At 47.9% G+C, this 71745-nt stretch overlaps 1 protein-coding gene across 1 annotated transcript; it reads left to right on the top strand.

Annotated features, from left to right (window-relative positions):
* The first annotated feature begins 11524 nt into the window (after positions 1-11524).
* LY86 (lymphocyte antigen 86) lies at positions 11525-63787 on the top strand. The gene is made up of 5 exons (XM_069493432.1): positions 11525-11690; positions 40425-40511; positions 41662-41790; positions 59898-59950; positions 63587-63787. The coding sequence occupies exons 1-5, from the start codon at positions 11525-11527 to the stop codon at positions 63668-63670; spliced, it is 519 nt and encodes a 172-aa protein (XP_069349533.1). The 3' UTR covers positions 63671-63787.
* Positions 63788-71745: the final 7958 nt, after the last annotated feature.

Raw genomic sequence — 71745 nt, 5'->3', positions numbered from 1 at the left:
AAGGCAACTGACTGTTGTTGAGAGAGGCAGTCTGCCATGGGCCACGAGCATCTGTGCAAGTTCTTGCAGCGTGTGCCAGACTGCAAGACTGATCTGTCTGCCGATAAGGAGCAGATTCCGTAGCTAATCGCAGGGTGACTCAGTAGCAAGGCAGTGACAGTGTGAGCACTGGGGGAACTGCTCCCTGACCAGTGGTGGGAAAACTGGCTTGTTGGCTGCTTTCTACAATGTTCACTCCTTGCTCAAAAAGTGCCAGGTCCTCAACCCCAGGTTCCTTGCTGCATCACAAACCCTCTGCATGTGAAGCATCCATCTGGGCCCACTGCATCGCCCGTGTGGGACCTGGAGGCAAGGGGAGTCAATGCAAACATGCTCATGCTCATGCTGCTCACTGTTCTGTGAGTGAGAAAGTCCTTTGTCTCCGACCCAGGAGTCTCATGTCTACTGTCAACATCCACGAAACAGCAGTAGGTCACCTACAAGCTTGCAAGAAGGGTGAAGTCTCTGAACCTTCACGGTTCTTAACAACTAGTTAAGAAAAAAAATAATGACAATGTATTGTGAGATTTATGATGTATGCAGAAGTTAAATATGCGCAATAGAACAAAGGATGGAAATAGTTAAATAGAAATGTATTATTACAAGTTTCTTATGGATGTATATCATAATCCCTAGAGCAGACACATAATATAAACCACAAGTTTAAAATTTTCTTGCAGCCATATTAAAAACACAAAAGAAATTAATTTTATTACAATATTTAGCCTAGTATCTTCAAAATGCTATCATTTCAACATGTAATCAACATAAAAAATTTATTAGTGAGATATTTATATTATACTCTTTTCATACTAATTTTTCAAAAGCCAGTGTGTATTTTAAACCACCAACACATGCCAATTTATTTTAGCCACATTTTATGTGCTAATGCAGCAAATGGCTAGCCTGTTGGACGGCACTACTAACCACTGTCAACATGGCCGGGCAGCCACTAACAACATAAAACAAGGAGCCATAGCTCAAAAGCCAATAGAGGAGATAAAATGGAACACTAAAGGGATACTATGTCAATCCAGAAGAAGACAGGAATGAAAAAAAAAAGCAAAAATTAGAACAAATAACATTTCTAGGCATGAAAGATTAATCTCTTTTCATCTCCAGCTGGGATAGGGTACAAGAAAGGTGGGCAAGAAGGATGGAGGAATATAAACAGAGTTTTAGTTCTAAACCAGTCATCAGTATGTTTTGTGAATTCGGACAAGAAACCTAAACTTTCTCATTCTGCATTTATTCCTTTATCATATAGCTTGTTTATCTGCTAATTCATTCACTTGGATCAACAGAGTGTTGTAGTTAGGAAAATGGATTTGGATACTATCCCTAGGTTTGAATCTTGGCTCTGCCGTTATGAAAACTTGAAAAAAATTACTTGATAGCTTTAAACTTCAGTTTCCTCATTTGCATAATGGGTATTACACAGTATCTACCTCAAATCCTCTTAAAACATAGTGTCTGGCATCTTGGAAGCTCTCAAAAAGATAAGTTAGTTGTTTATTGTTATTATTGTTCAGTCAACTAATTCTTAGGACCATGAACTATGGTCTAGACATTGTGCAAGGCACCAAGGATTCAAGGGTGAATAACAAAATCCTTTTCCTTGACAGAGAAGCCAGACACATTAATATCTGACTGCCTACTTTAATGGCTGTTATGGGGCTGAAATGAGAAAGTAGACAGAAGCACTGGGGTAAAAATATAAATGTTGCTATGTAAGTGTCTGTATTATGATGTGTAATCCTTTTCCTTGGCAAAACACAGCAACCGAGCAGCCTGGAAAAATTATGAATATAGTTATGATCCAGCCATTCTCTCCAAAAATTAGTATGTTTTATTCTACCAGTGAGTGGGAAGTAAATTATTCTCATTTGACTTTGAAGAGTCATTTTCCACTCATTCACTAAGAAGCTCAAATCTTCTGAATCATACCCAATACCATTAGAAACTAGTATTTTGTTAATATTTTCTTCACTAGCATTCTTTGTGAAAAGTATTGTGTTTATTCACATATATGCCCCAGCCCCTAATTTACTTTAGAGTGAGAGTTGATTTCTAACGAGGGCAACCAAGCATGTGTGTGTGTGCATACACATAAATGTAAAACAAGCCCTTTCCACACATGCTCAATTTTGTTTTGTTTTCAAACCTGAAACATGGGTTTAATAAACTGCGTTTTACATGTAAGAGTCTGTGACTTGCTGAGGTCACACAGTGGTCACTGATGGGACCAGAGGGCAGACTGGGGTCTGTTTGCCTGACTGCACCTTCTCATGCAACCTCTGCCTTATGAAGCCTCCTCTGCTGGTGAGGGCTTGGGAGAGAGCAATTGTTGAACACAGTATTTCCTATTTGTTCAAAACGTAAGGAACTGGTCATACATCGTCAGTTGCCTTTACTCAGCATTCAGAGGCTCTGCAAGGAGGCCGTAGTCCCCAAGCTGCAGTTGCAAGAGCAGCAGCAGCAGCAGCGGTCCAGAATCGTGTGCTCACCATCCAGAACAGCACCTGGGCAATGTACCTGAATTCACCTTTTCCCACTTGACTTCTAAGTTAATCATCTACAAATATAGAGAAATTACCCAAGCAAATGCAAATATCTTAGGTCAGGAAATTTATTCTATTTATGCATACATTATTAGCACAGTATATTTTATTAATAGTTGGCATCATCCTCAGAGTAAACTTAAGTCACAAAAAAATCTCACTGTAGGATTTTCTTTACCTGCACCAGATCGTAACAGTGTTTATCCAAGGATGAAAGGCACTGTGCAAAAACAAGGTAACGATAAATGTTTGCTGAATTAAATTTTAATAAAGGTCTAAATTCAGTAGTCTCTTACCTTCTGTTTCTTTCATTTAAATTTTATATCATAATAGAAAAAAAGGCAATAGCCATACATAAGAAGTTACCAAAGTAGAAATACGAATGTCCAGTGATAGTAATGTGGAAAAATGTTCCACTGTATTTGTGCTGGAGGAAATACAAATAAACATAAGGAGAAGCCAGTGTTTATCTACTAAATTGACAAAGATATTTTAAAATAATAATGCCTAGCTGCTGATGTGATTGTCAAAGTGTCCAGAGTATCTGGACAGCGATATGACAGCAAGTATCAACAACCTTAAAACTCTGGTAATTCTTTCACCAAGCGTTTCACTTTTAGGAATTTGCCCCACGGAAAATTAATCATGGCTGCATAAAAATATAACAATAAGGAAACTCATTGTAGCATCATCTTCTATTATTTTGCTATTAATCTCCTATTATGCTGCTATTAAGTGTCTAAGGTATAAACTGTTTAAATAAATCATGGTCAACCCATACCGTAGAATACTATAGAATCGTTAAAAGACAGGTAATGGAAGAGCTCTAAATGCCTGATGTAAGTAGTGCGGGGTGTTAGAACGTGTGCGGTTGGTACAGTACGGGTGTGTGTGGGGAGTGTGTACCAGAAGTATTTAGCAAGATGTCAACAGAGGTGATATCTGTGTCTTGAGATGATGGTGATTATTTTTTCTCTCTCTCCGGTTCCCGCCGCCCATAGGGGAGGGTTGGCCTGTATATCTCCCAAACCCTTCAATTAGAATATATTACTTTAAGAATGAGAAGCCAAAAGAGAGGAAAAAGAAACTGGCCTGCTGTGTTGACCTCCGGGGGGGGGGTCACAGCCTCTCTGGCGAGGGCACCCCTTGCGCTGCCTTCCCTGTGCTGCCACCACGCCCAGAAGTCCAGCTGTCCAGGCCAGAAAGACAAGTTTGTTGGGCCATCCCCATGCTGTCTTTCATCCATTTAACCTAAAATATTTTGCTGAGCATGTGCTAGGCCACCAGGCATTCAACAGTGAGGGAAGAAAAGAGAGGAACAAGAGGAAGAAGGAAGGTTGGGAAGGAGAGGGGAGGAAGGGAGCTCCCTGGCGTATTATGTGGGAGGCTGGCCTTCCTGGAGTGATTGGCCCGGAGCAGTGCTGGGCAGAGGCAGGGTTCACCTGGCTCCAGGAGCCAAGTTTAGGGGCGTTGCTCAGTCTGCAGAGCAGCTTCCTCCAGCAGGCAAGCACTGAGCTGCGTTCCTAAGGAAGTAGGCATCCAGCCAAGGAAGGGGATCAGAGCAGTCCAGGGCATGTGCTGCAGGTGCCAGGGCAGGGGAGGCAGGTGACGCTGGAGCACGGAGAGGGAGCAGGGAGGTGGGGAGGGGAGACACCAAAGCAGGCCAGGCCTTGCGGGCTCATTCAGGGGACACCACTGTCGGGCTTTAGCTGGGTGGGGTGGGGGGCCTTAACAGACACACTTTCCAGCAGGATAACTCTGGGTGTAGACTGGAGACTAGATTTGAGAGGGGGCCTGGTGGATCCCGGGAGACCACAAGGAGCCCCACGTAGGGTGGTGGCACCAGGGATAGACACACGCAGTGGAGTGACAGCCCCTCACTCAATCCCACAGAAAGTGGACAGACTAAATTTCAGTGACTTCATCTCTGAGCCCCTGATGGGGTGTCTCCAGTCTTGCACTTCAAAAGCCATAACAAAGGAAAGACCAACTTTGGGGGCAAGAAGTGAGAACTCAGGGCCAGGGACTTTATAACACAATTAAATTCAGGTGAGAGAGGCCACAGCCATGGAAAGCACCATTTTGCCTGAAAAGTACAAAATGCTGTTTTCCTGCTTTGTTCATCAGTAGCCTGACAGCTGGAGCTGACGTGCCCAAGCTGAGAGGAGAAGCAAGGAGCTCATTTGTGACTGTGAAGCAGCCGGCCCTGTGTTCACCCGCGTCCAGTGGGGACAGGAAAGGTGCCACTCGTCAGACTCCTTCAAGGGTGCTTTGTTTCACGGCCTCCGTCGTCAGAACTTTCAAAGTCCTGTTTTCCGCTGCCATGTTCCGTAGCTAATGAGAAGACACTCACGCATCACTTAGGCTCATCCACGTAGACCCTCGCCATGGGGGCTGCGACCGGCTTGGGCCGGGAGCCTGCGAACTGGATCACTGGGAGGCCGTGAGCCCGGACGCACCTCCAGGTCTCTGGTTTCCCCTAAAAATAAAAATATTAATAGAACAGTTGCCATTTATTGTTTTTTATCGACCTTCTTATAGGTAAATATCCTTACATTCAGGGAACATAATGTAGGTGACTTGCCAATCGCTCAGAGCAGCGGCGAGCCCCAGCCCGGGGCTATCTGAACCCGAGGTCTGTGCCCTTTGCATTTCTCTATTGCCCCTCCCCCATCTGACAGAGAGCGACACCCAGCGCGCCTGCTCCTTGAAGCCATGTGGGCCAGTCCAGTCAGTTTCCAGGTGGTGGGATCAGCTGCTCTGACACCACTAGAAGGGAAGAGGAGCAAACCGCTGGGCACAGCAGTGACGGGGCGTTTTCTCAGGGAGCAGGAACTTGGGTTCTGGAGTCTGTCTGGCCTTCATCGGCCCGACCACAGTGTGTGATTGTGGATGCATCCCCAGCTATGCCTCAGTTTCCTCCCCTGAAGAATGAGGATCATTATGCAACAGGTCCAGAATCCCCTAACTGAGATCCTTGGGATCTCTTGATTTTAGAAAGGTAATACAGTTCACATTTTATAACACCCTCTAGAGCTCCAGTGGCGCAATCTATTAGCGCGGTACTTATGTATTACCCCAGTGGGGTCTGACAGAGGACCCATTAGCCTCTAACCAATCATATTAATATGTTTGCAGTGAAACAAAGTAATCTTTATCTAGGTGGGGTAAAGCTCTAAATAGTCTCATCAGTTTAGAGGAAATTTTTCCACCACCAAAAAAACACAAAACTTTCCTCCTTCAAGGCTCTTGGATTGCAGAGTTGCAGAGCTGGGGTAGGGGTGGGGAGGCAGGGAGGGGCAAAGAGTGGAGTGTGGCGCTGTGTTTACCGCGCTCGGCTGTGAGCATTGCATTGGCGGGGGGTGGGCAGGTGATATGTAGCTAAAGCGCTGAGAAGAATGCCCAGCATATTGTAGATATTCTCATTCATTCCAAAAGCGGGAAAACACAGGCTACGTCAAAGATTATTATGTATATGTCGAAATTACTGCTGGGGAAGTTTACTACTTCAGGGACTAGAAAGACCTCATCAGACCTCTTCCGAAGAATTCTGGGTGGACCCAGCAGCTGTTTCCAGGAGAGAGACGTCAAGAATGTTCCCAGGGGTCTGATCCAAAGCATAAGTAAGCTATTTTATTCCAAATACTACCTGCCAGTCCAGAGAAAGTGCTCTCGAATGATTTGGCTTAAATGTGACAAGTGCAAATCCCATCGTGACAGCTGGAGGTTCTGAAACCAACTGGAGTTGGAGGCACTGAAGCCAGAGCCCAGGGCTCCACCTACGACAGCAAATTAGGGCCCCTTCTTCACACCACGTACAAGGACCCTTTCCATTCCGTACCCCATTTCTGGTTTCCTGCCTCATGTTTTCCTTCAGCTTATTGAAATCACTTCCCTCTTATCAAGAGCATTCTCAATTTGAGGAGCAGAGTCTTAGCCACAAGTTGCTAATTTATCCCATGCTGTAGAGAATTTCGATGCAACGAACATCAGAGCTCTCGTGCTGGAGAGCTCCCCTCGCTGAACCCCAGGGCAATTTCTTCCACCTTCCTCAGATGCTGCAATTTGTTGCCCTTTTCATCATCGGAAAATCCATCAGACGGATCTATACTGCCCACTTCTCCCCTGGCCCAGCATACGTGTTAACAAACTAAAAGCATTTCTGTTTGTAGCTTGTTGTAGAATTTGTAGGACCACTCAGAAACCGAGTACTTCCCGTATTATGTCCCCAGATCAAAGGAGCATTAATAATGATAACAAGTGGGGGAACAATAGGAAATGAGGGGAGGGTGGTACTTCAGACAGGCCTGCTACAGTTTGTCCGCTGGAGCAAACAGGCATTGAAAAACCTTGCTGAGCTACCAGTCTGGGACAAATTAAAGAAAAAAATGGTTATTGTGTACACGCAACAGCCAGATGAAAATATTACAGAAAGCCTAGTCCAATTTTCTATGTGAAACCCAAGTCGTTTTTCAAGAAGCAAAGTCTATTCTGTCTTATTAAACAATATGCCAGGTGTGGTGGCTCATGGTTGTAGTCCAAGAGACTTGGGAGGCTGAGGCAGGAGGATCACTTGAGCCCAGGAGTTAGAGGCTGCAGTGAGCTGAGATCATGGGCCTGCACTCCAGCCTGGGCGACAGAGCAAGACACCATCTCTTAAAAAAAAGTACTAAAAAATACATCGTCTCTTCCCACTAGAAGGTATCTGTATGAGAACAAGCACTTTGTTTCCCTGAGCTCCGGGTCCTGGGAACTGTAGCTGGCATGTCAGAGGTGCTAACCCTAACCCTAACCCTAACCTTAATGAATATTTGTTGACTAAAGGAGTGAATGCGTCTGAAGCAGGCAGACAGATGACTTTTCCCCAGCTGGGTAGAAAGTAGACAGCTGGTTTCTGTACGTTTCCATCTCAGACATACACATCACATGTGATGTCAAGAGCCCAGGGGGCTTTGTGAGCATCTCACGTGTTCTGTGTGGTGAGAAGTCTGAGAGATGGCGGGCGAGATTCTACTGACAAGCTTGGCAGGCTGGCACCAGTTCTATGAGATATTCATGTAGCCGCATGACAGAGGGTGTGACAGTACCTGAAGAGTGAACCTCAGCAGTCAGCCCGGGGCTGCCACATGGTGACACGCAGGAAGCAGCGCGGCCACCTGACTCCCGCAGCTCCAGGGCAGCTTTCAGTTGCTCTCAGGCTGGAAGGCAGAAGCCAGGCGAGTCAGACCTGTCTCCTCCCCCTGCGGGCCACAGAGAAAAGGAGCAAGGTGGCAGCGCTACATGAAGGAAAAATTTTGCCTAACATACTAAATCTCCGAGGGGAATGAGAAGAGAGCAGCCACAGTTGAATACAGATGATGAGGACGGCACACTTGGCGTTGTAATGCTTAGCGTTAGAGACTAGTCAGGGCTGTCTGCCACCTGCTGGCATGTGAAATGTAGATAAAATTGGTCTGAACCCATTCCATGTTCTGGGGACGTGTGATGCCCACCCCAAGGTTGAATCACTGTCCCCAGGGGGCTGCCTTCCCACGGCCCCACCTCTGCTGCACACCACACTGGTGCAAACATGAAGCTCTTCCCTTCTCACCCACACGCACACACGGCGTTTCTAGCTGTACAAGTCTCCACTGTGCTTCTGTGGGTCACAGAGTGGAGGGCTGTCACATTGCAACTGCACAGCGAGCAATACAGAATCTGTTCTGAAGGGCCCTTGGGCTTGTCCCACTGCAGGCAAGCTGCCCCCTCTACTCACACCAGCCTTTCCCCCTCTTCCCTCCTTCCCTCCTCTCCTTTCTCCCCTCTCCCCCCACTCTCTGGAGCATCGTGTTTTCTCATGTGGAGCAGCGTCTCCCTCATTTCCTTATGTGACTGGACTCCTGCCCTCAGAGACTCCCTTTGATTCTCAAAAATCTCTGCTTAAACACAGAAGTTTTCTTCTTAAGAAGAGTTTGAGGGACAGCCATCCTGATAAGACAGTTTTGCCCTACAAAAAAAGAAAGGCACCATCTCCAAGTAGAGCTCCATGAAAAGAGAGCAGCGTGAGACACGGAGGAAGGGGGGTTTCCAAAACGTAGAAGAGCCATCTGGGCAAGCCCAGAAGCACGGCTTCTTCAGCCGCTCGCTGAGGGAACAGAGCGGAAGTCAGTACCAGAGCCCGGCAGGATACTTGGTTACCATTACATAGACATAACCATGTTTTAAATAACTATCATAAACTGATTTTCAATGTTATTCTATAGCTACGGAACAAGACATTCTTAAAGAAAGCTTTGGTTGTCCTTATAAAGCTTCTAAAGAACTCCTCAAGACATCATTATGGATGAATTTCTGAACTAGATGGGCCATAACTAATAATTTCAGTAAAAGCCTGTTCTCGGACAGGACAAGTTAGCATAACTCCTGAGAGAAAGTGGCTTACTCTTTTGTCCTATATGGGTGTGCTGTGTTACACAAAGTATCGTCTGTCATATAACAAAATAACATTTCGTCCATAAAATTTTTTTAAAACTTGTACATTCTGCAACAGACCAAATTCTATGGCCTAAAGCAGAGGTTCTCAAAGTGTGCCCCAGATCAGCAGCATGTTAGAAATACAAGTTCTCGAGTCCCTCCCTCCAGACTCTGGGGTGGGGCTCAGTGCTGTGAGCTCACAAGCCCTGCTGCTGATGCTGATGTCCACTCAAGGCTGAGAACCACTGTTCTAGGGTCACAGGTCTCTGAATGGTCCAATATTGACTATTTCCAAAGGCCAATGCAATCCTGAATGAAGATTCTTTTCATTGTCTTTGATTCACAAAAATCTGTAGCCCTGTACTCAAATGACATGGTTTCTAAAATGTACTGAATGTTATGTCCCCCTCAAATTCATATGTTGAAGTCCTAACCCTCAAGGTGATGGCATTAGGAGATGAGGACTTCAGTATATGATTAGGTCATGAAGGTGGAGCCCTCATGAATGGGATTAGTGTCCTTACAAAAGAGGCTTAAGAGAGACCCTTTGCCTCTCCCACCATGTGAGCACACAGCAAGAAGGCGCCATCTATGAACCACAGAGCTCTCATTGCATCTGCTGCAGCCTTGATCTTGGACTTCCCAGTCTCCAGAACCATGGTAAATAAATGTTTGTCATTTAAGCCACCCAGACTAAGGTATTTCTGTTATGGCACCAGAGTAGCTGTAGCTGCCCACAGCTGTCTTCTAGGATGTCTGTTCCCTGGGTTTCTCTGGGGTGTTGGTCACACTATGCTCTGCAGGGAAGGAAGGTCTTACCCGCAATTGCTGTCCTTGCTCACACGTTCAGAGCTCTCTCAACAACTCCTGGAACACTGAGATGTCCCAAGGGAAAGCCTCTGTTTCTTCCTGGACCTTCCAGTGATTACACCACTTCCACCAGGGCCAGGGCTCACGCCATGAGCCTCGGACCCGCCCTCCTGAGCTCTTGCTCCCAGCACGCTGCCTCCCGCTCCCGGGGGCCAAGTGGAGCTGCCTTGTCTCCTCTTAGAGCAACTACCCGCCTCTCCTTTGGGGCTCAGCTTCGACCGTGTGTTCTGTAAAAGCCAGCGGTTCTTAAACTTGAGGCTCACCTGGAGGGCTTATTGAAACTCAGAATGCGGGGCCCCAGCCCCAGCCTTTCTCATTCTGTAGGTCTTGTGTGAGCCCAGGATTTGCATTTCGGACAAGCTCCCAGTGGAAACTGCCGCTGTCATCTCCCAGATCACACTGTGAGAACCACTGTCGAAAGCCAGCGTCACTGAACTTATTTGCAGACAGGTACCTAAAAAATCAATCCAGACATGTCCCTTCTCCAAATGAGCACTCCCTGATGTCTCTCAAGAATCTAAATTATCCACCAATTAATTCAATGTATTTGTTTATCTTCATTGGTAATTAATTTGAGGTGACTCTGATTCTTATCTAGCCACTGGCAGAAATCGTCAATTTACCTAGTGCACTCAGAGAAATGCTTTTCCTCCCGGGGGAAATAGTGTTCTTTGTGACTCCCGAAATCTGCTGGTCTAGGCCCTGACTCTGGTTCTCTTAGACTGAGGTGGAGTGGCGGCAGGGTGGGAAGTGGGGTTGAGAGATCTTGCTGTCCTGAAGCCGGACAACAAAGATACATGGAAAAAGGACAAATCTTGGTTTTGAAAAGAGAGTGAGATGTGACATTGATGACCACCACCAACAAAACCATTAGACCAGCCTTACAGGGAGGCCCGGCCTTCTCCCCCTCCCTGCTCCTTGCACCGGGCCAAACTCGGAAACAGAACAGGGCTCCCCTCCCAGGGCTGCTGCCGCCGTCTCATCTTCAGAGACCACATCTGCTGCTCCCAAAACAAGGTCCTGCTCTCAGCGGGACAATTCACTGCTGGCACCCCAGCCCTAAGAGTGGAGCCAAAACCAGAGGAGAGAAAAATGACAACTGTTCAAAAGCCTCATTCCAGATTCCAAATGTCATTCTGCCGTCCTCAAAAAGCCAAACGCTGTCTGCTGGCCCAAGCTGGTCCCTGGTCCTCAGCCCGCGTCAGAAGCTTGCAGAGACAGAGGGGCTGCTGAGAGAAAACACGTGGTGGCCTGTGGTTTATCTTTGTGAGTTTACGGCTCCACCTGGGGTTGGGGGCTCAAAGCGGGGCTGTTCTTGGGGCCCAGGCCTAAGTTCATGCACCACTTGCTGGCCCTCTCCCTGCGAAAGCAGAAAGTCAACGTGCAAACTATCTCAGACCCGACCCCGTCCATTCAGGGTCCTGGGGGAACAGTAAATGCCTCTGCTCACTGCATTTGGTTTCTGACCGTGGTTCCCCGGGAGCCTAAAATTTGAGAAGTGAAACTGAACATGCCACCCCCTTCATGAGAGGAGAGGAAGAGCCTTTAAGGTCTTTTTATTGGGCCACTTGCTTTTCTGTTGGTCCCACACAGGCCTCGCCATGAAGGGTTTCACAGCTGTCCTCCTCATCTGGACTCTGACTTCTCCCGGCAGCAGCAGTGGCAGCGGCAGTGGTGACGGCGGCAGCGGTGACGGCGGCAAGGAGGCCTGGCCCACACACCTGGCCTGCAGGGAGGGGGGCTTGGAAGTGCTCTACCAGAGTTGCGGTAAGGGATTTTGAAACATCCATATGTGTGTGGGAGAACTAAGGCCCACAGATGTGGGCTGCTTGAGCGCTTAGTTGGGGTGGGGGTGGGGAGAGGGGACCAGCAGCCCAGCACTTTCGCCACCTGCAGCGGGTCTGGGAGGGCCATGGGAGCCCCTGGGGGGAGGCCTGGGGGTAGAGGATGGGGCTGGAGGTGGGCGGGAGGGAGCCTCACGAGAGTGACAAAGGGGACAAGGAAGAGAAATTAAGTCTAAATGCAGCAATTTGCTAATACCACAGAGCCCAAAAGAACAAAATGATCAATGAATCTATCAAATCGTGAAACCTCACCAGTTGAAAATTAGGAAAAGATGCCTCCAATAAGGGCCTTCCCCCCAGATTGTACTCCTGGGCCACCTGTCCAGGGGACGTAGTTTGCAAGTGGAGGGAAAAGATCGCTTCTGCCAAAGAGAAGCTTCCTGTCCTCTTTCGGACACCTCCAGAGCTGCTGTGGCTGCAGTGTCACTCGGGGCTTCTGCAGACACTGCAGGTGGGGCTGTCGCTGTCAGGGTTTTCTCTAGCGCGGGAGACGACAAAAGTGCGTGAGACGTGGCTGTGATCCCAGTGGGCACACGGATGTGCCAACAGAAAAGCTGCAACTCAGGGGAGAGAATGCAGCGAACTGCAGAAAGCAGGTCAGAACCACCCCCGCGAGGCGGGTGTCGGTGTGCTTGGGCCACCATGACAAAGTACCGCAGCACAGGTGGCTTGAGCGGTGGAGGTTTATTTTCACACGGTTCTGGAGGCTGGAAATCCAAGATCAAGGTGTTGGCAGGGCTGGTTCTCCTGTGGCCTCTCGTCTTGGCCCACAGATAGCTGTTTTCTCCCGTGTCCTCACACGGTCGTCCCTCTGCCTGCGTCTGTGTCTCACCTGCCCTTCTCAGAGGGACACCCGTCATACCAGATTAGGGCCCATATCACGGCCTCATTTTAACTTAATCATCTCTTTAAAGACGCCGTCTCCAAATACAGTTACACGCTGCCTTCAACATGTAAATTGGTGTGCGCGGGACACGACCCAGCCCCTGACAGGCTGGGGAGAGAGGAGTCCAGGCTCGGTCACATCTCGAGTGGAGGCCAGAGGGACTGGCTGTGAAATCTGCCACTTGGAGGGAAATGGGGAGATGCTGTTTGACTTGTCCAAGGCAGGAAGGAGCTGCAGATGACACATCTGAGTGGCCGGGGCGTAGTGAAGACGTGGCACTTGAGCAAACAGCAGATCCCACAACTGCCACCCAAGGAGCCGGTCGCCAGGGCCGTTTGCCCGACTTGGCTTCACTCCTTTAAAAAGAAGGAACATTGAGGTGTACAAAAAAAAGTAAAAAATAACTAAAGAGGATGAACGGCCAGCGCTGGAAGTGCCACTCTCATTACTCACCCTCTTCCATGGGGGTGGGACGCTGCCCCCCAGGCATCCCATTCATTTTAGGTGCAGGGTGGGAATCAAGACTTGCGATGAATGCTCAGGGTTTGTGTTTCCAATTCATCCTCGCATCAAAGGTTGCCGGGGCTGGTTTGCCTCCAGACACCCTCAGCCTGCAGCCAAGCCTGGCACATCCTCTAGAGTCACGGCCCACGGCCAGCAGCAGTGCAAGGACTGGGCACATCTGGGAAAGAGCAGAGACGTTGCCCACCCGTCTGGGACGGGCTCTTTGCTCCGAGGGGAGCTGCTCCACGGCGTCAGCCGACATCCCAGACAAGCCTGCCCCGGGCACTGGGAATAAGGAAACGCGGAGATGCTGTTCTTGTCCAAGAGTAGTGGGTGGCTCAGACAGTGACACACCAGGGCAAGAGCCTCTGAGAAGGGCTGTAGCAGAGGCAGGTGTTGTGAACCGGGGGACACGGTGAGCACAAGAGGCTGAGGTTGGCATCTAAATCTGTCGGAGAAGGAGTCGCCCAGCCTAAGGTGAAGCTTAAAGACTAATAAAAATAGTAATGATAGCATCTCCTGTTTGTGGCAGGCACCACGCTAAGTGCTTTATAAACACCATTCTTACATTGTAGATGTGTAAAACTGAAGGTTAGAGAGGTTAGGTAACTTTTCCAAGGCCACACAGATAATAGTGGCAGAATTACATGCCTGGGGGCACAGAGAAGGCAAAGCATTGAGTAAGTATTGCATTTATGGAATTGAAACAAATTGATCCCCGGCCTGCCTGACTCCAGAGCTCACGCTGCAAATCTCCCCGTTCTAGAGCTTTGTAAGCAGGCAAGGACAAATACGGAGGGGCAAGGGGAAGAGAGCTTGGGTGGAGAGCGCGGCACGCAGGAAAGCAGAGAGATGTGACCAGGCATAGAGCCTGGGGACCTGCGGAAGGGCTGGAAACACAGGGGTCAGAGATGAGGGGGAAAGTATGGGCAGAGCCCCAGACAGGGCGGGCTGCCTGCCTTTGGCAAGGAGGGTGGCTGCATTTTGGAAAGATCCCTCAGGTCATGAACAGAGCCTGGGTATTGGATCAGGAGCTATTTGAGGCTGGAAACAAGGTTTGTAGCCATGAAGAGCAATAACTCAGGAAGGAAACAATGAGAGTCGGAGCTGGCATCATTTCGACAGCCTTAATATCCTCGGGAGAAAGAAGGAAGCTCATAAGCAGTACTGGGCTCTGAATACCAACCAGGAAGTGAGCATAATTTTCTGCAAAAGCAGAAGTCCTGCCCTGGCCAACTGTTCGTGCTTCAGGAAAGAAGAGAGCTGCAGTCTTTACCAAAGCAAAATAGGGAACACATGCGGTCAGGGGCTTTGCCTTCACCAAGCCACGAGACAATTCCCGGGGACCCCATGCACATGCCACAAATGCCCACCCATGTATTGACTGCGTGCTGCCTCTTGTACACACAGATGTGAGGTTGACTGCAGATGCACCCAGGACTGGAAGAGGAAATAGGCAGTAGCGCAGTAGCGGGATACGCAGGGTGAAGGGAAGGATAAGGGAAAGTGTTACGGACTGAATGTTTGTGTCCCCTCAACATTTCTGTTAAACCCTAATGCCTATGTGACAGTATTAGGAGGTGAGGCCTTTAGGAGGTGATTAGGTCATGAGGGTGGAGCCTTCAGAAATGGGATTAGCCCTTATGAGGAGAGGCCAGAGGTCTCCCTCTCCTTCCACCATGAGAGGACCCAATAAGAAGGTGGCCGTTGTAAGCTAGGAAGTGAGCCCTCCCCAAGAGCCCACCCCTGCTGGCACCCTGGCCTCAGTCTCCCAGCTTCCAGGACTGGGAGAAAAACAGTGTGGATTGTTTAGCATCCCCCGGCTCCGGTCTGTGACAATTTGATGCACTCGTCCTAGCTGACTAGGCGGAATCATAAGGCGGCAGAGGGCGGGACGCACATAACAGATGAAGCAGCGTGAAGGATGAGGACTTCAGATCTGCAGTCAGCAAACCTCATCAAACCCTGGGGCAGTTCGCTCTAGGTCTTACATCCTTGTTTGTACAGTGGGTGTGTTAGTTTCCTTTTGCTGTTGTAACAACTATTTGGTGATTTCAAATAACACACATTTATTCTCTAGGGGTTCTGGGGGTTAGGAGTCCGAAATCAGTCTCATGGGGTCAAGGTGTTGGCAGGGCCTGGCTCCCTCAGAAGCTCTAGGGGAGATTCTGTTTCCTCGTCTTTTCCAGCGTGTACAGCTGCATCCCCGGCTCAAGGCCTCTTCCTCCATCACCAAGGCCAGCAGCACGGCATCCTCGTCACCCTGCTCTCTTGCTCTGTGTCAAACCTCCCTCTGCTTCCTTGCCACCAGGACACTCGTGGTTAGCGTCATCTCCCCAGCGCAGGATCCTTACTCACATCCGCCAAGTCCCGTTTGCCACACACGGCAACATTCACAGGCTCCGGGGACTAAGATGTGGGCATCTCTGGGGGTCGCTGTTCAGCCTAATGTCGCAAGGAGAATGCTTCACCTACGTCACAGGGCTGGGAGAGGATCACACGAACAGTGCTCAGCACATACTACATGCTCAATAAATCTTCGCTGCTGCTGACTTTGTGAGGTACTTTACAATTGCTAGAAAGTGTATTTGACTGTGAGCGTCCTTGAAGCCAAATCGAACAAGGAAATGACACTGTTTCTAAAATACACCCAGTTTTTAAGATGTCCAGCTTTTCTTGATGCTGGGCTGAGCCAGGAGGGGGATTTCTCCCTGGAGTAGATGACATCCCGGACGGCATCTTTGCAGGAGACGCCGCAGAGACTCACGCCCGCAGTTTCTCACGGGGCTCCTTGGGGCGGACCAAGAGCCCAGAATCAGGGTAGGTTCTGTAGAACCTTCCATGAATGCAGCACTCACAGTTCTGGCTTACTTGAGGGAGAACATTAGACTGTGCATAAGAACGGACGAGCTGTGTGTCCTTCAGGCAATGCTCCGCACGTATTATTGTCGTCGCCATCGTTGAGGCGTTTGTTACTGGGTTTCTGATAAGGGTTGGATAGCAGAGATCTGAGTTTTATATTCCCTGGCGAGAGCCTTGAGGGTAGACCCCAGCGTTGTCATTTCACATGCTTTGCAGTCAGCGGGCAGAGGAGGACCTGCGGCACATGCCTACGTGCCTCTATGTCCCCTTTCGGTTTCTCGGCTGCTCGCAGCGTACCTGGGTGTAGGAGTGGCTCCTGGGAACAGTGCGGGGCAGGTGCCTGCAAACTATAGCCCTCGGGCAAAAAAATTGCCTGTTTGTGAATGGCCCATGAGCTAGGAACAGCTTTTACAGTTTTAAATAATTAAAAAATTCAAAAGAAGAATAATATTTATGACACATGGAAATGATATGAAATTCAAATTTCTGTGTCCATAAATAAAGGGTTTTTTTTGAACACAGATATGTCTGGAAACATAGATGAAGTTTTGTCAGAGCACAGCTGTGCTTGTTTTCTGTGTTGGTCCCGGCGGCTCTGGTGCTGCAGGGCAGAGCCGCGCAGCGTGACTGTGCCCTCGTGCCCACAGAGCCTTACCTGTTAGCCACCTGGGACCTCATGGAAAAGGTTTGCTGGTCCCTGGTCAAGGTAGGAAGGAATCTTTCAAGGTCTTCACAAGATCACAGCCTCAAGTTCCGGGTCTTCCATACGATTCTAGCCAAAAGGGGGCAGCACGGACAAGTGAACCTGATGGCAAAGCCGCCAGGGCTGCAGGGAATGCGGAGGACCCTTTCAGAGAACCGTCATCGCCAGAATAATCTCTCCCTTCCACTTGTCATTTTACAATGGAAGGATAAGGTCCTTCCATGGGTACGGCCTCATTTAACCCCTGCGAACAGCCCTGTGGGGTAGGTAGGGTGTTCATCTCCATTTTTTGGATATAGAAACTGAACCACACGGACACATTCAGTATTTGGATAAAGTTACATACCTGAGCTGTGCTATAAACCTAAGCGTCCTGACTTCTCGCCCAGTGACGTAAAGCTGTAGCACGGGGTTCTCACAAGGATCCGACCGTCTGGTCCCAGGGACACAGGGCAGGCCAGGGAGAAGACGTGGCTAAGAACATAAGTCTTTGGGTAAAAAGGGGAAACCCGAAGCAGCCTGTGGACTAGCAAAAGAAGGAGGAGGAGGAGGAGGGAAGGAGGAGGAGGAAGAGGGGAAAGAAGAGGAGAAAGGGGGAGAAGGAGGTGGAAGAAGAGGAGGGAAAATGTAGAAGGAGGGGGGAAGGGAGAGGAGGTGGTAGAAGAGGAAGAGTAGGGGAGGAGGGATGGAGGGGAGGAGGGGAGGAGGGGGCAAGAGGTGGGAAGAAGAGGAAAGGAGGAGAAGAGGAGGAAGACAAGGAGGGAAGGAGGAGGAGGGGAGAGATTCATCTTCTGGTGAAAGTTGTACCCTTTCTGTCCCCAGCCTACCCCTCCTACGCACATTCAGAGCCAGGCCAGTTTGTCTCTTCCCACGTCTCCATCGTAAATCTGCAGCAGCTGCAGAGGAGAAGAAGCCACAGCTACATTTTCTGGCCATAAGTACAAAGCTTTTTGTTGCAAGGTGGTGTCTAGAAATGACATCTCCCAAATTAAAAGAGGCAAATGAAGGGCCATTCTCTTACCATTGAGAACAGCCTATTTTATGGTCAGAGCCTTGGGCTGGGGGCTCACTTATTTCCTGGGGTAGCCCTATTTCCCACACCCAACAACAGTGCCCTCTGCGGAGCAGTTGGTGAACAGGAGGGGGTGGGGAGCCCCATCTCAGCCGTGTGCTGAGGGCTGTGGGTGGTCCCTAAGGGTCCTGGCCAGCCCCTGGGCGCTTCCTGGGTCAGGTTACCATGGCATCTGGTCATCATGCTTCCAACACGCAGTCAGCACCTGCTCTCCTCTCCTTGAAGACAGTCGGCCTCGTCCACATCTGCCTGAATGGGCTTCACATGTTTCTGAAGTTTGCTACAGGGTGGGCACTTTATCTGACCTCCAAAAATTCTCTTAATTACAAAGTCTAAATCAGGTCACGCGCATCTGAATAATCCATCAAGGTAGTCAAACAGGACAATTAATCAGACTTCGAGAATGCAAAATGATGCCAGCAACGTCTTGACCAAAATACAGGGCGAGCTGCAAATGCCCTAGCTGCGTAGCAGAGCAAACAAGCAAGGCATATTGATAAAGTGTTCATCGACAAATTTTTTAAAGCTGCCCTGGGAGAAGAGAGATGGGGAAAAAACTACTTTCCTCAGAACCTAATAATTCTAAGGTAAATGGAGCATAAAACAAATACAAAAGAAACAACAACATCAAAAAGAAAAGAAGAACGTCACAGGCCATATAGTCATTTAGCAATACTTTCACATACTGCAGACAGACAGCGATTTCTCTCTTCGCTTATTTCCCAGATTAACAGGGAGATCAAACTGTACAATTAGGGAAGCGGAAACAGCTACAGAGACAAAGACGCAATTTCAAAGGGACAGTGCTGGGTGGCGGGATTGGACAGCTCACTGCCTCGAGCAGGGTGGGGCCTCGTGGCCCAAATTGAAAGACAGGAAGTTGATAAACACAAAAATGTCAGAATTGCAGTGCAGATTTTTAACATGCTAGTTGAAAGCAAACAGAGCTGGAAGGGAAGTGACCCACGTGGATGTTTCTGAGACCACGCCACCGGGGTCCTCTGGGTTTCCCTTAGGGGGAACATTTCACAGCCCAATCTCCAAACCCCCAAACACTTTTGAAAGGCGATGCTAAGGGACTCAGTGAATAGGGACGTAGAGAGGGAAAAAAAGCCAAGAGTCTGTGGTTCCAAGAGGTGCCTTCTGCAGGCAGGAAATGCCTCCTGGGGCTGTTTGCTGCTCTCCCACCCTCATGCGTTAGCCAGACGGCAGCTCCCCTCATTCCGGGAGGAGAATCCTCAGAGAGGTAGAGACAGGGCTGCTGTCCTCCAGCCCCGCAGCTTTTATTTTGTAGAAACTACAGCATAGATGACACATTCCCAAAGCAGTGGTGACTGTGAGGTCCTGGGCACGGCTTCAGACCCGGGCCTGCAGGAGGGACAGTGTGGACCAGAGCAGCTTCCTTTTCCCCAGGAGCTGAGGAAAGTGAAGGGGAAAGAGCCATTCCCAGCTCGGGCAGTGCGGCTGGAGCACCGGGAGAGCCCGAGGGCAGCAGGCTCCCCGTGACACAGGGCCCGGCTGGCAGAGGCCATCTGTGCTGTGTGCGCAGTGTGGGAAGGCACAGAGCAGGGGCAGGGCTGGTAACGGAGTGCGGGCAGGTGGTGCTCCCTCGAAAACCCCAACAACAGGGCAGGGCTTTTCACTGGAAGAAAAGGGTGACCCGCCCAGGACATGCGTGCCATCTAGGTTGGTGTTCGGTCCCTTTCTGCGATGCCTTGTAAGATACTGTCCCAGGCCTTTGACCCCGTAGCTTTGTTCTGGAAGTGGAAGAGGTATGCTGGTGCCCACCAGGAATCAAGGGTTTGCACGTCCTTCTGTGTGAGGCTGACGGGTGATTCATGCGCGGTGGGCAGTGTGCAAGTTGGCACCTGCCAGCCTTCGTGGGGGATCCAAGAAGGCACCGTTGTGAGTCCCTTCTTGAAATTCCAAGACAGTTCCCCTCCAGTGCCCTCTGCCTTCAGGACAGAAGCAAGTGGTCACCAACCCAATGGCCAGGAGGAAAAAGCAAAGAGTTCTTGGCCCAGAAATCCCCACAGGCCTTTCCAAGCACAATTTGCAGTCTGCGACTCACACAGGCTGCCTGCTCAGCCACGGCCCTCAAAGGGCTCCTTATTTGAAACCTGGCGCCTCCCCTTCTGGCCTAATGGAAGCTGCACCAGCCCCGGTGAGAAACCCGGAGCAGGATCATCCACACATTCCCTGTGCTGGCTTCCCCACGGCTGGGTCTTTCTCAGTCAAAGGGCTTCGCTGTATGTTTTTCATGCTCAATTCAGTCTTCTTATACTGGATTTTGAAACAATTATACGCTACTTACACAACTAATAAATCAAAACTTTGTAAATGTAACAAATCAATTTTTTGCAGACATGCATACATTGGCCACAAATTTATTAATAGAATTGTCCTAAGCATTTAATCAAATACAGCACATTTTTCTTAATTGCTTTAAAAACCTTCAAAAGCAGATGGAGCACACACGGATTACCATGAGGTCATTTCCCTCATTATTCTTTTTCTTAACCTGGTTTCAAAAAGTTGATACCATGAATTTTAACTTATTTCTTTATTATCTTTGTGGTAATACATTCTGACCTATACTCTTATACTTTCCTGAGGTTATATTAAATAGTAATACTTATTTCAGTACTTTCCTAGTTGTCTAGTATATTCCAGACTAATGTTAAAAACTATCACTCACATCAGCTGGGGTTTGAGTTATCAACTAATTGATTCTGGGCTTGGTGGCCGGTCAGCAAGGTGAGCTCTCTTTACTTAAACTTCACCTGTCACATACATAGGACCATTTCAGTCTCTTCTTTTCATAAACATCCCACGACCCTGCTGCTTTTTCCTTGAATGATGTGCCCTTTAAGTTGCGCTGGGTCCTGTCTTGTAACTCATTGTCCTGCCATCATCACGTATTGACCTGGTCTGCAGGATTGTTGGAAACTTACACCCGCGGTGGTCACCTCAACACACAATAGAAGGGTCGTTTAGAGGAGGTGATGGATTCTGCCTGCATAGTTAAGGCTCGTGTTTCCATGTAGCTAATTCGTCGTCTCAGCACATGGCACTGCACTGCCTTTGCGCTTGTGTCTTCTGTGTGATCACTCGTGCTGATGTGACTTCCTTCTGGCTTTCTGCCTAATTTTTACATGGACCACCTGAGCTGATCCGTCCTTCTGTTCCATTTTTCCCAGGACTATCTGGCTCATTCACAACTCTTTGTCCTTACTCCTACTTACTGACAAAGATAGAGGAAACTGCATAGTTGTCTCTGCTCTATCCATATGGATGGAAACATTCAGTCTCCAAATAACTAAGAATCAGGCCCCGTGCTCACCTAGTTCTCAGGACGTGACCCAATTTCCTTCCCATCTTTGTTACCGCCCGACGTGCCTGTTCAGTCGTTCTCAAGGACAGATCATGAGAGATGGGGCACTGTCTTCCGAGCCCCAGCACCTGCCGGCTGCTGTTAACACCACGCACCCTGCCCAGGGAAGGAGAGAAGGCCTGAGTACCCCCCCACCCGCCCCCTCTCTGCAGAGATGAGCATAACAGGCCACACTAGGACCGACTGTTTACAATTCCGGGACCAGTGTTGTCGTAGAAGACTTGGGTTTTTTGGCCAATTCCCAGTGGCCGTGGAGAAGAGGGACGCCCGGCATGAGGGAGGTGCCTGGAGCAGCTCTCGAGTGTCAATCAACTCGATGTCCTGTGAGGCTGAGCGACTGGTTTTTGACCGTCTGCCTTGTGGCTGCTGATGAAACATCCAAGTGTGGGGCGGCTGTCGCAGGACGCCCCCACCCTCTGCAAGCCTGCGTAGGGCGCGTCAGTATTCTGTCAGTCCCCGGCTATAGGCAGACTGGGTCCCTCATGGAACTGGAACATGTCCAGGCCAGACTGAGCCTCAGGGCTCCAAGCTGAGCACCCCCTTGTTCAGAAGAGGAACCTCTGAGTCAGAAAGGCCCTGTGTCCCAGCCATGGCCACAAAACCAGTCAGCAGCAGAAGCCAACAGGACCCTCCCAGGCAAGCTCTGCTTCCTCGTCAAGCATGAAAACCATCATGTGAAGTGAACTCACCCAATTTCAGGTCAAAAATACGACAAAACCAAAGCCAGACCCTCTCCTGGACACCCACACACCCAAGGGCAAAGGATCCTCTTTCTAGGCAGTCCTCCTCCTAGGGTGCCTTGCCCACATCCCTTCTTGCCCAAGACGCTTTGCATATAAAAAAGATTCTTGGAGTCTCCTCTATAATATTGAGAGGATCAACAATTCCATAAATTTATCATTAGTGCAGACTTGACATAGAAATGATGTATTTTCATAGAGCAATGAAAGCAAGAACTTATGTGGAGTGAGCTTACACAGGGCTGCCTTCGCTGTGATAGGATCCTCATTAAGGACTCTAGTGGCCTTTAGTAAACCAGTGACCACGACAGAGGACACCTGGCAAAAATAAGACAGGTGACTTGGGCCCCATAAAGCCTGGCAACTTGATGCCAGAGGCTGCTGCTTCTGATCTTTTCTCTGTTTATAAAAAAGCTTGCTACATACAACCGACTTTGGCCATCAGATAAATGCCAAAACCCTTCCAGCCCTCTCCACTGGGATCATCTGCCTCGGGTCTGGATCACTGGATAGAGGATATTCCAGAGGGGAAGTACTAGGAGCTTCAAGTCTCCAGAGAATAAATTCTAGCCTGACCTAGGCTGAGCTGTCTGGAAGCAAAGCAGGGTGCTGAGCAGACAGGAAGATCATTTGTCCAGAGTGAGCAATAGCTTTTCTGCCTCACACTTGGCTTTGGTTGTAACTATATTAAAGGGCAATTTGTGTGTTAATAAGTGTGCACATTTTAAAAAAATACCTGATAAAATTGCCACCGGCTATTGGTTTATTTGAACCAGCAGTTGAACAGAGCACAGGCTTGCTAGCAAGTATCAAGTGTCCTAACAAAAATGCGCCTGAGGTTTTAGAGCCAGTGACCAAAATAATGAGCGGGAGGCTCCTATGCAAATACTGCCTGATCTCAGGATCTCAGCAGAGCTTCCTTCCGGAGGAAGTAGATCTTCAGAATTCTGGAAAGCAGTGGTAGGAGAACAGGCAAGAGAGAGAAGGCCACAGCTACCTTCCTGCAAAACCACCTCATCCCCTACATTTTGCCCAAGCCAGAAGGGGGAGAGCAAGGATCAGACACACAAATACCCTCATGGAAAAGGCAAATTATGATCGGAGAGCATCAGTTGCAATTTACAAGAGAAAGCGGCAAGGACTATGGCACTTGCCTCATCTCAAGAAGGAAACTGCTGTCCCATTCCCACCCTTCCGGGGACCTCGGGGAGCCCCTGTGGAACATGCTGTAGAGACGTCACACCTAAAGGGGGAAGCAACTGAGGTGCTGATCTCTCAACTCCCATCTGTTATTCTTTGAGAGCTGTTCCTGGAGGTATTAACTCTCAGCACTTCTGGCTTAACCGCGTACTGGACAAGCTTACCTCGCATCCAGAGAAAGCTCTCAAGCAGAGAGTTATAGGTGTTTGGGGGAAGAAATCTTTGATGAGAGTAAGTGCTGTAACAAAATACTTTAGACTGGGCAACTCATAAACAACAAAAATTTATTACTCACAGTTCTGGAGGCTGGGAAGTCCAAGATGAAGGTGCCACCAGATTCAGCGTCTGTGGAGGGCTCACTCTCTGCTTCACAGATGGCACCTTCTGGCTACGCCCTCGTGTGTGGAAAGGTCAAAGAACTCCCTCAGATCTCTTTTATAAGGACACTAATCTCACTCATGAGAGTGCTGCCCTCATGACCTACTCGTGTCCTAAAGTCCTCACCTTTTAATACGACTGCATTGGGGATTAGGTTTCAAAGGATGAATTTGGGGAGGACACAAACATTCAGACTATAGCACCCTGCTACAGCGTGCTTGTGAATTTGGATCTGGAACATACATGAAAGCACTCATAAACAGAACACCAAGGAAAGAGAGACCAAGACAGTCCACACAGTATTACCTGCACACCTAGGGAAATCGTGTGCAGTGGGCAGTCGTCTGGTCTGCATATCAAGAAAAACTGCCTTGCTATAAAATATCTGAAAATAATGGATAAGGTGTATATCTGGACTTGTAAGAAGTGATGGGAAGCTTCCAGGAGCCAAAGCGAAGCAAAAGCCAAAGAAACAGAGCGGAAAACCGACACTGAAGCTGTGTGTCTGCCCTCAGAACACTTGTCAGACTCCACCAACCGGAACGTGGGCTTTAATGGCTGTTCATGAGTTTGCCCTGCACCGTGCAAGATGAAAAGTCGATCCTTCCGTGAAGCTACAGCCTTCTAAGAACTGTAGCCATGGTTAAAAAAAAAAAAAAAAAAGTGGATAAGGAATAAAAATTAATTTTATGCAAAACAGAAAACAAGAAAATTTATCTCACTCTGCCTGATCCCTAGGGAAAATAAATATAAGTCTTCCATAAGGACATATTATCTAGGCATAGTATCATCTAGGTCATCTAGGTTTGGGGCCCAGATGTATGTAACTACCTTTATGGTTCAGAAAATCCCAAACCTAGAAATCAAATTAAAGTGGTTCTTGATCTGAGGCATATTAGCAGAAGAAAATGTTATTCATCTCTGGAGGGACACACACCCTCAATCCACATTTCACTGGCTCTCTAAAGATTGAACCATGAGCTCGAAATCCAAAATTTAAAATCACAAGGAAATAATCCACCATGAAGAAGAGTTAGCAGAAAACTCAAACAGTAGAATTATATCTCTAAATATAATAGATTTTGGAAGTGTAAGATATAATATAAAATGAGAAAGTGTAACTTGTTTAAAGAAATAAAATAGGGAATCCAAAACATGAGTGAGGAAAACTGTAATATCAAAAAAAGATCAGGGAGCTTCAAAACAGAATAAATTAAAGCTCTTTCAGATGAAATGTTTAATTACTAAAATAAAAACTGGTTAAGTTAAAACACCAATTTTAATATAGCTGAAGAGAGAACTCATAAACTAGACAAAATGTCTGGAGATATTACTCAAAATATATCATCACAGAGAAATAAATAAATGAAAACTATGGGCTACAGAAGAAAATAGAACAAATGGAAAGAAATGCAATTTCTGAAGAAAAATGCCAGAAATTTTCCAGAGCTTTGAAAGATACGAATCTCAGGTTCAGTAAATACAGCAATTCTCATGCAGATTCATAAAAGGAATTCCCACAACTAAACCAATGAGGATAAAACCACAAGTCACCAAAGGAAAAAAAATTGCTAAAAGTAGCAAGAGAAATTACCTAACAAGAAGTCATAGACTGACAGCAGATTTATAAATAGCAACAGTAATACTCCCAGAGAAAAGAGAAAATACCAAGCAACCTAGAAGTCTATGTACAGTACAGCTAAATGTCATTCAACAGTAACAGCGCATTAAAGCCTCTTTGGACAAACAAAATCTAGAGTGTTTGCCCCCAAAAGAACTTTAAATAATACTTCAGAAAGAAATAGAATGATCCCGTAAGTACGTTCTGAGATGCAGCATGGAACGGCAAGCAAAGAATTGGCAAATTTTAACAATCAATGAATGTGGTGATGATAATGTTTAATTTGGAACAAGCACGTATTCAATTTCTATTATTACATAACAAATTACCCTAAAACTTAGCATCATGAAACCACAGCCATCATCATCTCAGTTTTTCTTCTCTGGAGCAGGAATTTGGGTGTGGCTTAGTTGGGTGTCTGACACAGCATGATCGAGGTGGGCTCTGGCCATCCCCAGGCTCGACTTGGGGAGGATCCGCTTCCAAACTCACGTGATTATGGGACAAAGGGAAGGCAGAAAAGATCCCCTTCCACGCTCGCTCATGTGGCTGTTAGCGGGATTCAGGTCCTCGGTGGCTGTTGGCCACAGAGACCAGCTCCTTGCCATGTGGGCCTCCCCTCAGGGCCACCGCAACACGGTAATGCGCTTCCCCCAGAGTGAAGGCCCTGAAAAAGAGAAGGTAAGAGGGGGCGAGAAAGACAGACATCCCAGTATTTTTGTAGCCTAATCTCAGAAACAGCATCCCACACTTTTGCTGTGTTCTGTTGCGTAGAGGCAAGTCGCTGGACCACGGGGTGGGGGGGGCATTACACAAAGGTGCACACACAGGGGGGTCACCGGGGCCACAGCGGACGCCACCCGACGCGAGGGAGTAATGCAGCCAAAACCATGCACGTGTAGGAAGGGGCTGCAGACCAAACATAAGGCATTCCGATGTCCTTGTCCCTGTGTTTTTCAGGGATGAGTGTACAGATAATGGTTAATGATGCACAATGAAAAAGTTCTAGAAATCTGTGGCACAACAAAGTGAATATACTTAATGCTGCCAAACCGTACATTTCAAAATGATTAAGATGTAAATTCAATGTCACGTGTTTTTCACCACAATAAAAATAAATATATACATACATACCAAGGCAAAAAAGGTAAAAAAAAAAACTACTACAAAACTAAAAATATAATATATAATTGCCAAAATACTAAAAGAAAAAAATCTAAAAGAAAAAGAGGATAAAGAAAGAAAACCCAAAATCATATGAGAAACAATTATAAAGCTATCAGAGGTTCTAATAAATAAAATTGACTAAGCCTCATAAAGAAAACAGAGTGCCAGACTGCATAAAAGTCAGCTATCTGCTCTTTAAAGAAATACATCTAAAATAAAGATCTACTGCGAACATTATATTTAATGGAAAACACTGGAAGCAGTCCTTTCAAAATCAAGACACAAAAATGCCATCATCACCGTTTGTGTTCCCCATTGCATTGAAGGCCCTCACCAGCATAGCAAGATAAGAAAAAGAAAATGTTTTAAGAATTTGAAAGGAGGAAACAGTAAATGTTATTATGTGCATACAGTGTGACTGTCTACACGGAAAAACCGAATCTGCACATTACTAGAATTATAGGAGTTGAATTAACAATTTATTTCAGGGCCAATTTACTGTTACACATTATCCCAGGAGAGAGCTAGCCTGTCGCTTTAGTGAACACATTTCCACAGAGGTAAAGTACATCATTATATGTTCAACTACAACTGCGTCCCTTCTCCTGGTGATAAATGTTTAGGTTGCCTCCCATTTTTTTGCAATTACAAACTGTTGTGAACATCTGTTATGTATGTCTTCTGTGTCAGAAAATGTGTCCCAGCCCAGGACTTTGCTTTTCCCACCTCTCTGAAGCTTAAGCACAGGCAAAGGTATTTAGGAGAATTGCTCCAGTTTCATCAGTTTTGTCTAGTAATCTTCTCATACACAATAACAGTTTTTGAGTGTTACGTTCTGAACAGACTGAACATATGGCAAGCAGAGGCTGAACGACATCCAAGTGGTTGCAGCAATGGTGTGAAAGAGAAGGGCACGTATTGAGCCAGACCTTCTGGAAGCTTTTGCCGTGATGCAGATAAACTCACACATTGTGTTTGTTTTGAGCGTGGGGTCGTGGAGGGCAGGAGGGCCGTGGTTATTCGACAGGTGCAATCTTCTCACTTAGTCCAGTTTCCCGTCTTATTTTTTGTGGTAGCTTTCTGACTTTCAATATAATTTTTTTTATATTTTTAACAAAAGTGGTTTTTTAATGCTCTAATTAGGAGGGAATACTAGGGCATGTTGATACGGGAGGCAGAGAAATGATTCCTTCCTTTAGGAGTTTATTTTGCTGGTAGAGGGGCCAAGGCCATGGCACCTGCCACTTTTCCCGTCTGGCATCGACCTGTCGGAGCTTGCAGTCTTGTATTATTCAAGCGCACGGGATCCTATTCCCAGAAGGTCTATGTTGCACGAGTGACAAGTGGGGAGTTTCCCATAGAAACCTCTCCCTCCTCCCTGCCAGGGAGAGCTCTGCTTCAGAGCTGGGGGGTCCGGCAGGCCCATTCTTACCCCATCCCACTGCCGTGAGAAACAGGGAGAAATGGCGAGTTGGCTTTGGGAATGAGGAATCCAACATCCCTGATTTCAGCAAGACATCCCGGTCGGCAGTCCTGTACACTGTGCCGTCTCTGAGAAGCCCCCTGGTATCTTTAGGAAGCCTAGGACCCCACACCCTGGAGACGGCACACGTAGGACCCCATGCCCTTCTCATTCTCTTGGAAGACCAAGCCTGCGCTCTTCCTTGCACGCCTCCACTTCCTCTGAGTGCCTCTCAGTGGGGACACGCCTCTACTTTCACCTGGGGGTGGCCACACGCAGAAGCAGTGTCACTCTGTCCTCTCAGCAACATGCCAACATGGAAAAGGAGGGTCTTTATGAGCCAGCTCTGTCAACAGGATTGCTTCCTAGGAAAAATGCAAATTGATTTTTTTCCTCTTGCGGGTCTGCAGGGGGATTGGAGACAGCGGTGGACAATTCATTATCATGTCTGCAGAGAGCAAGAAAAAAAGCAATTTACATTGATCTCATACTAGAAAGCATTTAGGAAACAAACCCATAAATATGTACAATGATTATGTGTCAATTAAAGGTTAAAATTAAAAAAAAAGAAGAATTAAAACTTGTTCTGCAGGCCTCTGAGTATGGCCAAGATTCAGGGCCAAGATGCCCTGAACGCGGCATTGGCAAAGAAGGGCACTGGCCAACCAAGACACCGGCTGCCGTGGGCATCCATGCTGCCCTCCCCTAGACAGGTGTTAACAGTCAGCCGTGGCACCTGCGATGTCAGTCATTCCTGGGGACATCCTTCTTATTTCACGGAGGAGTCCTGCCAGATCCCCGCAGGCTGAGTGGGTACGGAAGTTGCTGGCCTCATATTGGATGACCTGTCGCCTCCTAATTTCTCCCCAGGGAACAAGCTTCTCTAGCAGGTCTCTCTTTTGAAGGGACCCGGCCCACTGGACCTTTCCTACGTTGCTGGTAGGAATTGCAAAACACACAGCTACCCTGGAAAGCCACGGGGCAGTTTCTTATAAAGTTAAACATGCACTCACCAAAGGACCCAGCAATCCCACTCCTGGGCATTTATTCCAGATAACCGAAAACTGTGTCCTTACAAAAACCTGCACGTGAATGGTCACGACAGCTTCCTTTGTAATAGCCAAAAACTGGCCAAATGTCCTTCAGCTTCACGTTTGCCAGCAAAAGCCCTTTGGGAAATCAAGACAGTTGTGCTTTTGTGGTGTTCACCTCAAATCATATAAAGGACAGCACAGAGGAGATCGTTTATAGTGACAAAACGTATCTGTATCTTGATTGTGATGGTGTCTACATGCAATACAATTGCATGTGAAAACTGGTAAAATCTGAGTAGGGTCCATAGATTGCACCAGTGTCAATGTCTTGGTTCTCATGTTCAGTTTGTAAGATGTTACTATGAGAGGAAATGGAAGAAGGATACATAGGACATCTCTGTCCTCTTTGTGCAACTTCCTGTGTTTATCATTATTTCAAATTAAAAAGTTAAGGAAGAAAGGCCCAGCCTCCGGCTCTTGAGCTTAAGGCTCTGCATCCCACCTGCCTGTTCTGTGCCCATGCAGGCTCCAGACCCCAGAGTCTAGACTGCGTTGCCCTCGTCCCTAGGGCATCTGAGAAGCCTGGCACAAAAAGAAAGCAGGAAGCCTAAAATAATGCCCAGTTCTCCTTTTACAGGTGAGGAAATGGAAGCTCACTGAGGAAAGGTGACTGTTAGCTGACACCTGACTTAATTGCTGGGTCAAGTGGAAGTTCCTCCACTAGGAACACACCAAGACAGAGTGCCCTGAAATGGTTAGCCTCGAAGGCCAAAGTGAGACAGGGCTGGGGTCCTGTTTTTGTGTATATGTGTGTGGGGTGTATGTGCCTGTGTCTGTGTGTGTATTAAAGGATTGTAAAGAATAAACTGGTTTTGATGTCAAACTCTGGGCATCGATGGTATAGAAATTCAATTCCATGTGATGGGCAGATGTTTAGCAAAGTCAATAAAAGGGTGACAATGTTTGAACTTACCGGCAAGGTGAGAGCCAGTGATGATGGAAACTTTTCCTAACCCCTACAGCCATAGAAACTGGTGTTTTACCAAGGTTGGTACCCTCTTTGTAAATATACAAGAAAAAGGCAGATATCTACCTTTCTGGTACCATTTTAAGTGATAGAGGAAAGGAAATTTTCTGGCTTTTCCAAGATCCTTCCAGAGGTGATACTGGGTCCTCTAAGGTCTGTGCATGTCCAAGCAAACACCACCCACCTCTGACCTCTAGTCTTTCAAAGGAAGAACCTGAACCAATTGCATTTATACGATTTAAGATGAACACCACAAAAGCGCAACTGGCTTGATTTCGCAAAGAGCCTTTGTTGGCAAATATGAAGTTCCCAGAAAGTACACAGTCTTTGGGACTTTAGAGTTTTTGTACATGTTGTTCTCTCTGCCCTAAGGTTGTTGGGGAAGAGCCTGCATGGGCACACTCTGGAGACAGACGGTCCGGGCTCGTACTCCAGCCCCTCACTAGATTTGTGACGTGCACAATCTCCTTAAACCCTCTTTGCCTCAGTTTCCCCCATTCTAATAATCACATCCAGTTCTGAAGGCTTTTGTGAGGATTTGAGCTGATATATGTATATAGTGCTTAGAACAGCACCTGCTTGTGACCAGAGCTATAAATGCGACCACTACTGTCACACCCACCTGGGTCCCCATGGCTTCCCAGGTGAAGCGTGGGCATCCTCCCCACGGTGAGGCTCTGTCCTGTTCGTCTCTGGACCCCCATCTCAAACCTCCTCATGCCCAGGACGGTGTTTGGCAGAGAGCTGATGGTCAGGAAACGAAGTAGAAAAACTCACTCTTAGCTGCTGCAGGAATCCTGCCTAGGCAGAGCCTGGCCTTTCTAGAAGGAATTCTTGATGGCATTCGGGCAGCCGCTGAGGCCCCACGGGGCAGGGGGCAGGGGGCGGGGGGTTCCAGCTCCTCAGCACAGAGATGAGGGGAGCGTTTTGTTGCCTCCGTGGAGACAGGAGTTAGAGAGATAAAAAGAGAGGGCGGAAGGGGCTAGGAATGTGACTGCTGGCCTTCAAATGCTTGGGGGAAGAGGGCTGTCTCCCTGAAACCCCTAAGTCTTCCTCAGTTCTGTAAAACCTGTGAAATGGTTTGTAAGGAGATTTCTTAGGAAATGGCTGAAGGGGTTAAACTTTGGGCCTGCAGTGATGCCAGATCGGCCCGGGAGCCCACCTGTAGGATCATACACCAGAGAACTAGCAAGAACCTTGCTGTGGCTGTCGGCAGTGGACCCCAAACAAGGCAGGGGGTCGACTCACCTGGGGAGCGTTGGGAACTGTCCGTGCCCAAGTGGCACCACACGCCTTCCGTCAGGCCATCGGGGCGGGACTCAGGCACTGGCACTTTCCCAGCACTCTCCCAGTGACCCCAACGTGCAGCCTCATTTGGGGACGGGTGGCAAAGAGCGTCCCAGTCACGGGTTATGCTCAGCCCTGTTTACACCACACGGGCTGGGAGGCCCTGGCTGACATCGAGGTTCTGTCTCAGAAATGTCTATGGAGCTTAACTGACATATTTTAAATCTAGGGTCCTCTCACATAATTTCTTGTAAGAAAATTTTAAAAGGAAATTGGTTTCATTTTCTACAGCTACAATGAGAATAGCCAATATTGCCCTTTTAACAGAGTCCACCATTTTTTTGCCCAATTATTGAGTGTCTAATATGTGCCTAGCACTGGCCAAGATACTTTATAGACATTATTTTTCTTCATTCCCGCACAGAACTCCTAGTGCTTTTTCCTCTGTACCATCCCAGCGTCGTCTAGGTTGGGAAAAGCTGCGGCTCCGCAGAGCCGGCGACCGGTGCAATCCCGGCTCAGGATCTGGGCAAGCCGGGACCTCAGCTGGTCTTGTCCCTTCCTGTACACAGGCCCAAGAGAAGCAGGGCCTGGCACACCTGCTTGGACTCGTGCTTCCTCCACCTAAATCTCTGCTTCTTTCTTTGCGTCAGTCTGATGTGAGGTGACAGCCACGACAACCAGAGAGCACACAGCTCAGAGCCCTGGAGGATGAGTGTGGAAATGTGAAGCAGTCACTTCGCTGCCTTAGATCTGAGCCTCTTTCTTACACGCAAGACGTCAGCACCTTAGGCCCTGGCCACCTGAAGGACTGCTGGGAGAATCCGCCATTCAAACACATCGAGGACCTCCTGGTACATGTGGTTCAAACCCAGCTCTATCCATGAGCAAAGACTGGCTGTCAGATGTTGCCTCCCAGCCAGTTTGACAATCCCTACCCACTCCTCCGTCATATTCCCCAACAGCGAATGCCAGGGACCCCTTTTCTTTTAACCATTCTCAGCTCATAACTTCAGAAGCAAATGAGAATTCCTTGTCAGCATTTTTGGCATGGAAAGAAAAGTCCCAGAGATCATCATACACACTTGTCAAGTAAACCACCCTGTACACCATGGTCCTGTTCTCGTCTTCTGCCAAGACAGACAGGTTCGTAGGAAATGCAGAAATGAAATGTGACAGGTGTATCCTACTTGTGTCGTGGTGTCACCAAACAGTGCCACAGCTCCTGCTGCTCCTAAGCCAAGCACCCTCCCCTGGAAGAGGTCTCCTGACATGAATGCAATCAGCAGTGGAGGAACACGCTCTGGGGGCCGACCTCCCATTGTAAGAACAGAACGGCTTTCATCCAGTTTCATATCCCACAGGGACTGGTAACAGAAAGCTAAACAATTACCAACACCAAGCCCAGGAGGCAAGTTCCCCTGATGCTTCTAGACTTAGGGGCGCCCTGGCAATTTGATGGCTACTTAACCCATGCAGGGCTCTGGGTGAACTGCCTGGTCAAAATCCTGCTCTCCAGTTCGGCCCTACAGCACCCAGCCCAGCGTCTGTGGCATCTTAGACAGTTGATAAGTATTGTCGTAAGGAGACATACTGTCATCGTCATGGTCACTAAGCTTGTGTTGAAAATGAAGAGGGCCTAGGCTGGGTAGGTGAGTCCCTAGGAGACGTGCTTTGCACACAGGAGATTGTTGACTTGCATTGACTACACATGAGAGGTTTAGAGTACACATGTGTCCTTGTTGAGCTCTTGCATAGTTAGATGATGGGCGTATTGCAACCCAGATCAGGGCAGAAGCATTCTCTGATTTGTCTTTGTATCCCCAAGGCCTCATCCTCCCAACCACAGGTTGTGTGCAGTCAAATGAATGAGAAGCTAAGCTGCTCTTCCCACTCCCAAGCCCCTGGGATGCGCTCTCTCCCGTAACACAGGTTCTGGTTTCCTCCCACTCTCGTGGGAGGTCCTGTGCCAGCTGACACCATGGCACCCTCTCGGTAACACTTAATAAAACTGCGTGCTCAGTCCTCATTGTCCATCTACTCGTAAAATGCAAAAGATCAAGCATAACAGCCTCAGATGGGTCATTATTTCCTTGAGACATTTGGCAAGGTATTTTGAGCAGACACTCATCTTCATTGCCATTTATCTCTTATTGTCTCTAAATTGTTCATGTCACGATACAAAGGCCTTCTGCTCCTGTGCTGATGGAAGCCAAACCCAGGCCACCCTGGGAGAGTGGAATCCAGGGGCCAAAGGGCCGTGCCGGGGTCCTACCCCTTTTCCTTCGATAAAAAGGCTGTTATTAATGAATTCTATTTCTTTTGCAGCTAGAAGCAGACAGGTGGGGGATACAGAATTTCCAGGTGGGCAGCCCAAGCTCACCTTCTCACTCACAAGTGCGTTCTCCAAGGTTACCAGGCCGTCGGCAGGGTGTCGGAGTTCTTACTCTCTCATTTTACAAACAGTACACATTCCATTGTGACCATGTTCATTCCATTTTTGTTGCGTTTGATATCAAGAACCATGTTTAAGCCTTTTGAATACACCATCTACACAGCTGAGATGAAGAAACCAGAAGGCAGAGCACACATAGGTCGTGAAGGTGGGAGTCAATTCCCCATGAAAGGCTGTCGGAGAGACTTGAACGGGAGTGGAACTACCATTGTTTGAAATAAGTACCCATCAGGGAGCCTTGCTGTGCTCTCTGCAGCAATAAGATTGGACAGGTGGAAATAAGAAAAGATCAGGAAATAATAGAAAAACATAGCTAGAATGCATCTGCTGCATTGTAAGTTATTCCTGTGTTTACAAAGGCAGGGAGGGGACATATTAACAAAAGTTAGTTTTGTGCTGAGGTGGTCAGGAATTTCCAGCAGTGGCATTTTACTAAAGCCTTATGCATCATCCTCTTTTAGGGATCTACTGTGACCCTGGAATGTTATTCTAGCAATTCATCCAAGCAAATTAAAACACTCCAGTCAAAATACAGCCATGCAAGACGGTAAACTTTTAGATCCATGCCCAAGTAGACCTGTACGATAAACAGAGTACAAGCTTGCAGAATTGTGAATCAGCCAACCTAAAGGAAGAAGTCAAAAGCAAGGTCTGTTTGTCGTTTTGTTTTATTTGGAAAAGAATTCTGAAAGATGCTACGCCCTGGACTACATCAACCACACTCAGACACTCCATCCCAAGTGCCAAGTGATTCTGTTCCTCTAGAGAACCCTAATGTACCTCCCCTTTATTAAATAACCACCCAGGACTATTCTAGGAAACAAGCAGAAGCAGACCAGTTTGACTCACATTCTGTTTGCCCAAGTTTTTCTTCCCTCCATAAACTGTCTGTTAGAGTCTGTCTTGCCGGTGCCTCTAAGCCGCACGCTGATGGGAAGGGCTCCACGGGCCCTCTGTTGCCCGTCGGAAGAGAGCTTTGTAATAGCTAATATTCTTCTGGCATCAGCCTGTTTCTGCCAACGGCACATGCAGGAAGCAATACCAGCTCTTAAAGTAATGTGGGTTACAAGGAATGAGCCAGGAAGGTCAAGGTATGTTAGAAGAAAGCTCGGTGCCCTGGGTCTCAGGATGCAGCCAGATCTAAGTACTGCAGAGAGGGGTAGGGGGAAAAAGAGAAAGAGGGAGAGAGAAGGAGGGAAGGAGGGAGAGAAGGAAAGGGAGAGGAGGGGAGGGGAAGGGAGAAGAAGAGAAAGGGAAGGAGAGAGAGACCACCTTCACATAGCAGGAAGGACTGACAAGCTTGGGGCTGCACGTGGGCATGAGCATGGCAAGGCTGGTTGGAGGGGGGTGCGCTCCCCGCCACAGTGACTCTGCTGTAAGAATTGTACCCTCCTGTGGGAGAAGGAAGGCCAATTTCTAACAGAACAGACACACGCACGTGCACACACACATACACACCTGCGCGTCTGTGAAACTGGTGAAATGTAGACAAGCTCTGTGGATTGTACCGATGGCAACGTCTCGGCTTTGATACTGTCCTATATGTAAGACCTCGCCGTGGGGGAGGGCGGGGAAGGGCACCCGAAACCTCTGCAACTTTCTGGGAAAATGTAATTATTTCAAAATATAAAGTTTGGAAGGGCACGTGAAATCTCTCTGTATCTTTTTGCAACTTCCTCTGAAAATATTATTTCAAAATATAAAGTTTAAAAAAAAAAAACCTTAAGCAAAGCTACAGACTGTGGAAAATGGGACCAGTTATGTGAGAGTTGCCCCCAATGCACCTCAAACCGCCCCCACTCCCAGCAACACAGAGGCCGCAGGACGTGGAGCTACCTCGCAGACGCCAGGACTCAGGGACACACATCCAAGCATTTGGGCTGCCTGAGGCCAAACCAAGCAGGGACCCTGGAGGCGGAGCACACCCTGGAGCCCCCACCAGCCTCTGCGGAGGAGCTGCATTCCAGAGGCTGTGCCATCGGGTTTTGTTTTCTTCCCACTGGTTCTGGTCGAACGCCGGCCGCAAGTGAGAGGCCACCAAGGTAAGGCTGTCCTCCCCTGGACAGCTGCTTGGGTCTAACCCTGCCTGAGACAACACAGGCCACTAACAGAGCAGGGGCACAGAAATGGCTTTGGAGCTGAGATTTGTTAAGACTCCGTGCACTGTGAGCCCGGCTTGTCCATCCGATTCTATTCTACCCCGCGAATGTGCAACATTTCTAGGAGGAATTTGGTTGCTGCCGCCCTTAGTATGCAAAGCAGATGCTGCTGGCTGCTTTCTGGGGGCCACTCCCGCCTCCCCCAGGAATGACACTCAGCTGGCGTGGAGACACAGTGTGCCAGGGCCCACACGCCGGGGGGCAGCAGCGTGGGCACGCCGGGCTCACACGCTGCAGTATGGTCCTCCCGGGGCTGAAGCCATAGATGTCCACAGGATGGAAAGCAGTGTGACACAGATGCCAAGGAAGAAATACTTAAAATGAACAGATCTGCTATTTCATGATGAAGCTTTTCCTTCTTTCCTCAGCTCATGCACCAACATTCAATGAAGTGTCTGGAGGAAATGTTTATCTCTGTCCTAGAAGCCCCAGAACAGCAACTCTCATTAACTTCCTGATTTTACTGTTTCAGACGATCCAAAGTCCGATGGTCTGATTTATGTGCCTTGAAAGTTACCTGAGGCGGGGGTGGAGGGGAAATCTCCCTGCTCCCACCCCACCTGTCACCTCTCCTTCTCTATAAGGAGAACGACTGAAAAAATGAAGCACACCGTCTTTTTATTTTGGGTGGTGATTTGGAGGCATTTGCAGTGTAGGTAAAGCCTGGTAATTAAGAAGGTAATTCTTTAAAGCGGTGGGTCTCCACCAAGGGCGAGCTCATCCCCCAAGGGAGCTCTGGCCATGTCTGGCGACATTTTTGGTAGGGAGTGGGGGTGCCACTGGCACCTACAGGGTAGAGGCCAGGGATGCTAGGAAACATCTTACGATGCACAGGACGGCCTCCACAGCAAAGGATTATCTGAAACAAAATATCCATAGTGATGAGGTCGAGAAACCCTGCTTTTAGGTTCTCAGCAAATTTACTACAAATAACTTCAATTATTCATTCAGCAAACAATTACTGGGAACCTAGAGTAATCTTAAGACAGTATACACAGCCCTGGCACCGGGAAGCCTGCCTTTGTAGCATCTCATAGAGGAATAACAGAGGCACACAAACAAATGCATGCAATATACAGCGTGCTAGAGCCTGAGTGGAAACACAAGTAAATACAGAGAAGGGTATGAATTTGTGAGGATGGGATTGGGGGAGGAGGAGAAACTGATGTCACTTTTCCCAAGAGGACCGCAAACTGCATGTTTACGCTCAAAGCCATTGCTCTCACATACAAATTTGAAATAGCTGCTAGGAAAGCTCACCAGACCAGACCCTTAAGCACTTTTTAAGCAATCTGTCTTTCTGCTTCTTTATATGTACGCCCTCAGAGAAAATCAACCTACTGCTTTCTTTGCAACTTTGTTCCTTATTAAGATTATTTTCCTAACAATGACATTTTTCCAGTACCAAGGAAATGCTTTATTTCCTTCTCCTGCCCTTGGTTGATTCTTTCTATTCATGTCTTTAAAATATTTATAAACATACAGTATAATTCTGTAGCTGCTAATTAACTAAGCAATACATACTTAGCTTATTTTATTTTGCCTCAGATAGCAACTTAAATTTATCCACAATTTTGGAAATGCACCTGCTTAAACATATGTTCATTGGCCTCTGTCTTTTTCAACACTAAGTGCCAAGTGTATAGTCCCTTCCCACTGAAAGTCTTGGCTCACCAACCCCTTATGGCCCCCTCTTCTCTTCTTGAACATACCCTAGGCATAGCCGAATTAGCTGAAGTTTCACAGCTTCTTCCCAGGTTAGGAACTATTGTCTCCATATTCCTTGCTCCTATTTTCCAAGCTGAAAGGAGCCCTGACATAGCACAAAGATGCTTAGGGAAGAGCCAATGAGCATAATAATAAAAGGGCTTTTCCTCTTGGGAAAACTTAGCAACCAGACCAAAGGGTTTTTGATCAAAGAAAATTGCACCCCTGTTAGATTTGCAAGGCTGAAATTGCCTAGTGGTCATATCCATGGCATGTACCATAGACAATTATGAGTCTCCCAGGTCAGCTGTGTGGATGATAAAGCTGTCTGGATCACTATCATTGGCAAATGTAAGCTGAGAGCTAAGCTGAAATGGAAATCAGCAATGAAACAGGACTACCAGGTGCCATATGCCTGCACACAAGATATTCTGGGCACTCTTACAAATCAAATAATTAACATATGTATTTAAGGTTCTACTCTGTGAGTATCACTGCACAATACCAGGGAGCAAATTATTTGTTTGTTTTTAACTCTGGCTTTGAATCCTGACTCCGATGCTTTCTACTGTGGGGACCTGGATAAGTTAATACTAACCTCTCTGAATCTATATTTTTACATAAGTGAAATAAGGAAAATCATGCTTATCTCCCCCAATTGTTGTTTATTCTAGCACCCTGAGTCTTGTCATGAAAACAGAGACCATATCAGTTATTTTAACAGGGAGAATTTAATGCAGGGAATTTGTTGGAGAACCAAAAGCGCAAAGAAAGAGCAGCGAAGGAGCAGCTGCCACCTGGAGGGCTGGGAGAGCGAAGTGCAGATGTTGGGGTGATTAGAATCTGGATGCTTGAAAGAAGGACCCTGTGGAGCTGAGGAATGGGTAACAGCAGTTACCCAGGTACTGTTATTGCAGAAGCTTAGGCATCCACAGAGCTGAGCCTCAGCTGATTCTGGGAAAGTGCAGAAAGGAGTTGGATGCTAGAACTAACTGCCACTGCCAGGGTGATGGGCCATCACCAGTGACATTCTCATCAAGTATGCAAGAAGGAGCAAAGCTCCTCCTCCGGCTCCAGCCTCTATCTCCCTCTGGTACCTTGACCGACAGGCGGCAAGGGAGAAACGTGACTGCAGACTGCCCCAGCTTTCCAAGGCAGAGAACAGAAGACTGGATTTGGAGCTGAGAAACAGCTTAACACATGGCACGTTCGCTCATTCATTGTGTACATGTATGAAGTGCTTACTGTGTGTCAGATTGTGAGCCTCTGTGCCAGGCGCTGGAGAGTCCGGAGAATTCAGTGGAAACTCTTATAAAGTACTGGTCTCAGTGACTAGTACAAGGTAGACCCCCCCCCCCATTAAATACATCTCTTTCGTCTCAGGCCCAGTGGGAAGCATAAAGGGAAAGGAAATGGAAAACAAAACAAAACAAGAAGCCAGCCCTGGCCTTAAGGAATCTCACATTTAGATTAAGTATGGGATAAACCACAGAGAAAAGTACACTTTAAAAGGAATCTCAGGGACACTGGATTTTGGTTTGTTCTTGTTGTGGAGATAGAATCTCGCTCTCTCACCCTGCCTAATATGCAGTGGCATCATCATAGCTCACAGCAACCTCAAACTCCTTGGGCTTCAGCGATCCTCCTGCCTCAGCCTCCCAAGTAGCTGGGAGTACAGGGACGCACCATCTCACTCAGCTAATTTTTTCTATTTTTAGTAGAGATGGGGTCTCACTCTTGTTTAGGCTGGTCTCAAACTTCTCACCTCAAGTGATCCTCCCATCAGGCATACACTTTTAAGAATTCAAAGAAGCAGGCCGGGCGTGGTGGCTCACACCTGTAATCCTAGCACTCTGGGAGGCCGAGGCGGGAGGATTGTTTGAGCTCAGGAGTTCGAGACCAGCCTGAGCAAGAGCAAGACCCCGTCTCTACTAAAAATAGAAAGGAATCATATGGACAGCTAAAAATATATATAGAAAGTTGAGCCGGGCATGGTGGCGCATGCCTGTAGTCCAGTTACTCGGGAGGCTGAGGCAGGAGGATCGCTTGAGCCCAGGAGTTTGAGGTTGCTGTGAGCTAGACTGACACCACGGCACTCTAGCTCGGGCAACAGAGCGAGATTCTGTCTCAAATAAAATTAAAAAAAAAAAAAAAGAATTCAAAGAAGCAAAAGAATATTTGGGAGGCTATCAGGGAAGCCTTCACAAATCAGAGGGGGAGGAGCAAGACCTGAGTGTTTAGACAATGGCCAAAGGAGTAAGACCGTTTCAAATGGGAGAAAGCTCATGAGCAAATCAAACATGGTGGGAACTTGCTGGGTGTGCGTGGAGGATGGATTTGCGACGTGAACTGTGGAAGGTGGGGCCACTAGAACATGTCTGGGCTTCATTCTGAGGCATAGATGAGCCCCTGGAGCCTTTTGAGTGAGCAGAAATTATGTGCAAAAAATATTATCTTTGTAGCCTCTATCATATCTAACACAATGCCTTGCATATAGTGGAATATTTGGGAAAAAATATCACATTGAATAGGATGAGATGGGATAGGATGAAGTGGAATTACAAAGGCAGGCCTTAACTTTGAAAATCTATGTATATCTCCATCTATTGTCATAATAATAAATGTTTTATGAAATATGTTGGGTAATCTATGATCAATTTAAGGCCAAAAGTTCAAAAACTAAAAGAATTCAAGCAATGATAAAAATTTTAAATGATAAAAACGTTAACAAGTAAGGATATAACCCAACCAGCAAGGCACAGTGCTCGTTTCATGGGCGGGGTCTCTGGTGTCAGAGGGAACCTGACATTGACCTTGAAGAGACTGGGAGGAACTGCTGAAAACGTCACGAACTTATTAAAAAAAAAAAATCATTGGGCAATGTTTTTGAATGAAGTCAGTGACTCGTGTAAAAGCAATTAGTATGGCACAAATTTTGAATGTGAGTTTGTAGAATATACAATGTACTCACAATTAATCTCTTGTTTTCTTCTTGGCAGATCCATTACAGGATTTTGGCTTTTCTATGGAGCAGTGTTCCAAACAATTAAAATCAAATCTCAACATTAGATTTGGAATTATTCTGAGTAAGTAAAAACGATTAGCATGAAATAAAACATTGCATAGCCTCTTCCGACTTCACGAATCCAGTGACTCATGTTAACTATAATCGCCGGCTAAACCACTGCTCCTCCACACTCTGGAATTAACTCTATTTCCATTTTAATTTTCAAATCTCTCTCTGGGTAATATTCAGGTAAGGTAGAACTCGCATTTAATGCTGTACTTTTGTACTGAAAAGACTCTAGGCACTCATCTAGACAACATAAGCACCTGGAATTAGTATACCCAGTAAGAAAAAAAAGGAAATATTTTGAGAGTAAATATTGATGTCTACTCAGGAGAGAGCTTTTGCTTAGTTATCTCAGCAACAAACAAATCTACCACCAGCAGCATGGTTTGTCATTTGTGTTCTTTCATATCCCAAATAGCTAATGTAAGTTCCTAAACCTTGACACAGGCAAAGAAGAGATAAAAATACTGTCTCCCCGACCCCAGTGAATGAGCTAGAGCACTTTCTGTTTAATTTTTATATGATCATGCCATTGCAGTGAGCCAACATATTTGCTATAGCTACCAGAGTATCTCCTTTTCTAAAACAGTTATACTGAAACCAGAGCTGAGAGATTTAATAAACTTTACATGTAGGATCATTTCAGTGAAGTGGAGAAAACATTCCCAGAGATCAAGAACTCCCATGCCTCTTTGTATTTCTAGAATCTTGCACAATATCTGGACTTTAGCAGCAGCTCAAGAAATGCTTTGGGGAGAGAAAAGAGGAATAGAAGGAGGAGTGGGTGGAACATAAAAGGGAGGAATGGAGAAAAAAGCAGAGAGAATTGAAAGTCACCCCCAGAGACCCCCCTGAAGCTTCCTATGTAACCATGGTGCAATATCTGCCTGGCAACAGCAGCAGGAGTCTGTAGGCTTGATCACACACCAACCCTGTCATGTGGGATAAATAATACCATGTAGCTGAGAAGCTCTAGAAGCCAGACCTGCAGAAATCATATTAAGCGGCCAAAGCACTGGGGTAGGGGAGCACAGCAGAGTAACTACCTTGCCCCCGACAGGTAGAGTTTGAGAAAGGAACACCTTCTGTACCCAAGGTCATCATTATGATCCCCTGTAGCCAAATACACCATAATAGCAAAGGTGCTCTTCTCTTTCCTTCAGGGGAGGACATCAAAGAGCTGTTTCTCGACATAGCTCTCACCACTAAAGGATCGTCTATTTTGAATTTCTCCTATCCCATCTGTGAGGAGGACCAGCCCAAGTTTTCTTTCTGTGGAAGAAGGAAAGGAGGTAAGCTGTCTGGCTCACTGCCTGCAGAGGCCCACAGGGCGGGCCGAGAGCCGGCGTCTAGCCTGGGCCTCTGGACAAGCTTGCCCTCACCTACCAGCATGTGTCCTATAGAAATAACAGTCAGGCCCGTCCTGTAAGGGCCTGCCTTACAGGGCTGTCATGGAAATCAAAATGAAATGGTGTGTATGAGATGTTTTACAAAGAGAAAATGGATACTGGGAGTAGTGGCGCCTCATCAGAAGCAGCCGACAGCAGAGAATACCAAGAGCTTCTGAAAATCCATTGGGATTCAAGGTGTTTTCAGGTTTGCCCTCAACAGCTTCTTTAGTGGCAGGGTCTCCTCAATATAGCGATGCACTTTGAAAAAGAAACTAAAAGGAAGCCCACTGAATGTCGCGGCCTTTCCCATTTGGGTCACTGACGGATACGGGCATCAGGTGTCAGGTAGCCGGGCTCAAAGCAGAGAAGCAGAAACCCATTGCATTAGCTCCCTTTTCACTACCCCCTCCCGCTGCCACACATCCCCCAGGAGGGCAGGAAGCCCTCCCCACCGCACCTGCCCCACCTGCCCTCTCCTCCTTGTCCTCACCCACCGGCTCACCCAAGGCCCTGGGATGCCCCTGTGGGGTAGTTAAAGCCTGTTAATTGAAGCCTGTTCTGTGACTGTCCCAGCCCAGGAGTTCCCTCCTGGCTGCTCCCTCCTTCCTGTGTCCATTGGCCAGTGGGGAGTGTACCCCCAACCTCACACCCCCAAACCCCCGGCCCAGGGACACCCCTGTATCTATTTCCCCACTCAAGGAAGCTAGAATTTTAAACAGTGAAGTTCTTTGTGAAATGACGCAATTATCCTTTTTAAATGAAAGATCTAGAAGAAATTGGTATCCCCTTCCCACACCAAGGGAGGCAGGCAAAAGAAAACAGGGAATTCAAAGGAGGGTAAACCAGATGGGAACCAGTAACCTTTGCTGTGATCTGTAGGTGACAGCTGAACTCAGCCCTCCCTCCCCTCCCCAGCGGGCGGCACACCCCTGTGCTAGGGCACCTGCCCCGGCGGACTCACGGCTCGTTCCCAGCCGTCATCCTCGCTAGGCTGTGAGCTTCTTGAGAGTGGCGTTTGCACCACCTTTGCCTTTTTATTTCCAGTATTTTGCATGTGTCTGAAACACGGAGAGCACCAAATACACAAACACACACACACACACACACACACACACACAGCAAAACAGCTAATGATATTGAGCGTTTGTACCAGGCACTGTTCTAAGAGCTTTAGACCCAATAAGTCATTCCATTCCCACCCCACCCCTTTGAATGAGTACTGTTAATACTCCAACTTTATAAATGCAGAAACTGAGGCACGGAGAGTTATAGAAACTTGCACAAAGTCACAGAGTTGGTGTACGACCCATGGCTTGTGAGGGATCCGGGTAGGCTGGCCCTAATTTTAGCTTCTAATGAATGAATAAACAAAAAAAACTAGAAATGTATGAATGTGTCTTTTGGCTGGGAGTTCATTTTAAATTATCATTTAAGAACTCACTGTTTCAAATGGGGACATTTTTTTTCCTCCTAGCTAACCTGCCATAGAAAGATTAGACAGCATTCCTCTCTCAACTTACTGGGAAGATTTCTGGTTAATTGGGTGCATTCATGCATGTCCTCAGCATGGTGAGCTTGTCATTAGTCAGTCCCCACCCAATCTCCTACCTGTCCTCAGCTGGGCCAACCCCAAACCCCTCATCCAGTCAGCCCTTACTCCCTTCCTTCCTTCCTTCCTTCCTTCCTCCCTCCCACGGTGACTAAGTCCCACTCTGTGCCAATGCTTTGGGGAGTCTGAAGATGAACCAATAATGGTTTGTGCCATCAGGGACATCATGGTTGACCGGCAGAAATGAGAGACCCACAGCACAACAATTCCAAGTTGCTGTGTGTGGCACGTGCATTAAAGAGTCACAAACAAACACCAAGTCATCTCCAACCAGTTTAACCTATTGGAACAAGGACCACCTGGGAAATTGAATAAAGAATTACTTTCCTGTTTGCCTTAAAGTTATCTGAAGCCTGTTACGGTGTTTTCAGCATTCTTTTCATATATATGGGTGTGTATGATTTAGACATAGCATGATAACACTGGTGGTCTGTAAGCATTCCTGATTTTACAGATGTTTTGGAGGAACTCCAAGCATCATGAGCTCAAAATTAAATAATAACCATCCAGGAAAGGCTAACAATTTCACAGGCTGTCACCTGTAGCCGGCATCTACAGCTCTATCTCAAGCCTTTTTCTTATCTTTCTAATTTTTCCCCAAAATAAGTGTTCTTGAACTCAAATGTGGAAATAGGTACCCTTGGAGGTACTGCCAGCTTGGCAAGAAAGAACACATACTGGGCTGTCCTTCTGTTCCCTGGATCGAGTCTTCCGCAGAAATAGCTTCCTAACTGGTTCCCTGTCTCCAACCTCGCTGCTGCCAGCGTGAATACAGATCTCATAATGCCACGCCCCCTCCCAAAAGACTTCAAGAGCTCCCTCTTCTATAGAATAAGCCTAAGGTCTTTAGTGACCAAAGATTATCATAAATTTGACTCCAGCCTGCTTCTGCAGCGACATCTTGCTCCGTTTCCCCATACACACCTTTGGCAACAGCCTCAACAAATGGTTTGCCGCTTTCTCGCCGCAGCCTGCATTTGAACACCTGCGAAGTTGTTCAGACTATCCCCTTAGCCTCTCCTGCCCACTCCGCATTTGCCTTTCCTTCACACCTAACCCAAGCATCACCTTGGCTCAGAAGCCTTCCTCCAACCACAGCATCAGGTATCAGGTAGCCGGGCTCAAAGCAGAGAAGCAGGAAACCCATTGCATTAGCTCCCTTTTCACTAACCCCCTTCCGCTGCCACACATCCCCCCCACCCCACCCCCGCTTCCTGCGGGTGCTCTGGGGGCGTTGTGTTCCTACTTCTGGTTAGCCCTTGTCTCAGCGGGAGTTGAATTCCATAGCTAGAGTGTGTGTGTCTCTCCCATTAAACTTTCAACTCCTCAAAGGCAAAAATATTTCTTGCTCTTATCTGTCTCTGCAGGCATGGCAAAGAGAGCTGGCACAGGGTAAAGACCCTATAAATACTTGTTTTATTGAATTTGCATGTGGCTATATAATGGATTGAATGCAAGTACACCAGTCCGCCGCAAAAGTGACTAATGATGCTTATGCATGGCACAAAGACACGAGGCACATTGACTCACAGCAGACAGTAAATTTTCTTGGTCCTCCAAGTTTAAGAAAACCTTACTATTTTTTCCTCTGAGTAGGGTTTTAATAGAATTAGTAAGACAGAAGAGATATTGTCCCCTCAAACAGTGTGAGGTGCCCAATTCAGTTTAGCAGCTCAGAAGGCTGATGTTTACCTTATTGGAATTCTGGGCAGCTCTGCAGCCATGTATTTGCTTTATTGCGATCGGGAAGATGACTGCATAGGCAGGCTGAGAAACTAGCATTTGGAGAATTGCCAGGAAACTTCATACACTATAAAAGGATCAGAAAAGTGATATACAAATGCTGCATGAACAAATAATTATGCAAATTACATAAGCCAGAGAAACTCAAATCTTAAATTCAGAGGCTTCTTGGGTTATTAATTTTTTTTAACCCACCCACAAACCTACTGCAGGAATGACTCTATTCCAAAGACGTGATTAATACTAAGACCAGAAGGGGGAAAATGGCAACAGGGAGAACTGAAGTCATTCCAAACCCAAGCACAAGCTGCTGTTGACACAGTTAGCATGAAATGGAGTCTCTCTGGGGTTTGCAGGTCCTCCTTAGCAGAGCAGTGAGAAAACTTGGTGTCCACTGTGGGTGGCACATTATGGTGTCAGTTGCAGCTGAGTCGTTTGGGATCATTTTTGCAGCATTACTACGCATTCCTGTGCAAACTGCATCTCACTGGCTGTCGTCCAGGCCAGATTAAACTGCAAAATGGGTCAGGCTTGGTGAGACGGTAGGTACAAAGCGTTGTCTCCTTTTCTTCCGCATCCTCCTCAGCTAGCGCTAAGACAAGAGGCACATTGGATTCAGAGGCCAAGAGTCGCTCTTTTAGTACCATCATTTATGGTGTGATTAGCAATTTGGGAGAAACAGCCTAAATGGCTAATTATAAGGTGTTGGTTAAGGAGGTCATTATTCGGCCAAAGGTACAATATGCTGTGATTTTAAAATGATGTTGTAGATTATTAAATTACATGACAATATAAAAACATTAAATGGCAAAGATGCACGCTATGGGCCAGGCACAGTGGCTCATGCCTATAATCCCAGCACTTTCGGAGGCTGAGGTGGGAGGATCACTTGAGGCCAGAAGTTCAAGACCAGCCTGGGCAACATAGAAAGATCCTGTCCCTACAAAAAAATAAGAAAAATGAGCCAGGTGTGGTTGTGCATACCTGTAGTCCCAGCTACTCGAGAGGCTGAGACAGGAGAGCTGTTTGAGGCCAGGCATTCGAGGCTGCCAGGAGCTGTGACGGCACCACTGCCCTGCAGCCTGGGCAACAGAGCGAGACCTCATCGCTGAAAATGGAAGCAACAGCAGCAGGCTATAAAAGAGTACTGTCCACTGGATCTTGTTTTTATTAAAACGTGTGTAAGAGTGCACATCCAAAAGCTCTGGAAGAACACACACTTAGGTGCTTATCTCTAAATGCTGGGACTGCAGATCTTTATTCTTGTCTTTTTTGAAAATCTCTTTTGTTTTTAGGATAAATTTGCAAATTTACTCTTAAATGTTAGTTTTTCATTGTAGAAAAGAATAGAGAGGGTGAATTACCATCCCCTACAGAGTAAATCTAAGAGTTTTCAAAGAGAATCACAGCCTATATAATACTCAATGATGTTTGGAGTTGAATAGAACATTCGGAATCAGAGCCTTGCATGGAGTATCAACCGTCCATCTAACAGCCACTCCGTATTCTTTCCCTAGCATGCCCAGAGCCCCCTTTGCCGGAGCTGTGGGCTCACTGACAGGGAGACAGAACTGGCCACTGTTTTACCTTCCACCCTGTTAATACCCCTCAGTCCCTCTCTCTCCTCTGGTAGCGCCGAGCCGTATAGATTCATCTGCTTTAGTTGATCTCAATGCTTTAAATTTGGCACCATAAGCTGGAAACCAATTTTTTTAAACCAATTTTTAAGACTAAATTGGGATTCGCTGAATGTCTTTAAGGACCACACCTAATTACTAACCCTAGAGGGGGAGGCTGCAGCCAGCTCCCTGGATGCTCAAGAACAGTAATGCTGACAGAGCCCCCGCGTAGTTGGGTAGCTCTGGCCTGGCGCACAGCCACCAGGCACGCCCTCCCCCGTGGCTCTCAATCTGGGCTGCACCTCAGTCATACCCCTGCTGTCCTATGCAGTGACCACAAGCCAGATGTGCTTTAAGTGTACAATATAGGCTAAATTTCAAAGATTTAGTATAAAAAAAGAATGTAAAATATCTCCATCCTTGTTATATTGGTTGTATGTTGAAATTATAATATTTGGAATACATTGAGTTAAATAGAATTTACTATTAATATATTATTTATTATTTATCAATAATAAGACATTACTAACATATCATTAAAATTAATTTCACCTTTTAGAATGCGGCTTCTAGGAAACATAAAATTGTACATGCAGCTCTCTTTATATTTCTTATTGGCCAGTGCTGCACTGTAATCTCCCTTGGAAATGTTGAAGATCCCAATACCCAGGCATACCCTAGACCAAGTAAATCAGAACCTCTGGGAGTCAGAACCAAGCCACGTGGTCCAACATTCAGCCGAGGTCAAGAAGCGCCACCTTAGCCCCAGGCAGGCTACACAACACCAACTGGCATTGTCGTACCCTCCACATGCACCAGGCACCTTCCCAAGAGTGTTATGTGTATTAACTAATTTACTGCTTGCATCAGCCTTGTGAAGTATAGAAACTACTGTTGTTAGCCTCTATAATATTGTGATTTATAGTAGGAAACATATATTTGGTCTCTGTCCCTGGGTTCCTGGCAGCTCCTAAAACCCCTGTAATTTCCTGAGCAATAGGGGTGCTGGGAGTATCTTGTGTTCTAATATTTGGTCTTTGACTCAGTTTTTGGCATAAAGTGACTGAACTCCTTGGCATTTCCTGGGTGGCCGGAGTGCCTTTTTTCCTAATGAGGTGATTCTTGGTGGGTTCCTAGGTGGGGGCTGATCACCACAAAGACCAAACCACGATTAGAAGTTCGGATTTTTCAGCTCCACCCCTTGCCTTCTGGGAAGGACAGAGGTGCTGGAGATAAGAGTTAACAGTCGATCATGTCTAGGTGATGAAGCCTCCACAGACATCCCTAAAGCGTGGAGTTCAGGGAGCTTCTAGGTTGCTAAACACGTGGTGGTGCCTGGAGGGTGGGGCACCCAGGGAGGGCGTGGAAGTGCTGCACCCGGCCACATGCCTTGCTCTGTGCACCTGGCTGCTCACCTGTATGTTTTGTAAGGTCTTTTATGATAAACAGGTAAATGCAAGCACAGTCATGCATCACTTAACAGCAGGGTCTGTCCTGAAAAATGCGTCATTGGGCAATTTTTCCTTGTGCAAACATCACAGAGTGTACTTACGCACACCTAGGTGGCATGGCCTGGCACACGCCGGGGCTGTGTGGTGCAGCCTCTTGCTCCCGGGCTACAAACCCGCACAGCATGTTACCGTATGAACACTGTAGGCAGTTGGAACACAGTGGTAAGTACCTGTGTATCTAAACAACCTAAACATAAAAAGGGACAGTAAAATACTGTATTATAATCCTAGGAGACCACTGTCATATATGTGATACATCACTGACAGCAACTTCATTATGCGGCACGAGGCTGTGTTTCTCTGAGTTCTATGAGTCATTCTAGCAAATTATCAATCCCAAGCAGGGGTTCATGGCAACTGCTGGTTTATAGCCAAGTTGGACAGAAGTTGTGGGTCACCTGGGAACCTACTACTTGCAACTGATGTTTGAAATAAGGGGGAAGAGAGGTCTTGGGGGCTGAGCCCCTAACCCACGGGGTCTGTGCTAACTCCAGTATCAGAATTGAACTGAATTGTAGCACACCCAGCTGGTATTGGAGAATTGGTGGAAATGAGGATAAAATCCCACACATTTCAGTGACCAGAAATGCTCTGTGTGGAGAATAGACCAGGAGAAAATACTTTGTTTTTTCCTATATATAGCCTCATTTTAACAGGTGGGGAAATGTTAAGTAACTCACACAAGGTCACAACGCCAGCAGGTGGTGACACTGGGTTTCTATCCAGCTCCGAACCTCTCTGCTATGCGTCTTCTGTAAACAAAGAAAAGGTCTGGAAGAGGAGAAGTGAACTCATTTCAGCCCTGCGCTGGGACCAGGAAAAGGATTTAAAGGACATACAAATTATGGGGATCAGACGATCATCTTTGGGCGTCACCAGCCGCTGTTCTAAGGCCGTGGTTCTCCAAGTGTGGTCTCTGACCTGCAACATCAGCACTATCTGGCAAACTTTTAGAAATGGCAAATTCCTGGTCCCCACTCAGACTTTCTGAATCAGAAACTGGGCTCGGGGCTCAGCACATCTGTATTTTAAAAGCCCTTTGGGGGCCGGGCATGGTGGCTCACGCCTATAATCCCAGCACTCTAGGAGGCCGAGGCTGGCAGATTGTTTGAGCTCAGGAGTTCAAGACCAGCCTGAGTAAGAGTGAGACCCCGTCTCTACTAAAAAAATAGAAAGCGATTAGCCGGACAACTAAAAATATATAGAAAAAATCAGCCGGGCATGGTGGCGCATGCCAGTAGTCCCAGCTACTCGGGAGGCTGAGGCAGGAGGATCGCTTGAGCCCAGGAGTTTGAGGTTGCTGTGAGCTAGGCCGATGCCACAGCACTCTAGCCCGGGCAACAGAGCGAAACTCTGTCTCAAAAAATAAAAATAAAAATAAAAGCCCTTTGGGCCACAGGTTGGCTAACTTTTTCTGGAAAGGACGAGGCAGCAAATATTTCGGGCTTTACAGGCCACATGGTCTCTTTGGCGATTGCTCAACTCCGCCCTTGCAGTGCGAAAGTCACCGTAGACAATATGAAAAGGAATGGGCGTGGCTGTGTCCCAATAAGACTGGATTTATGGACACTGAAATTTAAATTTCATATAATTTTTACATGTGATGAAATATTCTTCTTTTGATTTTTTTTTCCTGCCATTTAAAAACATAAAAATAAAAATCATTCTCAGCTGGAGGCTGCTCAAAACCAGGCCTTGGGCAGGATTCGGCCACAGGCCAGAGCTGGCCGAGCCCTGCTCTAGGCGCTTCCGTCGCGCGGTAGCACAGGTGGGACGTCAGGGCTGTCGGGCAGAGCCGCGGAGCACAGCCGCACCGGCTCTCGCTGTGGTGACACTGACCTGAGGGGCAGCACCAGCTCAGGTCCCCAACGCTGAGGCAAACACGACACCTTTGCTGCAACTCGGCTTTGCAAGGCTGTGCCAACAAATGAGATGTGAGGCAAAGGGGACCGCACAGGAAAACTGGTAAGAGCGGCGGGGGCAGGAAGCCCCTCGTGAGAAAGCCAGGGAGCGGGACCCATGGCCTGTGTCCACCCCCACAGCTGCCATCGACGGGCTGGGGACAGGAGCCCCTCTTTTCTGGGCGGTCATTTAATTTCTCTGGTTCTCAGCTACTTCATCTATTAAATGGGAGTAGCCATAATTCTTCACTGGGTGACCGTGGGGACTCAGCAGGAAAAGATGTGCAATGTTGCTGGTGCGCCAGAAATCGTGGCAGTGAACCTCTCTGGCTTCCTCTCCCACCTGGGGGGCCTTGCGGCAGGGGCTGGGACAGCCTGAGCACCCACAGGGTGCTCTGCAAACCCGGGCGGATCTCTCACAGACACAGGTCGGCGGTGAGGATTCCGACTCAAACTGGCCCGCCTGGGAGCCAGGGGGCGGCCACCCCACCCCTCTCCGCCAGTCTGCTCCGGACCCAGGATTTCCTGAGCAGCAGCTGAATGAGTCTTTTGTGGCTGTGTTGTTCTGTGATGTTTTCTTGTTTTACCTGGATCAGGTCAGCCTCTAAAATTCTTATTTTCTGGCCCTGCCTTGACTTTTTCCCGGAATATGTGACCATGGGAATATCCACTTGCTTCAAGGGAACCTGACATCTACCCACCAAGGTGTGGTCTGTCCTCAGGGTCCCAGAAAGATGCCCCACAACCACCTGACACCGGGACTTCTCCCAAAGTCTGTTTCGTCAGCACTACCCAGCACCACAGATGAGACTCCCGCAGCCCTGTCTGGCTTGGAGTCGAGTCAAGCACCCCCATCCCATTCAGTCTCTGATGTATCAGAGTTCAACACATCTTCATGTCCGTTCTCAGTGAGGTCCGTCTGTTCGATGAGTTTCCTAGAACAGCCCATGCCAGGAGGATGAGAGGGAAACAAGGAGTTGAATAGAGCGGAGATTTGATCGTAGGACTTACGGTGGAACATGACACTTGAGTGTCAACCTGGAAAGTAAGAGCATGACATGCTCCCCCCAAATAAAAAACAGGGAGAAATCTTTAAAGGGACAGGGTGGCTCACGTTTTGGCTTCTAGAATATTCTGTGTAGGGCCATGGGGAAGAGAGATTCTCAACTGGAAATGAACCGAGAGATTTGAGTAAAGACTCAGATTAAGGCCATAAATAGAATGAACATGCGATTTTCACTCTTGGTGGCAAGAGGCGCATCAGCTGTCAAACCTGGTTCTGGCCGAGCCTCTGTGAGTTCTGGCCAGGGTTGGCCACCCCAGGCAGAGTGGTGCTGGTTTTATAGCACTAAGTGAGTAACTGACTTTCAAAAATAATTTGTTTATTGTTTTATGGATTGACTTGTGGCTATCAGTTGGACCCAACCTATTGCCAAAATCAACTGAGATTGAAGTAATGGCTTAGGGAAGTTAAACAATTGAATTGTGTATGTGTGCGTGTGTATACACACTGGGTGTTTATTATCATGAACTAGGGCTCTGTAGGTCAGGGCTCTTCTTTGAAACCTTGGCAGCTGTGATTGACACGGTGCAACATGACAAAAAGCTGAGAGGACTTAATGATGCCAAGTTCGTGTCAGAACCCCAGAGAGGTGCAGAAGGCAGCGGTGCCCACAAGAACTACTGGCTCAGACTCACGGTGCGTCCATCCCTGCGTGAGCCACTCTTCAGCACGAGCAAAATCTATTATGAAATACATACGATAGATATGGGCATACCTCACTTCATAAAATGTGTAAGCTACAGAAAAAAAACATAGGTTTGGACTTGATTTTAAATGCATTAATTTTTAAAGCTGGTAATTAAAAGAAATATTACAAGGACACCTTTTGCAAGCTGAAGAATCCTTTAGTCGAGAAAATAACTGGTCCCTGGTTTATCTTTTGTGTAAATTTCAACTTTCCTATTCTAAGTGTTTGTCTAAAGTGGATAATACATCAAAATTAGATGAATTTCAGTATACAACAGAGTAGATCCTTTGAGAACTATATTTAAAATCTGGCAGAATATTGCCCCTACGCAGATGTCCCTGACAGCAGCTGAGGAAGTCTAGGCATACTCACTGATTTTACATGCACAAGTAAGTCACAGGTGTGACCACGGTGGGTGCTCGTGGCTACCTGGCTTCCTTTCCTTTTCATTATCCAGGGTGTTTCTTTTTTGGTCCTGGTTCATGCTGGATACCTGCACCTGGTGATCTTCCTAGCATTATTAACTGCAGAGCCTTCTCAATCTCACTGTATCTATTCAAAATTCAGTCTTAGAAGTTTTAAGTAGATTGGCAATTCAGGTTCCACCAGCTAGATTTCTATTGCTCCCTCTATTTCTGTTTCAATGTGTCTTTTCTACAGGTCTAGGGAGGGAATTTAGGAGGAGCAATGGGAATGCAATCTGTTTACTGCCTACATTTAGAAAAATTCCTGGAAATGCTTTCTGCAAAATACCTTCTACCTTGCATGGCTGTAGTAGAAGACAGGGCAAAACCACCTTCCAGGCCAGTGCTATCTTGAAGAGCATTAATCTATGCCGACTACCTGACAATTTCTATAAAGCGTGCCCCAAGCCACGGCACCACTGCCGTCAGCCTCGTGATTCAGCTGTTCCATGTTCACTACACACACATTAGCAAATGCAAGCCTTAGGAATTCGGGTTTTGGTCTTGGCTACAACAGAAGGAGAATAAGCAGCTTAACTGAAGACTCAATTTTAAAATATAGTAGTCTCCCTCCATCTGCAGAGGATATGTTTCAAGACCCTCAGTGGAGGCCTGAAATCACAGATAGTACTGAATCCTATAAATATTACGTTTTCCCTATACATACATACCTAAGATAAAGTTAAATTTAAATTAAGCATACTAAGAGATTAACAACAATAATCAACAATAAAATAGAACAATTATAATGATATTCGGTAACAAAAATTATGTAAGTGTGTGCTTGCTCTCTCTCTTTCTCTCTCTCTCCCTTAAAGTACTGTAATATTTGTGGAACGCAAGTAACTGAAACTGTGGAAAGTGGAGCCATGGGTAATACAGGGTTACTGTTGTCTTTTCTGGAGTGTTGCCTCTGTTCTACCTTTGATTTCTGAGGCCATTTAGACCCCCTGCTTCTGCAAGCTCCTTTGCAAGCTGTAGGCGTTCTGTCCCTGCACTTCATTCTCAGCCTCCCCCAGGCCCAGCTTCTGGTCCTTGTCCTTCAGGCACTGCCAATAGCTCCAGTGACAAAGTGGCTTAGATGGGAACTTGTGCATCTTGGCTCCTCTTCCCATGGATGAATCCACAGACTCGTGGAGGGAGTGATGATTCTCTGTCACCTGGGAAATTGCACGATTTCTCCTGCCATCAGTATCCCCACTGTCATTTTGTAGCTGCAGGCAGCATGCTACCAAGACCAATATTACTGGAACAATCTCCTGCTCCCTGCCTCATCACACTGCAGTGCTGCCGCTGGAGGGCCGGGGGCCCAGCCCAGCGCAGTGGTTCTTGACCTCGAGCGTGCATCAGCATCACCTGGAGCATGTGCTCAAGCGCAGATGGCCGGATTCCCCTCTGGGGTTTCCAGTTCAGTGCATCTGGAGAGAAACCTGAGAATTTGCGTTTCTGACAAGTTGCCAGGTGAGGTTGATGATTCTGGTCCAGGGACCACACTTGGAGAACCACTAGCCTGGTGGATGAGCACAGAGTTTGAAGCCAGACCTACAGACCTACATAGGCCTGAACCTTTACTGTCTCTTATCCCTCATGTGACCTCGAGCAAGTTACTTAATCTCTCTGAGCCTCAGTTTTCTCATCTGTACAATAAGGAAAATATAAGCGACCTCACAGGATTGTCGTAAGGATAAAATGGGATAATATACATAAAGCCCTTAGCATGGTGTTCTGCACACAGTAAGCACTCAATAAGTGATCAGTGGCAGCTACTTCACGCAGCTGATGAGGGATTTCTTGCAAGGACTCTGAGCTTCTCAAGCCATCATCAATCTCAGAGTGGAGGCCTGCATTTTAACCAGGCACCTGGAAGGCAGCGGAGCCTTTGAGACCTGGAAGTCTACGACCTTTTCCTCAGGAGTAGCAGGGAGGTGCCTTTGGTCCAACCCTGCGTATTCTCTGGTGGTTGACAATGCGGAGTCTCCCTGCCCCCTGCCCGCTAGGGAGACAGCGCCATTTACATTTCTCATGGAATTGGAAATCTGAAGCACCACCACCTGGCCTCCAGCCCTTTCTTGTTTTCATGTTTTATTCTTTGTCTACAGACTTCAAGCAGCTGCGGATTTCCTGTTTGTGATTACTGGGCAGCCGCTGCTGCTGCAAATTCAGGCAGAAATCAACAAAAACAATGGCTTACTTATTGCATTAGCAGAAAAGTCATGGACTTCAAAAGACAGAACTAGACACAGTGGTCACCCTAGTGAGGGCACCAGCCGCAGTGAAGCCAAAGAGCCCTCCTGACTGCTGAGTGGCTGCTGAGCAAGACGCAAGGGAACTCGCTGGCTACTGAGGAATCTTACAGCTCTGAGTACCTTCCCTCCACCCTCAAATTCAAGCGTGTTTTTAAATGAGCCAATAACATGTTCAAACTTTCCTTTGACATCAGTCAATTCTTTATGTTCGTCGACCCCAGCATAGTAAGACTAAGGTTGACCTAGGAAAGAAGCAATTTTAATTTTCTAAGACAATATAAGCATTTTTACAAACCCTTGGCCTATTATGGAATTTCACAAATCCAGCTCAGTGATGTTATTACATTACTCAGTAAATTATTACATTACTTTCATGTAATAACCATTTTTTTCCTTTTTTAGTATTTTAATTTTATTCTTTGACAAATAATAATTGTATATATTCATGGACTATATAGTGATGTTTTTATATATATAAAATGTATAGTGACCAGATCGGGGTAATTAGCATATCCATCATCTCAAATATTTGTCATTGCTTCACGTGGGAACTCAGACTTTCCTGAGCAAAACAGAAATAACTGCAATTACTGAATTCCCCTACTTTGGCAATTTACTTTTAAGTAGTCAGCCATTCGCGTTTAACTTTTGATGACATTTTTATAATAAATTTGAAAGATTAGGGAGAATTTTACTACGATCCTAGCAAGGTCTGGCAAGCGGGAAGACTGTCCCCGACAGGCTTTCCACACCAGCACCGTGCGGTTCCCGAGGACTGAAGGATGCAGAGCAGGGCGTGGGCCCCGGCTCAGTGTCATCCAGCACCCTTGGGACCTTTTTATTTCCACAATTTAAAAACCATTCCCTCTCTAAAAAGACACTCAGTGACAGTCATCCAAAGATTTGGGTCAAAAAAAAAAAAAAAAAAGCCGATATTCAGAAATGACTTCATGCGTTCCGAACCAGGGAGGTGAATTTTTCAATCCACTGCACATTAAAAATTGATAAAGACTTCAAACAAAGGGAAGGAAGAAATGGGCCCAAACTCATTGGGGACCTTTTTATAGCACTGGGGTGTGGGAACGTTCATTAAAGGAAGCTCAGAGTTGGAGAGGATCTGAGAAAGGAAGGAGCGAGAATTTAATTTTAGGTGTTGTTTCATCAGGTTAAAAAAAAAAAAAAAGACAGTTTCATGAGTTCCTTGCAGCTATTCTCAGGAACTTCACGAGCCCCCAAAAAGCACCACTTGAAACTGTAAAGTGTAAGAGACCAATTTAATGAAAATCTCTCGCCCCAGTAAAGACCCTGTTAATAGTGAAGAGCACAAGTTAGCGCATCTCTGGACATCAAGTGAGCACATCGAGATGTTAGGTATCATTCCTGGGTTCTTCAGCGCATCATATTCATGCATTATTTTAGAACAGAAGTTCAGGACTTAGCAGTTGTGCACAAAGAGGTTCCCAAACGTAGTCTCCTTGTGTTCTCAGCATCCCAGGAGTGGTCGGTCATGCCATTGCTCTTCGTGACATCTGGTGGGTGAATATTAATACAACTGGTAACTGTTGTGTCTACCTTTCCTGGGGATCCCATTCTGCCCAGAGACCTTGTAGACAAGTTCTCCAGTCCTCTTGGCGCCCTGCGGGGAGGTGTTCCTATTGCTACTTTGCAAGCACAGAAGCTGAGTGGCAGGACGGTTAAGCAAATGCTAGTGAGTGGGAAAGGGGCATCTCGAACCCACGTCTTTCTGTTTCCCAGGTCAAGTCGTTTGTACTCTGCCACCGGAGAGCAATCTGTAAAAGCATAAAGTGGGTATAAAACATGCCCAGGGGAACCCAGCCAGACCAGACAGGGGCTGGCACACCTGGTCCTCATCCGTGGACTCTGCCCCTGAGCCACACCATGCCCCAAACCCTGACTCTGGCAAGAGAGCCCTTGACTGGCTCCTGCCCATGGCAGTCACATCCTCGGGTTGCAGGCAGCAGAAGCCTGTCCCAGTCAACAAAAGCAAAGGGAGCTTATTGAAAGGCTATGTAGGAGTCTCAGATTTAGGCAGAAGCTGCTACACCAGGCAGAAAGTGGGCAGCCCTAGAGACTGGTGAGTCGAAATGAAACCGCTTCTTGCCAGAACAGACTGGGCCAGGGTTTCCTTGTCCCCCTGCTCTGATTGTCCTGGCTTGGGTCAGAGAGTATCCGCAGGGGAGAAGATAATTTCCTAGAGAGAAATCACACGCTGGTGGACGGGCCAGCGACTGCACTGCTCCCGAGGGCACCATCCGCACAGATTGACGGGAACGGTGCCCCGGGCTGTGCAGAGCACGGGCACCGCGCGCATCACGGGCAGACAGCGCTTCTGCACTCTGTGCTTACTAGGCACAGCGCCTACACGCACCACTCAGGGAGCCTGGGTGGGAACAGGGGCTAAGACCCAAGCCCAGGTGGTCCGACCCCAGGGCTGTGCTCTCAGCCACGGTGCTTATCACACGCCAGGTGCACGGCGCTGGGGAATCGCAGAGGAGGCAGCAATCACCGAGGCGCTGGCAGAGGTGTCATCCTTCTTGCTGACCTCAGTATGGGCGTGGATGGCCCACCTTCCTCACCTTCTTACCTCCGACGGCCACTTCCATCGTGTCACCTCAGCCACCACCTCCCGTGTCAATCCTGGGTGTTGCCATGGCCTGTGAAACTGCACCATTTCTGAAATCTCAGCTGCAAGCCTCTGCCCTCCGGCTTCCTCGTGTTCTTCCAGCTCACTGATTCTAGGACCTCGATTGCAATAATGAACCTCCATTCAGTGACTGCACCACTCTTTGAACTGTCACCAACCCGCCCTGCCTCCAACCTTCTGCCATAACCCCGCAGATTCCGTGGCCTTGTGTAGTCACACACTTTCCCTGGCATCTGTCCTGGCAGCTTTGCCTTTCTCTCGTGACCCTTCTCGTTCAGCAAAACTCCAACCCAGTTACCCACCTCCTCTGTTCCTGCGTCACACCTACTGAATGTTGCTGGGAAAATCTGCGTCTGGGCTGGTGGAAGCGTCTTTAGATTTATGGCCACAAACCTCAAAAAAAGCACTCGACACTGCCTAGAAATCCTGCTGTGTTTCTCAAGTGGATTTCCTCCCCACCGCCCGTGATGAATATTATGCACCTTCTTTTGCTGCTCAGCACAGCACAGGCCCTCACCGTCCACGCGCCTCATCCGTCTCCATGCTCGTCACTGGAAAACCCAAGTCACCAGGCAGGGCCTGCCGTTGCTCTGCCGCCGACTGCAGATCTGCCTGCACTGAAGCTCGCTCTGCTCTTTTTTCCTCTCCTATGACAATGGGAGTAATGTCTGTGCTCCTCGCAAAGGCGAATGCCTTCCTTCCCACCTTCTTACACACTTCGTGCCTTCAGTTATTCCCTCTTCCGCACTTTCAGTGTCACTTCCTACAAGACCATTCCCTGTGGACAAAGCGTATGGTGCAGTGTCTCTGCCCTGAGCACAGAAGCAAACCACCCGTGTCACCACGCCCTCCTCCGGTTACCGTTCGTGTGCTCTGCTCCCTTGCACGGCAGAAGTCTCTCACGTCCCACCTCACGTCGCTCCTCAACCCAGCCCATTCGGCATCTGTCCTTACCTCTCCCAGCTCTTGTCAGGGTCACCCAATGACCTCATGTTGCCCGAGCCACTGCACATTTCTGTCCTCATCTTACTCAAACTCTCAGTGGTGACATCCAACACAGCTGCTCGTCCCCTCCTGTTTGGAAAACACTCATCTCCTGGCTTCTTTGGTCCCACTGTCTGGGTGCCCTCCACTCTGCCCACCATTCCTTCTTGGCCTTCTTGGCTGGCTTCTCCTCCCTGACCCAACCTCTGAATGCTGCAGGGCCTCGGGAGTGGCTCTGGCCCTGTCCCCTTCTCTGTGTTTTCATTCCCATTCTCTGGGTGGGGGTGGAGGGGTTCCCATCCTGTCCCATGGCTTTATCACCTTCTAATGACTTCTGTTAATGACTCCAATATTCATAATCCATCCCTACTTTCACCCCAAAATTCCAGATTTGTATATCCAACCGCTTACAAGTACCCAGATTAACCCTCCCCTAGAAACAGAGCTCTTTGATCACTATACACACACACACATGCACACACACACCCTCCCTCCCCAGGCCCACCCACCTACCCAGATGCTCCACCCCAGACCCTCCCTGGCCCTCACTCTGCGTGCCCAACGCATCTGTTCCTCTGTCCCCAGCGCCACCCCCAGCAACCCATCACTCACCTCGGCCCGAGACCCTCCGCTCTTGCCTCCCTTCCACTCCCCTCACAGCGCCATGTCTCTGAAGAACATGAATTAGCTACTTTCACTTGACTTTTTAACACTTTTCCCTTCCAATTGTCTGAGCCCTTCTCCGTACCAGGGCCTCTGCCCTTACCCTGCTGTCCTGGGATGCTCTTCTCCCAGCTCTTCAAAGGTTTGGCTCATCCTGCGTCTTCAGGGCTTGGCTCGAGTGTCACTTCCTGAGATGCGCCTCTCCCAGCCAGTGCCCCACGAAACACACAGCCCCCAGTTCCTGGCATTAGCCAGTACCCACGGGGGCTTCCTGGATGTCGCTATGCTATTAGTGCTTTACATTGGTTAACTCCTGACTCCTCACAACACTAGGAGGTGGGCACCGTTACTGTCATCATCATACTCATCTTAAAAGTCAGGAAACAGCCCAGAGCGATAATGACTGTCCACAGTCAAATACCTGTAGGGGTGGTCTCAGGATTTAACCCTGTGCATCCTGCTTCAGCCTGGCCCTTAACCCCGCACCCTCCTGCCCTCCCACCTGCCTGGCTCCTGCCGGCACTTTCTACAGTCTGGATCTCTCTTGTTTAGTTATATCGGCACTGTCGGTCTCCTCATTAGAGTACACGCAGCTCGTGGGCACAAACTGTTTTTAGTCACTGCATGCCCAGTGACTGCCACATGGCAGGTGGCCAGCGGGCATTTGTTGCATGAAAGAATAAAGGAATGAACGGTAGGTCTGGATCAGGGAATGAGAACATTTCTATCAACAGCTACTCCGATTTTAGTGCCAACAAGCGTTACACATCTGTGTGACCACAGATCGTGTGAGGGAATCATTTTTGTTTTAAATGATTGAATGATGGTATCAATGCTTTACATGTTTTTCAGAGCAGATCTACTTTGCCGGCCCTGTCAATAACCCTGGCATGGATATTCCCAAGGTACGGTCTTGGTTTTCTGTTTTGTTCTGTCGCTTAATGCTTGTATTGAACAGGTCGTTTCTTGAAGAAGGAGAAGGCGAGAGGGAGGAGGGAATTGAACAGTTTAAAACTTATCCAAAGGCCATTACCACAAAAACCTTTCTCCATAACGCTGTCACCTTTCAGCGTCTGTCATTTGGGTATTCAACGTTTCCTGTGCCATTGAAGCTTTGCGGACCATCTGGACACAAACCTCCCCGAGAGGGATGCCTGCGTCTCGTCCGGCAGGGCTGTCCGTGGGGACTCCGTGTGGCTTGCGCTGCTTGCTGCGTGGGGCGGCCGCACGCATGCTGCGATTCGTGCTGGGCAGCCTGGCAGTTCAGAGAAAGGCAGACACACAAAGCCCTGGACTTAAAGGTCCCCTAGGTACAGCCCTTGCACTGTCCCTCATGGGCCACCACCAAGTCAATAGTACGCCCAGGTCCTCAGCATTTGCGGACAAGGCTCACTGCTGAGAGCAGAATTTCCCACTAATTCCTTTTTACTCAAAATAATGTGACTTTATTCATGGCTGAACTCAAGCCGCTCTGCCATAAACAATAAATTTTCAAGATGCTACTCCTGAGAGAATCCTACGGAACATGAAAGAGATTGCAAAAAATGTCACTGTTTTAAATGTTTTTGTTTTCGATCTCATTATTTCAGTTCTCCAAAACCTGCCTCTGACTCAGGAAAAGGGTCTCCTCCTCCATAAAGAATCTCGTTAACTTAGTTTCACGTCTGGGTTTGTTTCCTCTCTGCCCCAGCCCCTGGGTTCCCGGCTCAGAGGGCCATCCCCATCCCACCTCGGTCCCCAATACCATCTCGGTCCCTGATAGCATCTCGGTCCCCGATAGCATCTCGGTCCGATACCATCTCGGTCCCCGATACCATCTTGGTCCCTGATACCATCTCGGTCCGACTGGCGCTGCTCCTGCAGCTGGGAGGTCTCCAGCCCCCCGCGCCCTGGGGTTCTCCCGCACTTTCCCCTCAGGCCTTGGCACAATGGGAAAGTTTTTCAAGAAAGGAAAACTCAATCTCTCTTCAATTCTAGGTTGTGGGGCCTAAATTATCCCAGATAGCCTTTTGTTCTTTAAATCTTTGCTATTTAAATTCTCTTTCTTTTTCCACTTTCCTTCTGACCGCCAACTAGAGACTGACTTAAAATTCGCTAACAAGTGATTTTCATTTTGCATTATTTGCTTTTTTTTTAAACTAGCTACCCTTAGCAATTATATGAAATAGAGGGGAAAAGAAAGTCTTAAAGTCAAGGAACCCTTTGAAAGAAAACACTGGCCAGAGGTATAAAAAGCTTTATTACATTCACCTGTGACATTTCGGGGACGTGCAATGCCCGAGTTCTTCACCCAGTACCGGAGCTCGGGGAGGCAGTGCCAGCTGGGGCTCCCGTCCCGAGACAGGCTCCCTGCACTGGCCTGTGGCACCCAGAGACTTCGCTTCCCTAATGTGGGACAGAAACAGACAGCCTTTGGGTTTTGAAAGATGTACCCCATAACCCCATGTCCTCTCCTCCAACCTAATCCCCCAGGGATGGGCTCTGGGTTAATGGGGGTCTCTGAGTGGCCAAAACCTTTCCCACTCAGAGCTCAATCCTTAGTGCCTTGGCATCAGTTCCCTTTTAACTCATCCAGTCCCGTGGCCCAGATTGAAGCCCTGCCTGTGTGCTGTATCTGTCCGTGCACTGCTGTTTTCTGAACTGGAATTTAGAGGTCCTGGGGCTCCCAAAGCAACAACTTGTAGATACAACCTGAACCATGTAGCGCCAAGGAGGCACCTTCAAAGTCCTAACTTGCAACGTCAGTGCCCTCAACAGTGGAAAGGCTGTGCTCTCTGTCCTTCATCCCCACCCGCCTCCTGTCCTCCCGGTGCACAGCCCACCTGCCCCCAGACGGGCTCGGCTGCCTAGACACCCTTACGCCTCACACCAAGTCTGTGTATCCATAGTTCGTAATCTAAAGCCCCTTCCTTCAAATACATCTTTTCTCAGACTCATAAAGCAATAATGAAAAACTCATTTGATTTTCAATAATCATGAGGGTGTGGACTTAAATGCACAGAGAGAGTTAAAAGAAAAGTAGGCGAAGATGGGGGTGACGCACAGTCAGATATAAATTTGAGCCAGTCTTTACTCATAATGAATTCTCTAACTTTTACACAGCTTTGGTTAAATTGCTGACACTGTTTCTAAAATGTCAGCTCTCAATATTTGAGCAATGAGACTCCTGGGAGCCTCCAGAATCACAGACTGACACCCAGGCCCGTCCAGAGCAGAGCCTCAGTGTCGGGGGATCCACCCGCTTCTGAGCCTCAGCAAGGTGCTAGAAAGTTATTCTCTCTGACAAAGGCAGCCTCTCACGCAACTTTTGTTCTGGGGTCTCACTGCTTCCTTCCCTCTGGCTCTGCACGGATTAAACCCTTTCCTCCTTTGGTGACAGGCAGTTCCCGGATGTGCTGGGGTCCCCTGCGCCTCCCTCCCCTCAGTCCTTTGCCCTGCCGGCCACATTCCGCCTCCCCCAGCCTTTTCTTCTCCAGCTCAGCGTCCACAGCCCTGTCAGCCCCTCGTGGCCAGTGGGGTGCTGGGGCAGACAGCGAAACAGGCGTGGCTCCAGCCCTGGGACTCTTCCACCATTCCTCACTCGCCACGGCGCTCAGACAGCTCTTCAAAGCTAACTATAGTCGAAGGGAGCCCTCTCTGCAGTGTTGCTGCCAGAAAGGAAAGCTGGAAGTGGCCACACATTTTGTGCCAGAGCATTTGGATGTTGTGCTGCTGAGCTGTGCACCCCCGAGGTCTTCTCTGTCCCAGCAAATGACCCTTTATCCTTCCCGTCTCGCAGGCCAGGAGCCTCTGAGTCGTCTGGAACCCAGCTCTTTCTCTCCACCCACTCGGGTTCCTCAGCAGATCCTCTCCGGAATCCAACCCCTTCTCCCCCACACTGCCCTCCGCCCCCAGTCACCCTTGTCCCTCACCTGCATGACTGCAACTGCCGCCCGCCCCGTCTTTTCAGCCCGGCAGCCAGAGGGGTCTGTTGACACAGACATCAGGTCAGGCCACTCCCCTGGGGAAAACTCTGGAGACCCGAATCCCTTTCAGAGTGGAAGCCCATGTCCCCCGCATGGCCTGCGAGGCCCCAAGGGTCTGGCCTCCTACGTCTCCCTGACCTCACTTCCCCGAGGCCCCTTTGGCCTCCTTGCTGTCCCTCAGTGTGGGGGCAGCGGCCCAGAGCAGCACAGCACACTCCAGAACTCTTCAGGCCTTTGCCTAAAGGTGGTCTTCTGAGCACGGCCTCCCTGGACCACCCTACTTAAAACTGCAAACCAGCACTCACCCTGCCCCCACCCGAGCTCCCGCCCACCCCTCCCTGCACAAACATCGGTATCTGACCACCTTCACAGCCACCTGCAGTGTGGACTGTCCCTCTCCCAGCGAGACTGTAAGCTCCACAGGGCTCAGAGGGTGGTGGTTAGTTTTGTTCTACTTTGTCTCCAGTGTCTAGAACAGCGCCCAGCACATAGAAGATGCTCGATAAACATTTGTTAGGTAGTTGATTGTACTGGGGCTCACATGCCTAACTAACACGTTACCTGTGCCTCCTGCAGGGAGAATACCAGGTTTTGCTAGAACTGTATACCGAAAGTCGTGCCACCGTGGCCTGTGCCAATGCCACCATCATTTCCTACTGACTGTGGCCTGCAGCAAAATCGCAGCAAGCTCCTCTCCAGAGAACTCTCAGACCGAACCTACCGCATGAGAAGAACCGGCCGACGAGTTACAGAGCTCTGCAGAGCAGTCCCCTGATGAGTGCAGCTGCTAATTTTAGCCCCAGGACAGACGTCTCCAGGCTGCACGGATGTAAGGAAGCCCCCAAATTATCTGCTTCCAAGGAGCCTCTTGGTAGCCACGAAGCTGTCTCGAGGGTGGATTGTTCTCTAATTAGTTGCCTCACACGAGACTCACCTGCTTTCCAGCTCCTCTAGAGCTTTTCCTCGCGGTTACCGAGAATAAAGGCCAGCCTGCCACTGTTCATTGCGCTTTGTTCAAAGACTCTTCTCCAGTGCTGTAGTTAAAAAGTCATTTCCTCCAGATACAAGTGTTGGGTGCCAGCGCTGCACAAGCAGTTCCAAGTCAGTCAGGAGGATGACGGCCTGGCTAAAATCAGAGCCCTGGGAAAATGTGCCATCGCCTCTCCTGGGTGGGACGGGCCCCCACCCTTGGACCATGATGGGCGAAAAGTTGGTGCAACCTCAGGAATAGTGACAGCATAGTCTCACTCATCCAAACACTCATGTCACCTTCACCCCCCAAAGCATGACGAGACTTGGCCTCAGCCAGTGATGGCACTAATTACTGCACTCATCAATTCATTGCAGGGGTGACCGCCGAACACTTTATGTATCAGGCACCGTGCTCTTAGGATACCTTCCTCTTTGCCCTCAATAAACGAGCAAGTTGCGCATGATATTGCCGGAGCCATTTCGGCAGCCCCGACTTCTCCTCTCTCGGGATGCACAGATCACACAGTGGGCTCTGCAGCCCCTTTGCCATCCTGTGACCCCCACTCCAGCCCTCTCCTTCCAGCGTCGCTGGGCCTAATGTCTGGCTCTCTTGCTCTTGCTAAGGGGCCGGAGTAAGATGGACAGGTAGACTTCATCATTTGCAGATACAGTCTGCAAATATCTTTTATATTCATAAAAGTACCACTATGTTAGAAATTAAAAGAGGAAGAAATCCAGAGTTTAAAAGATGTTAGTTGCTAATAATAACTAATGTACATAATTAAACCACCTGGAACAGCAGGCTTTAAGTGCTTGGTGAATCAGAACTTTAAAACCAGCATCTGGCTGGGGGTGGTGGCTCACATCTGTAATCCTAGAACTTTGGGAGGCCCAGGAAGGATCACTTGAGGCCAGGATTTTGAGACCAGCCTGAGCAAGAGCAAGACCCTGTCTCTACAAAAAAAAAATAGAAAAATTAGCCTGGCGTTGTGGTGCATGCCTGCAGTCGCAGCTACTTGGGAGGCTGAAGCAGGAAGATCACTTGAGCCCAGGAGTTTGAGGTTACAGTAGGCTACGATAAACATCCCCAGAACTAGTAAAGGCCCTGGGTAGACTCTGCACTCACATGTTCCAACAGCGCAGGACAGCTGTCACAGCTTTCCAAAGACACCAGCAGAACTCAGCTGTTCCCTTCCTGGTCCCTTTACCCTCTTTTTAAAATTGACTCTGTGTGTGTGTGTGTGTGTGTGAGAGAGAGAGAGAGAGAGAGAAAGTTTCAGACCCTATATGTTTGGATTAAACAGGGACTTCCATATATGGGGCGGATCCTAGTCACATCTGAATACAAAAGTACACAGCAGTTTCACTAAGGACATAATTTGGGAGGAAAAGAAAATGTTTCTTTGCCCCAAAGTATGTCTTTTTTTTTAGTGTCCTGTCGTGGGCCTTAAATTTCACCTTTAGTTTCATGCCAGCAAGTTGAGAAAGTATTTCAATGTTCAGGGGTCTCCTATTAAACATAATACAAACAGCCCTGGCAGGAGAAATGCCAGAGCCATTGTTATTATTTAATACCCTGGCAGAACATGGAAACATAGATTGAGTTGGGAGCGGCAGGCCAGGACGGAGGAGGTGTTGAGGAGGTGACCCCAAGCCGAGCTCTCTCGGGCCAGCCAACCACGTGCTGTCTGGGGCGGGAGCAGAGTGTCTACACAGTCTGCCAAAGAACATAGATTGACTTCTCCTCTTCTTATAAAAAGAATTGCTACTGTTTCAAAAATTACCATCAAAAATTCCAAAAATTTGTCCTCGAAAAACTTTCCTAAAGAGGAAAAATAGTAACAGTGTGGTTGAGGATTATACCACGCCACAGGAACTCTCGAAGAACTCCCGTGAAAATCGGTCTGCTCCAATCATTTTGGTGCCCAGTGGCCCTTCTCTATATTTGGAGGGCAATTTCAATCCTTCTGTATAGAGTTGTGTTTTTTTTTTTTGTTTTTTTTTTTAAGGAAATTCTAGTTTTGTGAGGCTAGGGTCAGACCCCAGGGTGGCTCAGGCGTCAGCCACGGTTCGCTGTGGAGGTTCGTGCAGCACCAGCCCTTCACCTGCATTTCTCTGCAGTTCTCCCCCCTCAGGTCTCCTTGAATGTTGGCTTCGCTTTCAGTGGTCGGAGACCCCCACCTCCACATTGTCCACAGTACAGAGGGCTGGAGACACCTCTACCCCAAAGCCCTGCCATCCATTCTGATTAGCATGGCTTGGGTCTTAGGACCACTCCTGACCAATCACTCTGGCCCTGCTCTGATTGGCTTGGCCTAAGTCACATGCCCCATCCCTGAAGCTGGATCAGAGTTAGTCCCACTGGAACCACACATATGGAAACAAGAGGAGTAGCAAAGGGGTAAAGGGAGAAGAAGGGGGAAAAAGGCTAAAGTCAAGAGCATGTATAGAATGAGGCCAGCTTTTGAGTTCTAGGTCTCCCCTAGCTGCTCACTGCACAAGTGCCTCACATTGTACAAGCCCCAGTTTCCTCACCTGTAAGTACTGACTATAGTAATACCTACCTGGTAGCGCTGCTGTGAGAATTAAGTGAAGAATGCATGTAAGATGCGGGGAACAGTGCCTGGAGTGTCACTCAACAAGAGCAAGTTACTATCATGTTAGGCTGGGTGGGTGCTCACCTGTGGAGCTAAAGTCTCTTTTCCTAATTCACCTCTCCTATCCTGTATTATTGGGAAACAATCGTAGAAGCCTGGCCCTCACTCACAAGCCCACATTCCCTGTCCTGAAACAGTTCCTTGGCATCTTGATTTCTTCTAAGTATAGCTAGTTTTGTTAGACTTGGCATTGGGGCATGTTCCCTGAGCTATATGCTTGGACCAGGAACTCTGAAAAGAATTTAAGGGAAATATTTAGGTAAAATTTCCTCCAAAACAAAAACAGTATAACCAGCTAAAGGGGCCTATTCAAGAAAATGTATTTTTTAATTAAACTTGTTTCCTGCAAAGAAAGAGACACATCCCAGACGTGAAGAACTAAATGTAACATCTGCAAATGTAACAATTGCATCTGCCTTCAGAAAACAGCCCAAAATAGCTAGTGAGTGAGCAGAAAGGGCCACATCCTGATTACAACCCTGACTTGTTAGGGGGGGACAGTTTATCATCTCGGCTGTTCAATTTCAGATTTGAATTGGCTGTATTTTTCTCAGCCAGTAAAACAAGTTCCCCTGCCCAATTTCCCAATCATTTCGTCAGAGCTAGTTTATGTCTAGTTTGTGAATGCTTTCAGTTGTTCACTTTGGAACAGACGCCTTCAGCGGCCTGCAAATGCTCCAGCCTGAAATATTCTTTTCCCCCGTACCCAGCTTCCCTTAACAGGTGTGACAAAACCAGATTCTACCTCCAACATCTCGGTCTGGTCGCTCCCAAGGATAAGAGTGTTTGTATCCATGTCCCTTTAGCGAAAAGCAATGATTTATTCCCCCAGCTGATATTTTTCTGGATTTTCCTGAAACCCACCCAAGGACAGAAACACAGGAAGCATCCATGCCCCTGGAGCCTTCATCGTTTTATTGTGGTTTTCCCTCCCTTTCTTCCTCTGGAAGAAAATTTGAGAAAGGGCCAGAGTATATTATTGACATGATCAAGGGGATGCAACAGGGTTTCCACATAAAGATAGACCAAAAAGATTAAAATATGTGAGTGCAGAAAGACCACATCGAGAAGGCAGAAGGACGATACTAACAACGTTGTAAAAGGTAACAGTGAAGGGAGGCACTGTGCTGGGTATTTTGCCTTCACTTCAACATCAACACTTAGTCTCTAGAGCAGCCGTGGGTGGTACACAGTGGTCCACATTACAGGAGAGGGGTTGGGGTTGGAGAAGTTGGGGGACTGGCCCAAGGTTCCCCAGGCTCGTGAGCTCAGCCGGGATTCAAATCTGTCTGATTCCAAATCCAGGCTCTTTCCGTCTGACGTTGCCTTGGCCATTTGGTTAGAGACTATATGATTACAGTTCTAGTTGGGAGCTTGCAGAATTTGTTAATTCAAGCAGCAAACAAGCTAAAAACAAAGGAAGGCTAACACAGGGTTAGATTAATTCATTGATGAGAGCACTGAAAAAAAATCATGGCTGTTTAAGGAGTGTATCGAACTACTGAGTTTCCTGATTCGCTCGTGCTCTTCAACAAAAACCTTTGGTCACTCACTGTCACACCCACCTGGATGGATGGGCCACCAGCATAGTCTGGCTTTCTCACTTTCTCTTTCCTTCCTTCCATGAATATTTATTCAGCACCTTTGCTGAGGACTGTATTAAGCACAATACATAGAACAGAAATTGAATAATGTATAACATAATCCCAGTTCAAAGTCAGTTTATTTTTTGGTTCCATGGTGGGTTCAATGGAGGCTTCCACGAGGAGGGGATGGATGAAGTGGGGACAGTCAGCTGGGGACACCCTGCGTTGCTGCCACCATCAGGCAATGAACTCAATGGGAAGAAGAAAAAGTTATTCTCTTCACCTGGTGGGTCCTCACCATTTTTCATGTTTGACTCACGTGGTCTGAGTCCTCTCCAGTAGCAGAAGGCGTGGAACCGATCCAGTGAGCGAGGGTTCCATGGGGGTTCCGTGGAGGGTTCCCTGGAGGGCTCCATGAGGATGGGGTAGATGAAGGGGTGGCAGAGAGCTGGAGAAGAGCATCAGAACAGGGAGGCAGCATCGCAACCCAGAACAAAAGCTGTGAGCAGGTAGCAGAGCACAGGGTCAGGGAATCAGGAGCAGAAGCCACCACGTTGAGGGTCACGAGCAGGAGGTGCCACCAGATGTCAGCAGGCAGACACGGTGCCCACAGCAGCCTGGATGTGCACCGGAGGCAGGGAGGCCGGGACCTGCGTGGCTGCAGCCATCGGGGCCTCTGTGCTCCTCAGCTTTCTTCTCTCCTTTGCCCTCCAGAGCCTGGCGTGGAGCTCAGTGCAAACTAACATGCACAAACCACAACTGTCACAGAAACCAGGAAAGTGATCTTTGTGACTTTTCTTCTTCCCTTCTACTTTTAATTTTTCCCACCTCGTGTTTGGCAATGACTTAGAAGGAGTTGAAAGACAGGTTAACTCAGAAACTCCCCTAACTGGTGGCCAGGTGTCAAGTCCAACCTGGCCAACCTTCACAGCCCTTAGCAATGACCCCCCTTGCCAGCTGGGGTGGCAAATGTCACATCTGGAGTCATTTAGAAGAGAAAGGCTCTTATTTCTCCTGGCCACAATTTTTCATTATCATATTGAATTTCCCCACTCCTGCCTCCTGAGGTGCCAAACTTTGTTAGTTTAGTTTCATTTTATTCCTCCTTTGCAGTCACACCCTGAGCTGTGTGTCTGGAGTGGTTCGTTTCTGTTTCCTTGTTTCAGCTGGCTTGCATTGTGCAATGCTGTGTGTGCTGTGACTTCAATACTCGACAGTCACATTCCAGCTTCCAGAATCTTGGAATCAGGAACAAGTCACTAACGGGAGAGCGCGGTCCCACCTGCCCTTGGCCTCAGAGAGCTTATCCCCAGAGACCATTTAAGGCTAGAGAAGCATCCTAGAAAATAAATTATTGAAAATAAACACAACTTTGAAGGAAACTGATTCTCACCTTAGCAAAGGACACCACGCCATCTCCTGTGGATATTTTCAGGGTGGAGGTGATGATGTCGGCATTGTGTTGTGGGCAAGCTCCAGGGGCAGAGGCAGCGTGGGAAGGATGGCCTTGTGTCCTGTCTCCCCACACAGCACCTGGGATTTCGGCAGAGCCTCCTGCACAGAGAAGCTGCAGCCAGGAGTTGATTTTACAAGGGAGTCAGAGAAACGTCAGGCACATGCAACGTTTTGTGGGGTTCCAGAGACAAGGGGCACAAGGTCAAGAGGGTAGGACACAGCATGGCTTGTTCCATGCACGGGGCACCCAGCACGAAGGGGAGGGAAGGCCAGCCAGGCCTGGGCACGGGCGCCACACGCCCCCACAGCAACCAGACGCGCTGCCTGCATGGAGCTTCAGAAGCTTGGACAGCAGCCCCAGGGGAGGGACTGAGGGTGAAACTGGAAAGAACTGTTCTTGAGCCGACAGGAGGCTCCCAGCAATACCGGGTAGACAGCAAGGAGGGCCTACAGGGATTCCCTAACATGCAAGTGGGGTTAGAAGTCGGTGATATTTAACGAAGTTATTATTGCTGAAGTGTCTTCATATGAACCCGTAGGACTGTTGGCACATAAGAAATTCCAGTGTCCCTGACGAACAGGCTTTCCCTCCCCCAGAGCCGCACCAGAATGGGGACCCCGTTTCCTTACCCAGCACTCCACCCCAGCTCCGTCTGTTCCCCCCACTGCCATCTGGAAGCCCATGTGGCTCTACTTATGACGCCTGCACTGTCCCTGTATCACTGTTTTTCCCTCTGCTCCTGTTGCAGGTAGAGCTTCTTGCTCACTGTCCTCTGCACCGTAAGCACTAGAACCTGTCGTGTGTCCATATTTTGGGCGGGGCCACACTTCCTGGCCCCATGGCATATCCACTTCCCTCACTCCCAGAGAAAATTGGGGGAGGGGGCCATGGTGTTCTAGAGGAAAAGAAACTCCAAACTCAGGGCAATTTTCAAAGTATCAGACATTTAAATATATGACAAGAATGGAATTTGTAGAGACTGTTGCCCTAGAAACCCAAACAATATTTATAACTCACATTTATTAGACGATTATTTAGAGCTTTATTGTGTCCTTGACCTTCTAGGCTCCACGAAAACCAGATGTAGCCTTGACTTCAGGTGCATGAGCCAAAAGCCATAGAGTACGGGTTCAGGCCGGGAGGTTAGCTGGGGGGTGGTAATCTAGCTAATGACATAGGGGTACACATTAAGGTCATGCAAAGCCTGACTCTAATCATATAACAAGGACTCCTTGGCAGCCTTCCAACATGGAGAATGGCCTTTGTTTCAAAGAAACAAATGTTTTATCAGGCAGCCAGACCCAAAGATCATGCTTGGGATTCTACTACCATAGATGGTATCTCTATGTGAGTTAGAAAAAGATGCCCCTGTTTAATGGAACCAGGATCAGTGGCATATGATTTGGCAAGCAGGTGGCACCTTTGTGCAAAAGAAAGGGGCATCCCAAGACACACAGCTTGGGAAAGTGAGCACAAGCTGGATTTCAGTCCCCACTCTCCCCTTGGTCAGGGGTCCTTGTGCAGTCCACAACCTATACAACCTTACCCAGCAGTGCAGGCCATGCTTTGGAATCGTCTCCTGCCACATGGTCCATGTTGAAGAAAGAGAGCTAAATAAAGGGAATATTTTGCCTCAGAAGACATCAGTCTCTGCCTGTTGATTGATGGTGCCTGATCTCATCATCACCCTACCCTGCTACAGCTCCCACTCACCACTACCAACCAACCCCAATCTTAATAAGGAAACACCCCAGCTAAAAGTTATTCTGGAGGCAGAACTGCTAAGTAAAACAAACACAACGGCTTCCCTTCTAATTTTTCTTATTCCTGTCATTTCTCATGTATACTTGGAAAAGGACTTGTTCCATTACCACAACAAAAAGTCATTAACTCCCTTGCACCGTAACAGGCTTGTTCTCTCCCAAACAAAACAACTCTATCATTTTTGGAACATCACTCCCTCAGAGAAGCTGTCCTTCTCTGATGCCCAGGCTGGGCCAACAGCTCCCATCCGGGGGGCCAGAGCACCCTCCCGTGGCCCTGCCCGTGGCTGGACACTGACCA

Source organism: Eulemur rufifrons, chromosome 18 (genome assembly GCF_041146395.1).
Source record: "Eulemur rufifrons isolate Redbay chromosome 18, OSU_ERuf_1, whole genome shotgun sequence".
NCBI lineage: Eukaryota > Metazoa > Chordata > Mammalia > Primates > Lemuridae > Eulemur > Eulemur rufifrons.
This window is presented reverse-complemented; position numbering and strand designations above follow the sequence as displayed.

Excerpts from the sequence above, each read along its gene's own strand:
- LY86 (XM_069493432.1), top strand. The coding sequence starts at position 11,525 with ATGAAGGGTTTCACAGCTGTCCTCCTCATCTGGACTCTGACTTCTCCC. Across the intron at positions 40,512-41,661 it reads TAGATTTGGAATTATTCTGA|GGGAGGACATCAAAGAGCTG; the intron begins GTAAGTAAAAAC and ends TCTTTCCTTCAG. Across the intron at positions 41,791-59,897 it reads CTGTGGAAGAAGGAAAGGAG|AGCAGATCTACTTTGCCGGC; the intron begins GTAAGCTGTCTG and ends CATGTTTTTCAG.